The 72,089-nt window shown below is 45.3% G+C and overlaps 1 protein-coding gene across 1 annotated transcript; it reads left to right on the top strand.

Moving 5' to 3' along the window:
• The first annotated feature begins 21,898 nt into the window (after positions 1 to 21,898).
• LOC310784675 (zinc fingers and homeoboxes protein 1-like) lies at positions 21,899 to 58,486 on the top strand. Its single transcript, XM_083645700.1, has 14 exons — positions 21,899 to 22,158; positions 25,335 to 25,860; positions 26,792 to 27,086; positions 27,779 to 28,023; positions 30,858 to 31,019; positions 32,254 to 32,380; positions 38,508 to 38,903; positions 39,278 to 39,685; positions 41,434 to 41,554; positions 41,742 to 42,010; positions 45,481 to 45,612; positions 48,346 to 48,552; positions 49,943 to 50,169; positions 57,919 to 58,486. The coding sequence occupies exons 2-13, from the start codon at positions 25,466 to 25,468 to the stop codon at positions 50,159 to 50,161; spliced, it is 2,976 nt and encodes a 991-aa protein (XP_083501826.1). The 5' UTR covers positions 21,899 to 22,158; positions 25,335 to 25,465; the 3' UTR covers positions 50,162 to 50,169; positions 57,919 to 58,486.
• The last annotated feature ends 13,603 nt before the right edge of the window (positions 58,487 to 72,089 follow it).

The following is a 72,089-nucleotide window of genomic DNA, read 5'->3' on the forward strand; positions in this document are numbered from 1 at the left end:
TTGATTGCCCTGTTGACCTTAAGGCCGGGGCAACCTTTCCCCGGAGCCGGCTATACAACCTCTCCCGCCCTGAGCAGGAGTCCATGAGGACCTACATCCGTGACTCCTTGGCTGCGGGCATCATTAGGCCCTCGTCGTCCCCGATGGCCGCTGGGTTTTTCTTTGTGGGGAAGAAGGATGGGACCCTCAGACCATGTATTGATTTCCGAGGGTTGAACGACATCACGGTGAAGAACACATACCCCCTGCCACTCATTAGCTCTGCCTTCCCACCCCTTCATGGCTCCAAGATATTCTCCAAACTTGATCTAAGGAATGCCTACCACCTTGTCCGCATTAGGGAGGGGGACGAGTGGAAGACAGCCTTCAACACTTCCCTTGGCCATTTTGAGTACCTGGTTATGCCTTTCGGGCTTACTAACGCCCCCGCCGTCTTCCAGGCTCTCATAAATGACATTCTGAGGGATATGATCGGCCTCTTCGTTTTTGTCTACTTGGATGACATCCTCATCTTCTCTCAGGATTTTGACGACCATCAACAACATGTCCGCCTAGTGCTCCAACGGCTGTGGGAGAACAGCCTCTTCGTCAAGGCTGAGAAGTGTGAATTTCATGCTTCCACTGTGTCCTTCCTCGGATATGTGATTGCCGAAGGTGAGTTACGCATGGATCCCGCCAAGGTCGCGGCTGTGGCGGATTGGCCTGAACCCTCTACCTTGAAACAGCTTCTTGGGTTTGCCAATTTCTATCGACGGTTTATCCGCAACTACGGCAGTGTGGCTTCCCCTCTTACCGCCCTCACCTCCACCTCTACTCCGTTTCGGTGGACACCCCTGGCCAAGACTGCTTTTAGCGAGCTCAAACGCCGTTTCTCTACAGCTCCCGTGCTCTCCCAACCTGACCCAGAACTGCAGTTCATCGTTGAGGTTGATGCCTCAGAGACTGGAATTGGGGCTGTTCTCTCTCAACGCTCTCCTGGGGATCATAAGGTCCATCCTTGCGCCTTTTTCTCGTGTAAGCTTTCACCCGCTGAAGCCAATTATAACGTTGGCGATCGTGAGCTGCTGGCAGTTAAGTCAGCTCTTGAGGAGTGGCGCCATTGGCTGGAGGGTTCCAAGCTCCCGTTCGTCGTGTGGACGGACCACAAGAACCTGGCCTACATCCAGGCCGCTAAGAGATTGAATTCTCGGCAAGCCAGGTGGACCTTGTTTTTCGGGAGGTTCAACTTCACCTTAACTTACCGACCGGGTTCTAAGAACGTCAAGCCAGACGCCCTGTCCTGCCAGTTCTCTGCTGACATACAGGCTGAGCCCGAACCCGTGTTGCCTGCGGCCTGTTTTGTGGCCGCGGTAACGTGGGAGATTGAATCGCGTGTCCGTCTAGCCCAACAGGGACAGCCTGACCCAAAGGGCGTTCCGCCGGGACGTCTATTCGTTCCTGACTCCGCCCGTTCTGAGGTTCTTCTGTGGGGCCACTCGACGCGGCTTACTTGTCACCCTGGGGTTAGACGGACCCTTGCCTTCATCCGCAGGCGCTTCTGGTGGCCCGCCATGGAGGGGGATACTAGGGAGTTCGTCGCCGCTTGCCCGGTCTGTGCCCGAAACAAGACTTCGACTAAACCCTTGTCAGGCCTTCTTCACCCCCTTCCTATACCTCGTCGCCCTTGGTCTCATATGGCCATGGACTTTATAACCGGACTCCCTCCATCCGATGGGAACACCGTCATCTTGACCGTCATTGACCGATTCTCTAAGTGGGCTCATTTTATCCCACTTCCTAAGCTCCCGTCCTCCAAGGAGACGGCGGACCTCTTGGTTTTACACGTGTACCGGGCACATGGCATTCTGTCTGACATTGTGTCCGATCGGGGGCCCCAGTTCATTTCTCAGGTTTGGAAGGCCTTCTGTTTGGCTCTTGGCACGACTGTCAGCCTCTCGTCGGGTTATCACCCGCAGACTAATGGCCAAGCCGAGAGGGTCAACCAGGAGTTGGAGACCATGCTGCGTTGCACCACAGCTGCTGACCCCTCCCACTGGAGTGCCCAGTTGCCGTGGGTTGAGTACGCCCACAACACGCACCCCAACGCCTCTTCCGGCATGTCTCCCTTTGAGTGCTGCTTCGGTTTTCAGCCCCCCTTGTTCCCCTCCCAGGAGGAGGAGGTTGCGGTGCCTTCCATGCAGACACATTTGCGCCGTTGCGTCGCACGTGGAAGAGGGCTCGCGCATCGCTATTACGTTCCTCTGCCAAGACGCAAGTCCAGGCTAACCGCCGCCGCACACCGGCCCCAGCCTATGCGCCGGGTCAGAGAGTGTGGCTCTCGTCTCGGAACGTTCCCTTGAAGGTTGAGTCAAGGAAGCTTGCGCCCCGTTTTATATATTTGTTATTGAGCGGGTTGTGAACCCTGCGGCTGTCCGCTTGGTTCTACCTGCTTCTCTCCGTCGCATCAACCATACCTTCCACATATCCCAGGTCAAGCCGGTGCACTCTAGTCCCTTGTGCCCTCCTGCGGCGGCCCCCCCGCCGCCTCGGTTAATCGACGACCACCCTGCCTACACGGTCCGGCGGCTGTTGGACAGGCGACGCAGGGGTCGTGGGTTTGAATACCTGGTGGATTGGGAGGGGTGCGGCCCCGAGGAACGCAGTTGGGTTCCCCGCCGGTTCATCCTTGACGCTGCGCTCATTCGGGATTTCCTTGCGGCTGATCGGGCGCCGGGTGGCGCCCGTAGAGGGGGGGGTACTGTTAGATGATGTCATCATTCCTACTATGATGTAATCGATCTCTGATGATGTCACAAACGGTAGTGATGTCATAGCACAGGTGATGTCATGTCTCTGATGATGTCACAAACGGTAGTGATGTCATAGCGCAGGTGGTGTCATGTTCGGATCTATAAAGGCCCGTTCCGGCAGGCTCTCGCCAGTGATTCATAAACTAAACTAAGATCACGTCAATCTCTGCAACCGTTCCCAACCTCGAACAAGTGCAGACCGAGCTATCAAGTTCCACAACCTCCCTACTTCTCAAGACTTACCAAGTTTGCCGTGGCCCTCAACTATCCGCGAATAGATCCACATGTCTTCCGACGCCGATCCTGACAAGGAGCTCGCTGCTGGAAAGTTTGGTGTTGCGATATTTGCACATCCAAGTCTTTAATAAAAAGTAGGCTAGTAGCCTACGTTACCTCGCAGGCTCGCAAGCATTTTGGACTTCCATGGGCACCACTCCCTCTTTAAATATCTCTCTCTTTAAATCGATGTTTCTCATCTCCTCCCGATCAGAAATGTGGGCTTTTCTTTTCGAATGATGGATTATATCATTAAATCACCTATTCTAGTGCTTTCTAGCACACATCAGCTGACTGCAAACAGGCAACATGCGTCACAAACTGCAGTAAAAACCCAGATGCGCTGTATACATGATCAAAGAATCCTCCTAAAACCTGAATACCGTAATACTGGAATAACCCACATCTTAATCGCAAAAAGGCCAAATTTGGAAAATGCAACTGGAATATGCGGTTTACATGACCCTTATCAAATTCAGAATATTGTCATTTTCTGAATAATAGTGGAATATTGTTGTGTGCATGTAAACATAGTCAATGTGAGCCAGACTACCCCCAAATGTGGTCTGGCAGATCTGATCACATTTTGATCATGATGCGTTTACACCTTGCATTAGCATGCATTTTCCCTTACCCAGATAATATCCACATAACGTATCCAGATACAGGTCACATTTAAAAAGCAGGTGTAAATGGGGTGTAAGTGACTGTGTGTTTGATGCGAGATGTGTGAGGATGAGGTGCACCTAGATGTGTGTTTGTGTTTTATGTTTTTGTGTTTTAAAAACATGTCTATGTTTTAGGACCAAACAAACTAAATGACAACTAAACTGATGTGCAGGATCGCAAAGTAGCAATTATTTTCAAAGTCAATTGTTTTTACCTGGAAAACTTGTGTCCCGCAGTAGTGATGCAGCGATTAAACAATGTCACTAATACACGCGACCTTTAACCCAGGTGCTGTGACTGATGTGACTGTTCCTGTGTTTCAGATCGCCCTGTTCAGACTGGCAACATTGGAGCTATCAGCGCAGGTGCAGTTGTTTCTGTTGTTGTTGTCGGCGGCGGCGGCGGCAGTCTGTTGATTCTATTGGCTGTGATCATGTGGTATAAGAAGATAGGACCATTTGGTAGGTGCAAAATTCAACAATAGTCTTCTTTCAACTAATATATTGTTTGACTGAACTGTAAAATAATAAAATATAAACATAATTCTTATGAAGAGTTTAACATATTTTGTCTTTATTACACAGCACAGAGACCACGATCAATGCAGCCCGAACCCCTGCATGTATTGGTACAACCATTGACCCAACCACCGGTACGTGTCCTTGCCCAGGAAGTGTAAACACAATCGGAACCAGTGGCGTGCCTGACCAAGTTGGTGCCCTAGGCAAGATTTTTGCTGGTGCCCCCCCCCCCCCCCCCCCCCCCCCCGACAATCTGAGGGGGTGAACTCTGGCGCCGCTCATAGGGCGGTGCTGTATTTTTGGTGGCGCACTTAAAAAAAAATTGGGGGGTTGGAAGCCAGATTTAGAGGAATATCTCATTTTAAATTAATAGACTGAGCAGGTGTAACCATAAGGCTATTGATTTAGAGGAATATCTCATTTTAAATTAATAGACTGAGCAGGTGTAACCATAAAACTATTGATTTAGAGCCTTGTCCCTCATTGCTCTCGAAGCTTTAGTTGGCGGCTGTAAGAAATTGCAAAAAAAAAAAAAAAAAATTAACTCATTGGCTGCCGATAGGTTGGTTTCAAACTAGAAGCTGAGATAATGAGCCTTTTGTGAAATGAAGCATTTCAAGCACATCACTGACTCTGAAGCTAATATTTTCTGATGTAGTGACACCTCAAAAATAATTTCCTTCAATAAAACAGCGAAAACAAAGGAATTTTGATGGCAAAATAATATTTTTTAGCTGCAACCAGCAGCGCTGGCCCCTGCGTGCGCAGACCCTACACCTTCTTGCTGGTCTTGATTTACTGCTGGTGGGCATCAGGTATTCCAGCTTGTGTTTGCCAATCTGTCCATCGAGCCTGCTGTCTGGGTCGGTGTTGTATGGTGCCCTGCGTGCCCCACCCCCCTCAACTGCAAACTCCTCCTCCGTGGGAGTGTCTCTGGTGGCTCTCTGCTGCTCTGAACTTTCTGCTGCACGTTTCAAAGTGCGCTGCACAGCGTCTATTTTCACAGCGCTCCGCCGTTTTTGTGCGCCGGCTCCCAGCGCTTCCAGCTGAGAATAATTTATCTTTTCAGAAAGACGCTGGTGTCGGGTGCTCCTTTTCTGGCAACTAATCATATGGAGAAACTATCGCAACAGACAGAAAGGCTCAATTGTGGGAGCAGATTGGCTGCTGTTCACAGGCACAGCTAACGTTACAGCATGCATCGGTCTCCGTTTCCCCACGGCTTCTTCTCTGTTTTTTTCTCATCTTTCTCTAATCTGGAGAGCACTGTCGCCACCTAATGGGTCCGTAAAATAGCTTATACACCTTCAACATCCCCCATATTTTTACAGGAGATGCATCAGGCTTTGATCCCCGTCCCACCGTCAAAAAACGCAATTGACGTCTTTAGACGTCATTGGCACTCTACGTTATTATTTGAATTGACGTCTTTAGACGTCATTGGCACTCAATGAGTTAAGATCCCCCCCCCCCCTGCTCTCCCCAAAATTTCAATAAACCTTTATGGCATATTATTACAATACAACAATACTGGTGTTGACAGTAACAGAAGGTGCCAAATCATTCAAAACAATAAGCATTTTGCTTTTAAGAGTATTGTGCCAGCGTGTGCAGCGCTGTTCCAAAACGTGTCAACGTGTGTCGTTGCCTGGGAAATGCACATCCCATAATACAACTGTTCGCATCGCATCCCAGAATAGTATGATGATACTTGGGATGCCATTGCGAACATAGATGTGAACAGGTTAGCTAAAACTTCAGCGTCGCCAGCGACGGCCCCCACCGACGGCCCCCACCATTGCGGTCGGGGTACGTTTCGAAATCCCTCCAGGCCTGAAAGATTTTCTAGGGGAAACTGGTATATATATGTGTGTGTGTGTGTGTGGAAAACAATAAAACAAAAAAATGGTAGGCAGATGTGCTTGGTTGGGGTGGCTTTTGGTGTTTTGCAGTAAAAGTGGCTCTCCTATTGACTTTGTCCTGCCAGTGCGGCTCTCATCGAAGAAATAGTGAGGATCACTGATTTAGAGGAATATCTCATTTTAAATTAACAGACTGAGTGTAACCATAAGGCTATTTTCCAAACTGCTCAGCCTCCTGGAAAGATCCATAATCACCAGACAAAGTACATTGCCACTGCCCAGGCTCAATGGACTTGACAAAAAAGGGAGACCACACGTTTCAAAGCAATGTAACACAATGTTTATTTTGGCTGGTAGGCTATTGCCTTTTCAGAAGGTAGACATCTTTTCTCTTCCATTAGTCTCATCTAGTGTCCTCTAGAGCAGGGGTTCCCAACCTTTTTTGTGCCAAGGACTGGTAGATACATGGGAAAAAAAGTTGCGGACCGGTTGTCAATTTTAATGGTTTTAGTTATAAATATTTACTCACCAGGTGGCGACAAAGGTTAAATAACAGCCTTTTGTGTTGTACTGTATGTAGCCTATACAGTATTTATGTTTTTGTTTAACTACAAACATAAATAAACATCAACTTGAAACTATGTTTCAACTACCATACACAGCCTATAATATATATTTTTTTACCTCTCAAAAATCTGAGGGGGCAATTGCCAGTGCTGCAGCCCAGGCAGCCAAAAAGCCAGAATTAGAAAAATGATTTCACTATTATTTAAAGACTTAAGACGTTGTTGTGCTTATTTTTTGTCTACTATTGCAAAATAATAGTAGGCCTATTATCATGAAAAAGTATTTGTTATTTATTTTTTATTATTTTTTTTAACCCTCTCTGGCGCCCCTAACGGCTCAAGCGCCCCTAGCATTTGCCTAGTTCGCCTAATGGATCACTGATCGGAACTTCCGATTGTGTTGACACTTCTTGTTAGTCTCTCAAGCCAGACTGTCTCTTCTACATAAGGTGAATACACCAAGAAGATACGCCCGGAAAAACAACGCAAGTTACACCCGGAAACAGTATAGAGACACTGCAAAATGCATCATCATTCAGAAGCCACGCCCAAGACGGGGGAAATTACAAGGAAGCACTGCCTGATGACTGCAGTTAGCAAAACAAACGCGGCTAACCGGGGCGAACGGAGGAACTCTCGTCAGATAGAAATAGTTTTGCGGGGTTTTCCAGGGATTTGGACAGTTTTCTCTTTAGATAATGTCAAAAGATTATTTCAGTACACTTCCTCCAACGGAGAGGGAAAGGTATATCGAGAAAATGAACTCAGTTGGCCTGGAGCAGTGTCCCTTTTCATTGCCCAAACAACGCTGGATAAACGATCCCACACAGTGGCCTGAAGTGAAATACTATGACATGAGCTTTTAGGCATGTTTAAATTAATGAAAATAACGCTGGTGTAATGTCAGACAGATGGCATCAGACGCGCTGGCGTTGTCCTATGTCACGTAGTTGCACACAAAGATCATATATATGGAAGATGAACTCTCCAACTTACTTCCTTGACAACTAAATCCACATTTTCTTCTCGCGAATGCTCAATGGCTTCCTTGTTTTGCTCAGGAGTACAAAAAAACTTTAATTGATGATTTTTTTTACATTTGTTGTCTGCGTAGCCCCACCACACAACAGCTTTTAGCTATGTTTAATTCAAGGAAAATGACGCTGGTGAATGGGAGTGAACGGAGCGATTTCCCCCGTGATGGGCGTGGCCTATTTCATGCAGTGTCTCTATCCCCTCTGTAGCTTAGCTGCAAGGATAGCTGCTGAAATAGCAACAACCGGACAACAGATTTTAAATTTGATTCCCAAAGCGAGCGTGACTCGAAATGGTACAAGCTAATGTGTTGGTCACTCAGTGGCGTTTTGAGGCTGACAAACGTCAGAGTACAGGCAGCAGACTTAGGGACTGTTCGTTATTTATGAGAGGGGGGGGTATGGTGCAGGGGCGACTTTGTTTTCGTTTTGTTCCTTCACCCTCCCCAGATCTATAAATATTTTCCCATGTCCCTCCCTGAGTGACTGGAGATAAATGCATCACCCTCCCTCCACCATAAATAACCACACTTTATCATATTCACACCAAAGGTAGTAGCCTACTGAAGAACGCTACGTTTGATAGCGCCCGACATCGGGGGGGAGAGGGGGCGGGGGGCATATAACGTTAATAGTACCCAGCCCAATATGGCCTCATCTCCTAGTTATAAAGCCTACAGTAGCCTAGCCAACTGCATATGTGTCAACAATTCCAGCTCTGAAACAATATAGGCTAAAGCGATGATAAACGTTTCCAGTCAATGCACCAAGCAAACTGCAGGACCAAAACAACCTATTCTGCACACACACACACACACACACACACACACACACACACACACACACACACACACACAAAACATACCGACACGTGCATATTAATGACCGTTCTCCCAAATGTACTGAATAGGCCTGTACACAGTGCATACTGTAGGAGCAGCGTCCACAATATTGGCACGGCGGCCATATAACACTTACCATTTGATGGTCGCATGACAACGAAATCCCTGGAGTTGGGGGGAAAGTATAGGTTTTCTGTACCAAATCCTGGTGTACGTTTTTCATCTTGAAGGATAAATCCTCACTTTCAGTTTCTGTGTTGTTTTTTCCCGCTATCTTGTATTTGGTACCACCCACTGTACAACGCTATCTACCACTTTCTCATGTGCATAAAACACGGAATGTGCGCACGGCGGCGCAACCACAGTAATATAAGACTCACAATGTATTTAGCCTATAGCCTATATCATCAGCAGATTCACAACTTAACAAAGGCGAGTTGTTGTTACGAGCTGTTGGCAAATAAAGCTTGTTTACCTTTCAGAAGTGGACACCAGCGGGGGCTGCGTCAGCAAAGGTCTTTAAATAAATCCAATCATCCTCTATTAGGATTCTCTCTGCCAGTTCATTTTATATGGAGATTGTTGCCAGTCCATTAAGTCTGTCTTGTTTCATTGTAGGCTACTACTGCAGAGGTAGTTTCAACTTTGAGAAACTTCAGATATTGTATCTTGCAATTTTGGTCTCTCCAATGAATGGGCAGGCAAAGTGCGCACTGCGCGCTGCACAGGGAAACAGATTGTTTTGGAATCCAGAAACAACGTTAGAAATATCGCGCTTATTTACTGATTACACTAATACTGGTACACACATATGAGCACATGGCCTAGGCTACCTTAACCCAAAGTTAATGATGTAAATTAGTCTACTTGTAGGCTATGTCATTTCATTTACTCCGTGTCCCTTTTCCTCATTCAAGCGGGATGGAGAAGACATGATGACCCGCCCTCCTCTGCCTCTGATTGGCTAGTAGTAGTGCTTGTTTAGGCATGAGGAGTGATGATTGGTTGGGTTAGGGTAAGAATATCAGGGTAGGCCAATCAGAGGCATAGTAGGGCGGGCGGTTCGTGCCGCGGACAGCGGCGAGATAATGGATCTAGCGGGGAAGAGCATGAGAGGCAGAGCGCTGGAGAATATTTGGAGAGCTGCAAGTGAAGGCGCACAAGTGCCGCCCTAGGCGGTCGCCTATGTCGCCTATATGTTCGAACCGGCCCTGAGCCTAGCCAACTGCATATGTGTCAACAATTCCAGCTCTGAAACAATATAAAGCGATGATAAACGTTTCCAGTCAATGCACCAAGCAAACAGCAGGACCGAGTGAGGGCCTGTACACAGTGCATAGGAGCAGCGGTTTACGTGAAAGGAAGGAATGGGAGATACCAAGTCCAGTCACCATACAGGTAAACCATAGATATAAATAGGGGAGTAAACACAAATTTTGGAACGAAAAAACGCATTTAAAATATATACAAAATACAAAAAATGAATGTTGTATAGCCCTCCCTAAAGCCAAAATAAAAAACACAAGTCCCTCCCCAGTACTAAAAAAAATATTTGATATCCCTCCCCCTTTCTGCACCATACCCCCCCTCTCATAAATAACGAACAGTCCCTTAGCTAACATAGCTAGCTAACATGGCGCAGTAATACTGTGATGCAAACACTTTTGACCGCGGCTCAGCCAATCATAATCAAGGACCAGAAATATCAGTTAGCTGATATTTCTGTTCAGCTCACAGAGCTGAACAGTCACATGACATCTCTTGCCCTGGAAATGAGTTCCCCATTCATTTTCTCCATAGACATTCCTTATGTAACAAGTTTTAAGGCTCGAATCGTGAGTCACCATAAAACATTTCACTTGGAGCAAAAACACAAATAAAGTCAGGGGGCGGGGTCAAAAAGGTCTTTTTTGTTTCCCGCTTTTTATTTTTTGTTTTTACTCCAAGTGAAGTATTTATTTATTTTTTATTATTGTTATGGGGGAAATAATACTAATACTAATCATAATACTCATAATAATCTTAATCATAAATACAATTATTAAATACTTTTCAATGCTAATAATTAAAACACAAATTATTGTTCCACATAATGATTATTATATGAAAGAAAAGGCAGCCTATAGACAGTTTTAACTTGACAACATAAACATTCTAAATGGACCCTAGCTTACTCTATCTGCGATCTTGTTCTTTCGGTCATGACCTATCCTTCATGATCATAGGTGAGGGTAGGAACGATGAGATCGACCAGCGGATCGAGAGCTTTGCCTTCTCGCTCAGCTCACTTTTTGTCACAACGGTGCGGTAAAGCGAACGCAATACCGCTCCCGCTGCTCCGATTCTCCAACTTATTGTTGTCTAATTGTTAACACATTCACTGCCAACAGTTTTTTTTTTACTGTAGGTAGCTTCTGCCAAGTTTTTTTTTTGAGGATTCTGGCTCATCTTTCAAGAGCCGAGGATTCTTTTCTGTTAGGATTTTGTGAACACAAAAGATCTCAAAAGAACTAATAGAATGTGTGCTTTCTCTGTCTAAAAGAGTTAGTTTGTAGAGTTAGTAGTTATGTAGGCATTAGCAGTTGAATACAGCATGGTTTCAGCGTCTGAAAATGAAAGGTGAGAAAAATGCCTTTTTGTGAAATTCGATAGAACAGTCACTTTAACCATTTATTTTTGGCATCAGTAAGACGTCAGACATCTAAACAATAGTTTTGAACAGTAATTTCCTCCATAACAGCAGGAAACCCCCCTCTCCTTCAAACTCCTCCCTCCGTGTGTGTTCTCCTCCTCCCTCCGTGGCTGCAGCGGATGTGTCACAAGCGAGTTTCTGCTGTCTGTGCTGCCTGGCTGCCCCTCGTCGGGCGAGTCTGGATGGGCTCGCTCGTTTCTTGGGGTTTCGGTTGAGAGCTTTGATGAAGCTTTTGCGATTCTGGGCTTTATGCTGCATGTTTCAAAGTGTGTTCCACCCAGTCTATTTTTGGAACCCCCCACCGTTGTGCGCCACCGTTGTGCGCCAGCGCGAAAGCGTTTTCGCCAAACCATTCTACAGTATGAGAATGGTTTCCTCACGCTTTTCCTTGCAGTTTTGGCTCGCTTTCTCTAGTCTGGAGAGCACTGTCGCCACTTAGTGGGTCGGTGGAATGGGTTGTACACGTTCGGTGGCTCCCATATTTTTATAGGAGACGTAAAAGGGTTTGATCCACGTCCCACCGTCAAATTTTTTTTTTATTTTTTTTGACGAGTTGACTCGTCATTGGCAGTCAACCGTTGGTTTCTGCTTGACGAGTTGACTCGTCAACGGCAGTGAACGTGTTAAGAATTAGTGTTTTAACTGCTTGTTTCTTTTTACTTTAATGGCACATTTCACAGTAAGGATGTTTATATAGGAGACGTAACGTTAGCAGCATCCATTTTCTTTGTGATATAGACTGAAGTAAATATGTCGGAATCATCAGCGTCTCTTAAAACTAAACTCAAATTTTAAAACGCGTGAATTTGCAATAGCTGCAGCCATGTATTTCTTTGTTTGTTTTATTGTAAAAGCAAACATTGTTATGGTTTTTTGTTTTTTACAATAAAACACCTTTTTCTCATGAAATACATGGCTGCCGCTATTGCAAATTCACGCTTGTTAAAAATGGGAAATGAAGAGTCAGTATCAGTCCAGTTGGTCAAGCCCTTCTGAATAATGTAGATACAAAAGAAGATCATGCAAAACATATTACGAAGGGGAGAAACAGCAATACAAATACGTATAGAAGTAATGGCAGATTGTCCTTTTATCTATCCAGTGTGCATAGGGAAAATAATGCCCTTGTCCCCCTGCAGACCAGCACCGAGCCCAGACCTGAGTCCAGACCCGAGTCCAGACCTGAGTCCAGACCTGAGTCCAGCAGTGAGCAGATGGAGCAGAACACAGCAGCATATCCACCACAGATAGCAGAGGACATCTTTCCTAGTCTACCTGGTCCTTCTCATGTCCACTTCCTGTAAATGACCTACAATGTACATGGGCAAATGTGACAATCGGCCAGGAGAATGGATATCACTTTGTTGTTACTCAAACTCACATGCATGCACTGCGCGGGGGACGGGAGTTGCGCTACTACACACAACTACAAAGGGCTTCCCGAGGAGCGGACTCTTTCTCTCTCAAAACAATTGAAAACCACCGTCATGTTAAAGCTGAGCAAGGAGATCGATTTTATTTCACCAGAGCCGAAGGCAGCAACACAAAAGACTGATGGAATAACATGATTCTGCCTGACCAATCAGTCGTCTGCAGTGTTTTCACGTCACCGTATGGTACCGGGTCCACAGCGCCAGAACCTCAGCAGAGCAGGCACCAAAAGCAGCACGACTCAACCCGGGCTGTCCAGGTTTTTGATCGGTGGAATGAGACAAAAAAGCGAGACGAGCTGGGCGGAGCCGCGCTGATACCAGCAGTGGAAATGGGCCACTAGTCTCAACACCAGACCCATGAGAGTTCTTACACTGATGCACTACGTTACTGCATGCTGCAGATCTCTCTGGGTCTGGGACACTGCCCACTCCAAAGTGCTGATGGAATCCTAGCCAGTGATTGGTGGGCCCGGAATCCTGAACCCACCAAAAACGACTTTAGCGATCAGGGGCACCCACCCAACCTGACTCTGTTGACTTTTGAAAATGAACCACTCTCTCATTGGTGCTATGACCTGTCAGTAATTTAATTGTTCCCCCCTCAAAACAATAGCTGTGGCTGTCAAGTGACACATACTAATTTATGTAGTATGCAGTTCAATATAATGTTGTTGTTGACGTTGTCGTTTTTTTTTTATTAGTTTATTAGGATGCCCATTAGCTGCAGCAATCTAACACATGTAATATATATATATATATATATATATATATATATATATATATATATATATATATATATATATATATATATATGTGTGTGTAATTTGATTACACCAGGAATATGATTGTATAATAAGGTATGTGTTATTTTATGCTCATGGGTTTTAATAAAGCAAATTATTGCATCATGTGGATTGACGTTTGATTTGATAAACTGAACTGAAGAATTGAGGTAGCTACTTAATCCCCAAGGGGCAAATTCCTCTGTTACAGCAGCAACAACATACAAATAGACAGAATATAGCCTACCCTACTGCATAGATCACACATGGGCAAAATACGGCCCGCGGGCCGCATGCAGCCCTCGGGCGCCATCTGTGTGGCCCGTGATGGAATTGCAAAAAAAATGTCATGTCATTCTGGCCAATACTCCACTTCTGTTATGGAATATCTTTCAATAATCTTTATGACTAAAAGGCTACATTGAAGTAGAAATTTAAATAATTAACTCATTGGTTTTGGATTTATTTAGCTTCAAGAGTGCATTTTTGTTTGTGTGACCCTCAACACAGGCTTTGAGAATCCCGGGCCACTTACTGATACTTATGTTTAAATTAACCCACTCATATTCTGGTTTATTTCAAGAAAAACATTTCGGCTAGTGGAAATTCTAATTGGCTGGTAACTTTAAAATCTAGCAGCCATATTGGCAGGTGGTCAAAAAAGTTAATGTCAAGCCCTGAGAGCAGGTGGTGACATAGGAGTGAGTGAGAAAAGGATCAAATATTGGTGGTTAAGACTGAATAATGACATCACAACTGTTAATTTAAAATTAGTTATTCCTCTAAACCTGGCTTCAAATGCCCAAAATTTTTCGCGCTGGCGCCGTTCGGCCCTCAGCAAAACCTGGTAGCGAGGATTTTTTTGTGGCCCTCTCTATCATCAAAGTTACCCACCCATGGGTTACAGCATGACAATATTTGTTCGGCCCCTGGCAACAATCTGGGTTTCTCATGTGGCCCCCCATGAAAAATAGTTGCCCACCCCTGGCATAGATGGATAATACAATATGAATAGAACTAAGAAAATAAGAAATATGCGTAGCAGTGAATATAAATTAGTGACATATTTGGTCTATCCGAGTCTTACCTAAAAATACAGTATAAAACGGTAAATTTAATCTCTTATGACTATTAGCCTACTACTATACTCTAATAGTGCTATAACACGAATATTATTACTACCACTACTTACTCAGATACTGATATACGAGGGATCAGCCGAGCAGCATTTTGGTAAACAAAAGGCGTCACTGGGTGGCAACGGCAATGGAACCTATGGCGCCTGAGCGTTCTTTTAATACATCCATGGAGCAGTAGTCTGGGTACAATTTGCTCCGCTTTTGGCCGTGGGGGCGTAAACCAAGTTAACAGGAAACAATACCGGAAACAAGTGCACCAAAAAACTTTACGTTAGCTAGAGCCTGATAAGGATGATGCGCAAGGGACGCCGTCTGAGGAGCACGATGGAGGAAATGGCGTCTGAGAGTGATTTGGAGGGAGAATCAAACAATGAAGATTCGAGGTGTCTGGAGAACAAGAGAAAGAGTGTTTCGAGTGTCTCGAGCGGGTCTTCCCAGAAGATTAAGAAAGTGAAAAAAGACGGGTCGGGGCCTTGGTTGGTTGGAATGAAATCGTTGTCCAGAAGTGATGGATCAGCGCCGCGGGAAGTAGGGGTGCTGCAGGTGCTGCAGCACCCCCTGGATTTTTTCCAATTTTTTTTTTTTTTTTTTTTTTTTTTTTTTTACAAATGTAATTAAAAATATTTTGCAGTGCACTATGTTCCTTTCTTGTTTAATAATGTTTCGGGAAATGAAAATGTAGCCTATTTAAATAGAATTATCAACAATAACAATCAAGGAAGTTACATGCTTGTAGGCTAGAGAAGAAGAAGCGCGCATGCACGCACATGTTGTGTTAAACCAACCAACAACCAATACGAATTGTTTAATCTGGCAATAAAGAAATGTGAAGTTGACATGCTATTTTAATAGCCTACTCAAAAATGCACCTCCCACTATACAGCAAAGAGAGGAGTCAATGTTTATTGATATATGCCATTCAGATCAGAATAATTAGTCTAGTCATTAAGTTTGCTGATAATATTTCTATCATGTTAAGTCTGTGTCATGTTAACTGGTGTATTCAGAGCAAATAGGGAGATATAGAGCATTATCATCATGCTATATATCTCCCTCTTTGCTCTGAATGAGTGAGAAAAGGAGAAAATACTGAATAATTACATCACAACAGTATCCTAATGTTAATTTAAAATTAGATATTCCTCTAAATATGGCAAAAAAATGTAAAAAAAAAAACGTCACAATTTTTTTCGGCGGGGCCCTTGCGGGCCCCACCGAGAGTCCCTTCCTCCCAGCACCCCCTGCTTAAAATGACTTCCAGCGGCCCTGGATGGAGTGTTCAGTAATCCACATGAGGTGGGAAAGTTTGTGCAAGAAAATTTTGGAGCAGTGAAGTCTGTCAAGACAACGAGAAGTGGGATTGTTATTATTGACTGTGTGTCGAAGAAGCAGCGGTTGGAAGTTCTAGATTTAATTAGGTTCAACTCTTGTAAGGTGATGTGTTTCCAAGTTGGAACGGGTCCGGTGACAGTGAAGAAAGGAGTGATCAGTGGAGTGCCAATATGTGTTACTTGATTGTGAATCATTTGAAGAAGTGGAAGGTGTATTTGAGGCGAAGAGATTGAGTCGATTTAGAGATGGTGTAAGAGAGGAGAGTACCTCAGTGTGTTTGAGTTTTGAAGGAGAAATCCCGGATCGAGTGTTTTTGGATAGTGTTAGCTATAGGGTGAGGGAGTGTGAGAGGGCTCCTCTCAGGTGTTTTTCTTGTCAGGTCATGTTGCTGCAGTGTGCAGAGGACAAAGGAGATGTGGACGGTGTGGTGGAAACGAGTGCAGGAGGGAGACATGTAAAGATGAGGCAAAATGTCTGCATTGTGAGGGGAGTCACAACACAGGATCAGCGCAGTGTCCACATAGAGTTAAGGAGATTGAAGTGAGAAGGATCAGAGAGGAGAAACGAGTGTCGTATGCTGAGGCTGCTAAGTGCAGGGAGATTGAGAGAAAGGAAAAAGTGGAAGTGCAAAATGAATCGGAGCAGAAGAGTGGAACTGGTGGAATTGAACGAAACATCTGTGTGGACAAAAAAGGATTTTTGACATTCATGGCTATGGTAATTAATTGTGCGGAACAGGAAAATATTAAGATGATGATGGATGCAGCTAGAAGGTTCTTGAATGTTGTTGACATTTCTTTGAGAAGGCGTTGAGAGATTAGTTCAGTCTGAGTCATAGAATGGACAATATATCGTGAATTGGGAGCACTATGGGTGGATATATGATGAACACTGTAAATAGATTACACTATGAAGAGGACATCAAACTCCAATAGGTGGCGGTAATGCACATACATATGTTTGCCAACCGCCATAAAACTCCCAAAAAGAAGAAGAAGATCCTGATAAAAAGAACAACAACACAAATTGTATAGTAGCGTTAGCATTTCTCTAGTAGGCTAGTCACTGCTGAGGAAGGTTTCTGGAGAGCCAAAGACAATGGAGTAGCCTACCTACTCGCCATGTGAAATCTTATTGTAACGTGTCGGGTAATCCAAGTATTACCTGTAATGTGATGTGCAACATAAGTGTCTGGATTGTAGCTAGGAACTAATGTGTGTGGGTGTCTTCCTAGGGGAAACGGGGTATATAAGACCAGCGGCCGCTGTGCCGGATGTGAGTCAAGCTATGGAGTGAGCGAGACCGGGTGTTGTGTGTAGAGCTAGCTCTGTGTAGCTAGCTGCTAGGAGCTAAAGAAGCCTGTGAATAAAGAACCTGTACCAACTACAACTCTCCGTTCTTTGGCGTATCACCGATACGTTACATTATGATCAATGTCCATGTCTTTCCCAGCACAGGCAGCAGCTGCCAGCTGCTTCAACTGTTGTAGGCCTACTTGATCCTCCATTTTCGATAACAGCGGACAGACAACTATAACTATTCCATCAACTGGCCATTTGTTTGAAAAGTGAAACTTCTGTATTGGCTTAAAATATGTGATATTTTGAATCCGCGATGTTTCTACAAGAACTTCTTAAAAAACTTCGTTCAGTACGTCCATCTTTTGTTTTGTTGTTTGCCGTTTTATTTTCTTATTCGTTTCCGCTGCTTGTTTCCTGTCTAGGGCGGGCTCCAGGCCGGAAACAGGCCGAGTGACAAAATCCCTTGTAAATGGAGGCCAGGCTCTTAGGTTGAAGAGCCTGTAGGTTGAAGTCGCCTCACGATGACGCAATTCTGCACCGACGCTGAGGACATGAAAAATATCCATCAAGCTAGCGTCGTTTCTGCTTTTCAGATTTTACCTTCAAAATAAAACATCGGGAAGTGTCGCTTTCAGCACAAGTTCCTCACCTGTCCATTGCTCTTCAAAAATCATATAAATATACGTTAAGTAGCCAATAATTTGGGTTGTAGAAGTTTAAAATGCATCAGCAAAAATATGATGAGGTATTGATGTGATTAAAAAAACAGTGTTGGACTATACTATTGTAAGAGAAATACATAAACAAAATGTTGTTATATGTTACATTACTAGGCAGCAAACACTACATAAACCTATGGGACACTTCATGATTAAAATGTTATAAATATACTGTAGCGATCCAGGTAATTACAGGTAATGTGGTGTTTCCGTGTTTAGCTAGGAACTGAGATGTGTGGGTGTGTTCCTAGGGGGAAGGGTGTGTATGGGACCAGCGGCCGGTGGCGGAAGTCAGTCGAGAAGGGAGAGAGCGTTGATCAGACGTGTGTGTAGAGCTAGCAGAGGAGCTACCGCTAGGCGCTGATGTGTAGCCACAGAATAAAAGCCTTGTACCAACTTCAAGTCTCCGGTTCCTTGGACGAATACCTGATTCGTTACACTGGTGTCTAGGAGTGGGATCGATATCCCTCTGCGACGGCCGAGAAGGGAGAGGGTGAGAGAAGGAACGGCAAAAGAGACTGTGTGTGGTGCGGCTTTTGGGCTCAAGACCTAGCGGTAGTAGGTTAGCTACCAGGGGTGCTAACTGCTAACTGCTAGCTGCTAGGACCACGTGCGATGGTGCGTGGCGAGGAATGGCCGTCGGGGAACGGGAGGAAAGAGGAGCTGACGACGGGGATCGGCTCGGTGCTGTCGACGAAAATCAGCTCGATGCTGGCGAGCATGGAAGCCCGTGTGTTGGGAGAAGTCAGATGGCTGGCGGAGGCGATTCCTGCCTGGGCAGTGGAAGTGATGCGGGCGCTGCGGGAGGTCGGGCGGCGTGTGGATTTGATGGGCGCAGAGGTAATGCAGTGGGGAGAGCGGCCGGAGGAGCCGCGAGGGAGACTGTGTTGGACATGTGGGAGACCGGGCCATCTATAGGGAGGTGGTGTCGCAGCGGTCCCGGGGGAAAGACCAGGTACGCGACGCGACGGTACTGGGAAAGGCCGGGAGCCTGCTGGTTATGTGGAAAGATGGGTCACCTGGCCAGGGAGTGTCCAGAGGCTGTCGGAGACCGGGGGACAGCGGGAGAAGAGAGACGTGCAGGCGGCGGGCAGGTGAGACTCTGCTGGACTTGCCGTTCGCCGGAGCACTTAGCCAGAGACTGCACTGAGAGTGTGGAGGCCGGAGGTGAGACACAGGCTGGGGAGAGTGTGAGCAGCCGGGGAGAAGAGAACGTTGTTACGGACAGGAGAACGGTGCTGCAGGGGAACAGCCAGAGGGAAGAGAGAGACAGCATCTGCAGAGCTGGTACAGTCGGGGGAGCGACGCTCGTGTCCCTGGGTGAGCCTGGGGGGTTACCGCCGGGGGAACCGGCCCAGCCTAGCCGCTACATACCCCCCACGGTTGCACTGCGGAGAGCCGAGGTGGAGATCGACGCCGGTGGTGTTCGCCCTGCTGTCCTGAACGCGCCGCCCCCTGGGGGAGCGGGACGGGAGGATGAGCGAGTGCAAGCTGTGGACCTGACGGACGACAGAACGACCATCAAGGATGTCGACGTGGGTGAGTGGAAACGCAGACAGATGGAGGATGCGGATATCGGTCCGGTGTACGAGTGGGTAGCGGCCGGACGCCGCCCCCCTGTGGAGGAGATTCCCCTGTGTTCCGGTGCCACGAAGGGACTGTGGAGCTTGTTTGCCGAGCTGCGTCTGGATGAAGATGGGCTGTTGGAGAGGACAGGGCCCGGGGAAATGAGGAGACAGACTGTTGTACCCAGTTACCTGCGAGAATTGGCACTGAAGGGGGCGCACAAGGGCCCTGGATCCAGTCATTTTGGGCCTGAAGAGACACCCGCATCCGTGGACATTTCTACTGGGGCAAACAAAAGGAGGATGTGCGGAGCTACTGCGGTGCGTGCGATGGCTGTGGGACACAGGGGGGGAACCGTAGAGGGCCACGGGCTCCAGGACATTTGAAGGACTTTGAGCGGTATTAAAAGAAGAAAATTATGTAAATGTTGGGGGCTTGTGTTTAATTGGAAATGTGGGGGTTATTGTTGAATGGGAAATGTGGGTTGAATTCAAATGCGTGAAAAAGAAAGGAAATAATGCAAACCAGACATTAAGGAGTGCCTAATGTAAGCTAGACATTATGGAGGGCCTAATGCAAACTAGCCATTATGGAGTGCCTAATGCAAACTAGCCATTATGGAGTGCCTAATGCAAACTAGCCATTATGGAGTGCCTAATGCAAACTGGACATTATGACGGGGGTGCTGGAAGAAGGACTAATTGTGGGGAATTGAAATGTTGGGGGAATGTTGATTGAAATATGGGTAATGTGAAGCAACGAAATGATGGTGGTGGTGGAACGAAATTTAAGTGGTGAAATAAGGAAAGACTGTGGGGAAATTGATGGTGACGGGAAAAATGTTGAAGGTGTTGGTGTGTTTTGGTACAGGGGGATATGTGTGGGTTGTAGGTGTCAACGTGGGCGTTGATTAAAGTTGAGTGGGGGATATGTAGCGATCCAGGTAATTACAGGTAATGTGGTGTTTCCGTGTTTAGCTAGGAACTGAGATGTGTGGGTGTGTTCCTAGGGGGAAGGGTGTGTATGGGACCAGCGGCCGGTGGCGGAAGTCAGTCGAGAAGGGAGAGAGCGTTGATCAGACGTGTGTGTAGAGCTAGCAGAGGAGCTACCGCTAGGCGCTGATGTGTAGCCACAGAATAAAAGCCTTGTACCAACTTCAAGTCTCCGGTTCCTTGGACGAATACCTGATTCGTTACAATACTATATGATCAACACTTGCTTTGTACGCCATTGCCTTTGTAATTTCCCAAATCAAAGATAAAAATAAATGGATCACCATAGCATTCCTACAGGGACTTGTCTATGATACTTCTCGGGGGGGGGGGGGGGGGGGCAGAAAGGTTGGGAGAGAGAGAGGGGATTACATGTGGCAAAGGACCACGGGTCTGATTCGAAGCCAGGTTGGCCGCAAAGGTTTGTCAATGAAAGCTATGCTTTATATGAACCAGCACTTAGCAGGAAATGTTTCAACAAGACGGCTCCACAGCCCACACGATAAAATGGTAAAATAGCAGATATCAAACAAAACTAAAAAAGAGGGAAGGCGCAAACTAAAGCTACAGAATAGCTAGTCTCTTAAAACAGACCAGTTGGCAGTTGGTGTGTGTGTGTGTGTGTGTGTGTGTGTGTGTGTGTGTGTGTGTGTGTGTGTGTGTGTGTGTGTGTGTGTGTGACCGGCCCCCTTGCTCGGACCACATCCATTTTCGAACTCAGCCCTCATTTTGATGTCAACTGCAACTACACACCTGTAAAGTTTCATGACTGCTTCTTGCACAGACATATAAACACCTGGCAAAGTAGGCTACTCAAAACCGCTTCTGTGGTAGTTCCCACTACAAGAGTCTCCAGACCAGGGCCACAACTTGCAATGATCTCACACACGCACGCACGCACGCACGCGCGCGCACGCACGCACGCACGCACGCACGCACGCACGCACGCACGCACGCACGCACGCACGCACGCACACACACACACACACACACACACACACACACACACACACACACACACACACACACACACACACACACACACACACACACACAGGTGAAAACAATCAGCCGACACTGTCGCGGCTGGTAAATATGTAGGCCTAGTTCACAGTTTGACAGTTTTGTTATTTTTATTAGCATCTATAAATTTGAGAGTCTTAACGTAATAATCATTAAACTCATAAACATCTAATAAAGTTGGGGGGACGTTTCACACAGTCAGTGGTTTGCCAAGGCACATTTAGAGAAACCTTTATTTTGAAAGATCCCGACCGGATGTTGTTCCTGGCTGCTCCTAGCTAGCTTAGCGGCGATATATGAAAAAAAAATGGCCATCGTCAGATTGGTGAAGTGAACTGTCGGTGCCTGCTTTGATCCTGCTCGTCTTTTAACGCATTAACAGACGAAACAATGCGACGTGCAGCGGTGCACGCTGTAACGAGAGGAAGCTAACGTTAGCCCGGCTTATCTCGCGCTCTGTGTGTGTTAACAGATGGGATCCTCGCGCCAGGCTCGGTATATTTGGGGAGGCTAAAGGCGGAAGACTGCGTATCAACAGAGCAGAAGAGATGCTACACAGCTAGCTGCAGCTAGCCTGCTATTTGTTGCAAGATGCGGGTAAACGGCAGCCGCTTCTCAAGGTAAATCTATGATGATATGCGCCAAGCTGACAGTCGACTCGTAAGCGTTGCTGTGCGCGCTCACAGGCTGCTACACGGACTTTGTTGCCACTTGTGGAGAATTGTCCCCCACTCCCATAAAACACACAATGTTAGCTAACGTTAGCGAGAGGGATGTCGGCGCTGTCGCGACTGTTGTGTTTCTATCTGCTGTCGTGTTTTCCTTGCTGTGACACATTGTCTTCATTTGATGACAGCTTTTCTCCACAGGCGTGAGCCAGGTGTGTAGAGGACACAGGTGTGTTGTCAGTCAGGACACAGGTGTGGTGAGGACACAGGTCTGTTGTCAGTCAGTGAGCCAGGTCAGGAGAGGACCACAGGTGTGTTGTCAGTCAGTGAGCCAGGTGTGGAGAGGACACAGGTCTGTTGTCAGTCAGTGAGCCAGGTCAGGAGAGGACACAGGTGAGTTGTCAGTCAGTGAGCCAGGTGAGGAGAGGACACAGGTGTGTTGTCAGTCAGTGAGCCAGGTGAGGAGAGGACACAGGTGTGTTGTCAGTCAGTGAGCCAGGTGAGGAGAGGACACAGGTGTGTTGTCAGTCAGTGAGCCAGGTGTGGTGAGGACACAGGTGTGTTGTCAGTCAGTGAGCCAGGTGTGTAGAGGACCACAGGTGTGTTGTCAGTCAGTGAGCCAGGTGAGGAGAGGACACAGGTGTGTTGTCAGTCAGTGAGCCAGGTGAGGAGAGGACACAGGTATGTTGTCAGCCAGTGAGCCAGGTGTGGAGAGGACACAGGTCTGTTGTCAGTCATTGAGCCAGGTGAGGAGAGGACACAGGTGTGTTGTCAGTCAGTGAGCCAGGTGAGGAGAGGACACAGCTAGGTGTGTTGTCAGTCAGTGAGCCAGGTGAGGAGAGGACACAGGTGTGTTGTTGTCAGTCAGTGAGCCAGGTGAGGAGAGGACACAGGTGTGTTGTCAGTCAGTGAGCCAGGTGTGGTGACTGGTGAGGACACAGGTGTGTTGTCAGTCAGTGAGCCAGGTGAGGAGATGACACAGGTGTGTTGTCAGTCAGTGAGCCAGGTGAGGAGAGGACAGATGTGTGTTGTCAGTCAGTGAGCCAGGTGTGGTGAGGACACAGGTGTGTTGTCAGTCAGTGAGCCAGGTGTGGTGAGGACACAGGTGTGTTGTCAGTCAGTGAGCCAGGTGAGGAGAGGACACAGGTGTGTTGTCAGTCAGTGAGCCAGGTGAGGAGAGGACACAGGTCTGTTGTCAGTCAGTGAGCCAGGTGTGGAGAGGACACAGGTGTGTTGTCAGTCAGTGAGCCAGGTGAGGAGAGGACACAGGTGTGTTGTCAGTCAGTGAGCCAGGTGAGGAGAGGACACAGGTGTGTTGTCAGTCAGTGAGCCAGGTGTGGTGAGGACACAGGTCTGTTGTCAGTCAGTGAGCCAGGTGTGGAGAGGACACAGGTCTGTTGTCAGTCAGTGAGCCAGGTGTGGAGAGGACACAGGTGTGTTGTCAGTCAGTGAGCCATGTGAGGAGAGGACACAGGTCTGTTGTCAGTCAGTGAGCCAGGTGAGGAGAGTACACAGGTGTGTTGTCAGTCAGTGAGCCAGGTCAGGAGAGGACACAGGTCTGTTGTCAGTCAGTGAGCCAGGTGAGGAGAGGACACAGGTCTGTTGTCAGTCAGTGAGCCAGGTGAGGAGAGGACACAGGTGAGTTGTCTGTCAGTGAGCCAGGTGAGGAGAGCACACAGGTGTGTTTTCAGTCAGTGAGCCAGGTGGAGAGGGAGTTGCTGCACTTGAATGGTATGCATATTGCATCTAGACAGACAGGCAGGGGACTTTTGATATGGTTGCCATGGAAATAAGTTGCACTACAGAGTTGCCATAGCAAAGACACCCCACCACTTAACATTTAATGAGTCCACACATCCCAATGTTGATTGCCTCAGTCAGTCACTGCTCATTTACATATCAAACCTCAGTTGCATTATGATTAGAGGGACTGAAGCCACATCAAAATGTCTCTTCAGTTTAGATTCTGTTGACTAGAAAGTTTGTGCGCTTTAACATAATTAGAAACACGTTAATTTGCCACATGCAGGCTCATTTCTAGGGTGGAAACTCTGGAGATGATGCGCCATGGGCACACTTTTCACTTTTTTTGGAGGGGGTGACCAAACTCATGCCAATTCTTGTTCAACCGGAGTTTCTCTGGCTCGAGCTACTTCCTTGTCATCAGTGATGTCACTTGAGCCATTGTGACATCACTGATGATATCACAATGTCTATGAGTGATGCTGTATTCGTTTATAAGTGGGAAGTGGCAAATTGCCAGTTGCTACTAGTACTTGTAAGGTAAATAAAGCTTTTCGACCGCCATGGTGTGATTAAACAGAAGACTCAGGGCCTGAAATTCACTTTGCAAAATAGGGGGGAATTCCCCCCTTATGTTCTTCAGATAGGGGGGATTTATAGATTTGGGGGGGGGGGGTTATTTGGTCACCAGCTAAAAGTTTTGGTTGTTTGAAGCCAGATTTATAGGAATATCTCATTTTAAATTAACATTAGGATTAGACTGTTGTGATGTCAGTATTCAGTCTTAACCATCAATATTCTGTCCTTTTCTCACTCATTCCCATCATCCCATGTCACCACCTGCTCCCTTGCAGGGCCTGAAATTGACTTTTTGGATCACCAGCCATTCAGCCAATATGGCTGCTAGATTTTAAAGTTACCAGCCAATTAGAATTTCCACTAGCCAAAATGTTTTTCTTGAAATAAACCCGAATATGAGTGTCACTGGGTTAATTTAAGCATAAGTATCAGTAAAAATGAGTTATAGCATAATGAATCTCAGTATTTCACTGATAAATTGTGTGATTTCAAATTGTATACAAATAAGTTTTTTTAATATTGTAAATTAGTAGGAGGGAAGCACTTCAAGTGTGATTACCTGGGGTTGATCCAGGCCTGACTGGTGAACATCGAGTACAAATTGTCACGCTACATGTTTTGACCCTGCCGTAATAATCAGCCTTGTGAGCGCAGGCAGCGGCCGATGCAGATTAATAAAAAATGTCAATAATCGGCCGGCCAATTAATCTGTCTACCTCTAACACGCCTTTTAAAAGTTTGTAGTCTTCACACATGACTTTGTGCAACAGTTACTTTAACTAACGCTGTGTTACTTTCTTCTGCAGGAATTAAGGACACCAACAGAAATCATCTGGATAGACGACACCATCCTACTTTTAATGGAGCCACAACACCGCCTGAACTGAGACAGCTTTGACACTCGGCCAGACGCAGCTCTCTCTCACACACACGCAGGATGGCGAGCCGGAGGAAGTCCAGCACGCCTTGCATGGTTCCTCGGCGAGCAGCCGTGGACTCGGACCAGGAGATGGAGGATATCGCGGAGGCAGCAGAGGAGGAGGTACCAGAGGAGGAGGCCAAGGACATCACGGCGGTACCAGAGGAGGAGGCGGGCAGCGGAGCGCCCAGCCTCTCCGCGGAGCCTGCAGAGCGGGGCGAGCATGCGGACGCCAGGCAGGTGTCCGATCACTACATGGACTCCAATTTGGCAGAGGGAGGCTACGAGTGCAAATACTGCAGCTTCCAGACGTCTGAGCTCAACCTGTTCACCGTGCACGTCGACACCGCACACCCCGACATCGTCCTCAACTCCTCCTACGTCTGCATGGAGTGTGACTTCCACACCAAGAGGTACTGTGTGTGTGTGTGTGTTTGTGCACACGCGTGTGTGTGTGTGTGTGTGTGTGTGTGTGTGCGTGTGTGTGTTTGTGTGGGGGGGGGGGGGTGTAGTCCACCAGCATCAGTTGATGCCAAAACTCAGCATCATGGCTGCACTTATTGTACGCTTGGGCCAATTTTCTTTAATATCGAATGTCGCAATATTTCCTGAATATAGTGATTTCAAAAAAGAAAATGGGCCGGTGTTTTAAATGTATTTACATTTCTGGACAGTTGTGCACAGTCTGCCCTGCTGCCGATCCTCATTTCACAGCACACATTGTTGTACATTATTGGTGCTGTTGAGAGTGTTGTATGTGTTGCTGCAAAGGAAGAAGTAAAGAAGAAAGAAAGTCAACAGCATATTAACCTCTCAGTCCTTTATTCATACTACTAATAATAAATGTATGTACCTGAAACATAACATACAATAACATATCATCATTATTATAAAAAAATATGCGATATTTGGGTGGGACTATATTGTGCAATATTTAAATTTGTAATTGTAAGTCATGAATAAAAGTGTGAGCCCCCCAAAAAAAGACAATCCCACCCCTTTTTTTACATTTACGTTTTATTTTTTGGTCCAAGTGAAATGTTCTATGGTCTCTCCTGATTGTGAATATAGCTGAATTGTTTGGTTTGACCAAGTCAAACTTTCTTACAAGCATTTTACCAAACGTCTATGGAAAAATGAATGAAAAGGAAATCCCTTTAGGTCGTATGCAGAACCCAGAAGAGGGTGTGACTTTGGCACTCTTTTGGAAAACAGCAAATACCAATATACTAACATACAAACACACAAGACACAATACACACATCCAGACCAAACAAAAGAGGAAGAGAAATATTATTTTGTAAGAATCATCTTCCATGGTCCCCTCGTCCCCGTGTGCTGTAGGTATGACGCCCTGCTGGAGCACAACGCTCGGCATCACCCGGGCGAGGACAACTTCACGCGGACCATGGTGAAGCGGAACAACCAGACCATCTTCCAGCAGACGGTGAACGACCTGACGTTTGACGGCAGCTTCGTCAAGATGGAGGAGGACCAAGGCGAAGAGACGTCCCGCCAGAGCATCGCCCTGAGCAAGACCCCCATCATGAGGGTCAAGAGCAGAGCCCAGCCCAAGAAGTTCTCCAGCTCCAACAGGATGGCCGCCGACGTCATCAAAGTGGAAAGCGACGACGACGAGGTAGGGCTGTGCAATATATCGCGATATTGTATCGATATCATGTAGGGGTGTCACGATACACTAATTTCACGATACGATACGATACACGATATTGGGTTCACGATAACGATACGATACGATATTTTAACAATATTCTTTTTAACAAAAGTAAATAATTTTTATGTACCGTATTTATTTATCATTTATTTAACCATGTGAAATCGAAAACCTCTTTTCAAGGGAGCCCTGGGAAAATACTGGAAAAATAGCCTTTCATTTGAAATACACAAAATACAAAACAAATGCTGTTTTTGGAAATTGTTATTATAATAACTATAAAACAACATGGAAGATAATGCTTCTCTTGCAATAGAATGTGTCACACTGTCACTAACTAAATGTTTGTTGCATGGTGAAAGAAAAATAAAGTATACAATCTATTTCTTAAATAACTCATGCTCAATGGTCCCTAAACTTATGTAATCTTATATACCCCTTGAGCTGTTTTGCCATGCCAGTAGTAGTCTACCCCCTCACTCATGCGTGTTGATTCTGCTAAATTCTATGTTGTTCTATTATTATTCAGGAGCAAAAAAAAAGTTAGACCTGAACATTTAGCCCACTTCTTCATAGAGAATATTGAGATATATATACTGTGTATCGTCATTCAGCCTAAAAGTACAGAGATGTGATTTGTGGTCCATATCGCCCAGCCTTACGACGACGAGGACGACGAGAACACGGAGCCGCCGACGCTGTCGCCCGCCCCGGTGGCCTCGGCCGCCGCGCCGCGGTTCGTAGCCGTCTCCACGCCGACCACCATCCAGGTGCAACCCATCCAGCAGAGCCTCTTGGTCAACAGCCCCAACCTGCTGCAGATCAAGGGAGGCTCCAACTCAGTGCTGCCCCCTGGAACGCTGGCCCAGGTCCTGTCTGCCTTACAGAACCAGCACAACAGGTAAATTAGGGTGCTTTCACACTGGCGCCCCCGGTACTGTTCCCGAGCACACTTGTCCCCAAATTGAGCCCATGTTCGGAACGTTTGATGAGTGTTTACATTGTGGAACGGGAAACCATGACAGGATCCACTTGCAGGGCCCGAAATTAGAGCCCGCCACCCGCCAATGGCGGGCATATTTTAGCTTTGGCGAGTTAGGTTTGGCGTCTGTCCGCCACGTGGCGGATCCCAAAATAGTCGTCATGTAATATTAAAACTGTGTGTAGCCGGCCTGTGTCCACCTAGCGTCTTTTTCCGACTGTTAAACGCTGGGAGTGCGCTGGGGAGCGCTGATCCCAGCGCACAATATACAAGGAAGCCGTCTGAAACTAACGTTAGTTCAGTGCGGTAGTATAACATGAGTGCTTCCTGAGGCTGTTCCATTCTGGCTCTCCCATATAGGCTACCAAACATGACTCTGGAATGAAATGCAGTCGTCAATTTAGGGCGAATCAATCAATGAATCAATCGCTCGCGCTTGTTGCCGAGCTCGTATGATGAGGAGATGAATCAAAATGCTTACCACCAATAAAGCAGAAGGGGAGCCGAGAACGAGTGCAGGAGAGCTAACGCAGGTGGTGTGGAGTGGGAGAGAAAGGTGTGTAGCCCAAGTTGTGCGCTGTCTGCACTGAGACTGTCGCAGTTATTACTTTTAGCTGCGTTGTTTTTTTTTTACAACAATTTAAGCTCAAGATTGACTTGACATGTATTGATAAGATTGACTTGACATTGACATGTATTGATTAATCAATCATCAATCAATATATTAAAATAATTTGCTTCAAATTTTACTCTGGCCTCTTATTTAAGTGTGTATTCTTCAACGTAATAGCTTATCTACTTGATATGTACTGAAAAAATGGATATATATGGATATATGTGACACAAAAATGAGTTTTTTTTTTGGCCGGTAAGAAATATGATTGGCGGGTAGATTTTTTCCATCTACCCGCCACTGGCCGGTGGGTCAAAAAGTTAATTTCGGGCCCTGCACTTGGAAAGATGGTCTGGCATGCCCGGGAACGGAACACTTGCGAATGTGAACGCCAACCGTTCCGAACCACATAGACAACACACGGGCGAGGATACACTCCAGGAGTAGTTAATGACACAAGTGCACTCTGCAAGTGTTCCGCTCCGTTCCCGAGCGCCTAAGAAATGTTGTAATGTGAAAGCTGACCAGCGGGGGAGAAGGGAGGGGGGCAATCATGCCCGGGCACGCAACGGAACGAAAGCAATCCTCCTTATCAGACTATTATATGTAGGACTAGGCCTATTCTTAACACCTCCTTATCAGACTCTTAGGTAAAAAAAACCTGAAAAGCCAGCACTAAGTACACAGTGTTGTTGCTATGGAAACGGTCCGCCACTTAACACATTGAGTGCCAGCGACGCCATATGGCGTCATTAGAAATTTACCGTAGAGTGCCAGCGACGCCAAATGGCGTCAATAACTCGAAATTGTTTTTTTGACGGGGGGGGGTGTCCATCTCAGCTTCTTACATCGCCTCTTACAATATGAGAGCTATTGAATGTGTCTAACCTATTTTACAGAACCCTTAGGTGGCGACAGCGCTCTCCAGATGAGAGAACGTGAAGTAAAACACACAGAAGAAGTCGTTGGGGAAAAGGAAATCGCATCGCATCCGTCCGTATGCAGCTGCTTCATTGAAGCATAACGTTAGCTGTGCCCCTGCAGCAGCCAATCTGCTGTCACAATTGAGCACCTCGTGTCCGCTGCAACAGCCCATTCGCATGATCAGCCGTGGATTTGTTATTATTCTCAAGTGGAAGCATGGGAGCTGGTACACGCGGCTGTAAAAAAGCTGGATCTAGCGGACTTTTCAAGTGCTGAGCACAACGCAGAGCAAACAGCCGAGCAGAGCAGAGAGACACTCCTCCCACAACGGGGGGGGGGGGGGGAGGAGGAGGGGGGGAGGTGGGGCACGCAGAGCAGCACACACTGACCCAGACAGACCCAGACAGCAGGACAGGGTTGGCAAACGCAAGCCAGAATATCCGATGCCCACCAGCAGAAGCAAGAAGCTGCAACCAGCAGCGCACGCAGGGGCCAGCGCTGCTGGTTGCAGCTAAAAATATTATTCTTCCAAACTGGCCTTCACTGTTTTATTGAAGGAAATTATTTTTGAGGTGTGACTACATCAGAAAATTAGCTTCAGAGTCAGTGATGTGCTTGAAATGTTTAATTTCACAAAAGGCTCATTATCTCAGCTCGTAGAAAAAAAGGTCTGTTTTTCGTTCAATCAAGCTATCTTCTCCGGCTCATAACTAAAGAACGGAAAATGGGATCAATAAACTTTTTTTTGCAGGTGATAGAAGAGAGTCTCATCGTTATTTGTGCGTGTTCAGTGTTTACATAGTAATTATTAAAGAAATTATATGACTGTTTTAAAATGCATTGCGGCCTATGTGGCACAGCAAGCAACCTTTTGCCCAAGGGCCGTGGCACTCAAAGTGTTAAAATGTCTGTGCGGGAACTCCGATTTTTGTTCTTCCTAAAATTCGGTACACGGCTGTACCTTATCGAATGTCATGTACTGAAAAATTTCGCTACAGTTACGTGTACCGTTACACCCCTAGTCTTTAGTATTCTTGGGGGAATTGGTGGATGAGGGAGTGGCTAGGCTTGGGAGAGCTTTGTCGGTGTGTGTGTGAGCGTAACGTGTTGTTTTGTGTTATGTATTGTTTCTTTTCTGTATATTTGTGTTAAGGTCCCCCTTGAAAAGGAGCTGGTTCATCTCAAGGGTTTATCCTTCTAATAAATTCTCAAACAGTCCGCAGATGCAGAGCGGTACGCTGGCCCAGGTGCTGTCGGCCTTACAGAACCAGCAGAACGGTCCTCAGACCCAGACCCAGCTCCTCATCCCACTCAGCAGCATCCCCACCTACAACACCGCCATGGACAACAACGTCCTGCTGGTCAGCGCCTACAACAGGTGACCTTACTGTGACCAGATACACTGCAACGAGGGCTGAAAGATAGTGACTCACAACAGCTAATCGCAATTATTTAATCATGATTATCGCTGTTACAATTTAAGCTGCGATTCACATCATCACATGTTTTTCTTGACATGTTTGTAGAACTTTAATTTTTTTTTAATTTTGTAAAAAAAAAAAGATCAGTGTGGGTTTTAGTAGTTGTAGGTGTAGTAAGTAAAAAACTGAATCTTGTCTTTTATTGAGGCAGTGTTTCCCATACATAAAGGAATTTGTGGCGGGCCGCCACAATAATATTTGGACCGCCACAATAAGATGTTGACCAAAATTTTTTTTTTTTTTTTTTTTTTTTTTTTTTTACAGTGCACCTGAACGCAACATGCAAGATATCTGCTGAATAAGTGTCCAATAAATGTTCATGTCATTCTGGCCAATACTTCTGTTATAGCATTTCAGTCTGGAATATGGAATATCTTTCAATAATCTATGATTTAGCTGCTAAATTGTCAAATACCGCCATCTGCTCGCTACCCAGGCACTTATGTATGTACTTAACCTAACTAACTTAACTAACTATCCGGTGTGCACAACACTGTCAGCCTAAACTCCGGCTGACACCCCAAAAACCTACAATCCGCTACAGAAAAATGTATATTGTTTGTTTATTAACTGGCCCCTCGCCTTCTATCATTTCACGAAAGTGGCAAAGCAAGTTGAGTATCCCTGACCTATAGGGAGAAATTTAGTTTGTCATTGTAAACCCACAGCACAGTAATGATGACATGTTCTTCATAGATCTAGCCTTTTAATTTTGCTCTTAAGCTTTCTCAAAGTACACCAAATTCATGCATTTTACTTTAAAATGTTTTAAAAAAATCTCGCGGGGGGGGCATGCCCCCGCAGCCCCCTAGGGGGTCTGCGGTCCCCCACCACAAATTCTCAAAATCCTGTGGGAAACACTGATTGAGGGGAATCAAAATAACGTATTTTGCACATATCGCTTGGAGGAGTGAGGAAGAATATGCAAATGAGCATGTACATTTTAATTTGAAATAAGAAAAAGAAAAACACCAAGAATCAGAATCAGACTGTTCTGCCCTTATGGCTATTATGTAATCACTTTGTGCAATGATTGAGCTTTTAAGTAATTTTCTCTTTGTTAGATATGATTCAATATAAAATATAAATAAGTATATAACCAATCAGAAACACCCTTGTGTCATCCTGTAGGTTTCCTTACCCATCTGTGTCGGAGATCATGGGCTTGTCGTCGCAGACCAAGTTCAGCGAGGAGCAGATCAAGGTGTGGTTCTCTGCTCAGAGGCTGAAGCACGGAGTCAGCTGGACCCCGGAGGAGGTGGGTGTCTCCCCCTGCTGGGCAGCGTTCACACTGCAGCTCAAACAGGCCCCATTGTCTTTTCCTCCCTCACATGTGACTAGGGCTGTGAATCTTCACTGGCCTCCCGATTCGATTCGATTACGATTCATCTGTCAACGATTCGATTCGATTCGATTAAACGATGCATCACGATGCATCGCGATGCATCTTAAATCGATGCATCACTTTTTCCGCAATACATGATTTATTTTTTCTCACTTTCTTTTTTCTCACTGTGTGGCTACTTTTAAAATAAAAGTGCATTTGGAATTGCATTGTATTATGATCCATAATTAAAATAAACAACTGCATGTACTTACATTCTATTTTATTTGATTATAAAATTTTTTTTTTTTTTTTTTTTTTTTTTTTTTAATAATCGATTTTTGATATTTGTTAATCGATGCAGAATCGTGCACGTCCGCATCGCGATGCATCGTATAATCGATTATTTTTGACACCCCTACATGTGACACAGATCTGAGTGTGAACAGCAAAAACCTGCATGGAGTCACATTTTTACATTCTCATCTGGACGTGTGGTTTAAAGTCGCATTCTGACGCATGTGATCCGTATTTGAATCAGGGCTGTGAATCTTCACTGGCCTCACGATTCCATTTGATTCCATGATGTGTCACGATAAGCATTTCGATACAGCGCAAAGTATCACATCCTCAATGTTCTATATTATTACTAGAGCTGCCGAAAATAATCGATTCAGAGATGCATCGCGATGCTTAATAGGACGATTCTGAATCGATTAACAAATATCAAAAATCGATTATTTTATTTTTATTTTTTATTTTTTATTTTATTTTTATAATCAAATAAAATAGAATGTAAGTACATGCAGTTGTTTATTTTAATTATGGATCATAATACAATGCAATTCCAAATGCACTTTTATTTTAAAAGTAGCCACACAGTGAGAAAAAAGAAAGTGAGAAAAAATAAATCATGTATTGCGGAAAAAGTGATGCATCGATTTAAGATGCATCGTATAATCGAATCGAATCGAATCGTAGACTTGTATAATCGTATCGAATCGTGAGATCAGTGAAGATGCACAGCTCTAATTATTACTGCACATGGCTACTTTTTCATCAATTAATACAAGCTCAATCAGATAAATATCAACTCCCTTTTTCATTTAGAAAGTGCTTTAAAATCTGAATGTCAACATACATTTTAAACAAACGATTAAACGATTCATCTGTCTTCGATTCAATTCCATGTCCGCATCACGATGCAACTGAACAACGATTAATTTTTACACCCCTAATTTGAATGGTCAAATCTGAAGATGTCAGCATCATGACGGTAAATAAATCTTACGCCACTATTAACCTGAGACAATTGTCATAATTTTGTAGGGATGGGCATTTCAATCAAAAATACTATTCGATATTCACTGGGAACTATTCGACGATTCTTCTGAAGAAGATTTGATTTTTTAATGACTATTTGAATATTAAAAAAATCATGACCCATCCCAATGCAGACCAAATTATTCAATTTCAATTCATTCAATTCAAAAAACTGTATTAGTCCCGCAAGGGGCAATTTAAGGCATGAATACAGCTTGTTTGCAGTATTCATGCCTTAAATTGCCCCTTGCGTCCCGCAGTTTAATAGTTTTTTAAATTGAATGAATTGAAATTGAATAATTTTGTCTGACAAAAAACATGAAGGCACATTACTATAACTGAAATGTAGAGAGGGAGTTCCAGCACACTTCAGCTAGGTAGACAGGCCCGGCGTGTCACAGGAGCTGGACAGCAGGAAATAAGATCGGACAGTTCAATACCTTACATCTTCATCAGAGTCATGACTCTGATCAAGATGTCATATCGAAACGTCAGTCTTGTACTTTGCACCTAAATCAAAAGGCATTGAAGTGTCTGAGCTGCTCCAGGGGTCTTATTTGTAACTGAAATATGTTTTTTGAAACAAGTGGGAGAATTGTCAGTACAAAACAAAATTGTGATTTGTCTTTTTGACATTGCCGTCACTTTATATTGGTATCAGATGCAGGTTACATCCTGGAATAGATATGAACAGTCGTCCAAAAACAAATCTGATATGAGCAGCAATTGGGAATTGAGCGTGAACGTGGTCCTGGTATGTTTATTTTCAGATTTGACGGGTTTTGAGAGGTATGGAAGCGTCTGGCACTGAGCCGGGTCGCAGCCTCACGTCCTATTGGCTGTTTCAAAGTCAAGGTTAAAAACAAGCAGCGAATCGGGCCTTTTCCATCAGGACACCATGGCTAGAACGATCTGCCCGAGGCGGTCAGGCTGATCTGCCCGAGGCGCTCAGGCTGGCCAACTCTTTTACTCATTGTTTGTTCCCTTTTATGGTTTTATTTAATTAGTTTAGCCTTATTAATTTCTTTGGTTTTTACTCCTTTGTAAAGCGTTTTGAAATTGTCGGTTTTCAGGGAATTGTCAGTCCTGACTAGCAGTCCTGTCAGTCCTGTCCTATTGGATTAGCAAACACTGCAACAGGAAGCGAGCTGGGGTTCAATTTAGAATGTTTATGTTGTCAAGTTAAAACCACTTCTTCAGCTCTTGCCATGTTGTACTCTCACTCAACAGAAGTAGGCTGTGGGTATAAGCTCTGCCATTGGTGCCGTCCATTTCAGACTGTAGCACACCAGTAGTGATATCGGCGTGCTTTCAAACTAAATACCTTTCACTCTGTGAAAGAACAACAACAACCTGCAAGCTAGTAACCTAAACGCTGAAAATTGCGTTAGTGTTTTTTACTGTTTTATGTGACGCTTTCTTTTGAGGGGCCGGGGATTTAGACATTTAGGTCCACCAAAACAAGTTTCCCCTGACGCTATTTCACAGAATGATAGTAGGTTGAGCCAGACTGTCTCCAGCGCTGGTACAGCGCTAAACAAAGTGTGGAGATAGTCTGGCCAAGCGAGACTTCATCTTGTGTCTCCAGTGGAATTTAACATGGTTTCTCAATGATCGTGTCAGGCATATTTCAAAAGTTAGCACATTTTTTTTATTTATCAGAGATATACATAGGTATATTTACCAATTCTTATTTACCTGCCCAGCTTGTGTCTATTAGGTCTGTTGAAACAAATGTTGATATTCGATTATTAGTCGATTTCCATAAATATGAATAAAAATCAATTATAAATGATTTTGGATTTTTCTTTTTCTTTTTCCTTTTTTTTATACATACGGCGAATCTCGTCTGTCTCGCTTTGGCCAACCAGCATCTGAAAACAAATCCTTTTGTCACGTGATGAGTTATTAAAGTTTTCTGAGTCTGGATCTGCAGTGCTCCTCTCCCTCTCTCCTTCACTGCCCGCGCCGCGGAGCGCGTTCGTACTCTGCTGCGCTTCTGTTCAGCATCTGTTCTATTTTTTCTGCGAGACGCGAGCCAAAGAGAGAGAGGGTGGGGGAAAGAGAGAGAGGTGGGAGTTATGTTGCTACCTGAAGTGGGGTTTCAAGTGGTCATCCGGCACAACAGAGCGAGAGAGGGACAGAAAGAGAGAGACTATAGACCTACCTACTAGGGGTGTCATGATATTTCGTCGCACGATATATCGCGATATCGAAACGTCACGATATGCGTATCGTCAGAAAAAAATTATATCGTAAAAAAAAATATATATATATATATATATATGTTTTTTTGCTCCTGAATAATAATAGAACAAATTTAGCAGAATCAACACGCATGAGTGAGGGGGTAGACTACTACTGGCATGGCAAAACAGCTCAAGGGGTACATAAGATTACATAAGTTTAGGGACCATTTAGCATGAGTTATTTAAGAAATAGATTGTATACTTTATTTTTCTTTCACCATGCAACAAACATTTAGTTTGTGACAGTGTGACACATTCTATTGCAAGAGAAGCATTATCTTCCATGTTGTTTTATAGTTATTATAATAACAATTTACAAAAACAGCATTTGTTTTGTATTTTGTGTATTTCAAATGAAAGACTATTTTTCCAGTATTTTCCCAGGGCTCCCTTGAAAAGAGGTTTCGATTTCAACGGGACTCACATGGTTAAATAAATGATAAATAAATACATAAAAATTATTTACTTTTGTTAAAAAGAATATTGTTAAAATATCGCATCGTTATCGTGAACCCAATATCGTATCGTATCGTGAAATTAGTGTATCGTGACACCCCTACTACCTACACAACAACAAACACTCTTTGTCCTACTGTGGTCATTCATTCAGTGTTTACCCCAATCCCAAGACGTGAACATGCCATGAACAGTTGTCATGAACACATGACGCGATACATTTATGAGGTTATGAGGTAGATATGTGAAAACAAAAGATGAAGACGAGCAGAGTCGCTGATGTCCGGCGTGGAGAAATGCGCTCCTTCTGTGGACAGCCAGGCGCCCAAATGCACTTGGCTTCCGCCCCCTGTGTGTCCCCAGCGTCAGCCCACTCTGGTCCTGAGCGTTATGCAGGCAGATAAGGAAATATCCCCTCGCTGCCTCATTTATTTCATAACCAGTTTAAAAGGGATTTAATTGTAACCTTACTTACAAACATTATGTCCCGTTCTTTTCTAATAGCCTGCATCATCATGTTGTGGCAGAGCAGCACCAAAGTCACGTCCTCTCCTGCATTCAGCATACAAACCAAGGGATTTCATCCGCCATTCATTTTTCCATCTACTTTTCATAAAATGCTTATAAAAATAGTTTTACTGTCCTACTTGGTCAAACCAAGCGAGTCAACTATGTTTAGAATCAGGAGAGACATACAATTTCACCTGGACTGAAACAAAATAAAAACATTTACTTTTTTATCAGTTTAACACGTTCACTGCCAATGACGAGTTGAGTCGTCAAAAAAAATCCAACGGTTGACTGCCAATGACGAGTTGAGTCGTCAAAAAATAAATAAAAAATTTTTTGAAGGTGGGACGTGGATCAACGCCCCCCACGTCTCCTATAAAAATATTGGAGCCACCGAACGTGTACAACCCATTCCACCGACCCACTAAGTGGCGACAGTGCTCTCCAGACTAGAAAAAGCCAGCCAAAACTGCAGGGGAACGCGCGAGGAAACCATTCTCTCATACTGTAAAATGGATTGGCGAAAACGCTTTAGCGCATTATCGCGCTGGGAGCTGGCGGTGGGGGATTGCAAATTTGCATAATAGATTATGGGTGAAACACACTTTGAAACACCAGCATAAAGCGCAGAATCGCAAGCAGCTTCATTCCAGCTGAGCTCAACCTCAAACCCAGAAACGAACGAGCCTCATTCTCATACTGTAGGCGAAAACGCTTTCACGCTGGTGCACACGGGCGCACAACGGTGGGGGGGTTCCAAAAATAGACTGGGTGGAAAACACACTTTGAAACACGCAGCATAAAGCCTAGAATCGCACAAAGCTTCATCAAAGCTCTCAAACCCAAGAAACGAGTGAGCCCCATCCACACTGCCGCCAGGGAGGGAGGCTGCTCACTGCTCAGACAGGCAGTAGAAACTCGCTTGTGACAAACGCTGCTGAAAGCCACCAGACACGCCCACGGAGGGAGGAGTTTGAAGGAGAGGGCGTTCAGAACTATATTGTTTAGATGTCTGATCTCTCACTGATGCCAAAAATAAATGGTTAAAGTGACTGTTCTGCCTGTTTGATTGAATTTCACAAAACTGCGATTATCTCAGCTTTCAGTCTCAGACGCTGAAACCATGCTGTACTCAACGGCTAATATCTACATAACTACTAACTCTACAAACTAACTCTTTTAGACAGAGAAAGCACACATTCTATTAGTACTTTTGTGAACTTTGTGTTCACAAAGTCCAAGCAGAAAATAATCCTCGGCTCTTGTAAAATGAGCCAGAATCCTCAAAAAAACCCTCTGGCAGAAGCTACCTACAGTAAAAAAAAAAAACGGCTGGCAGTGAATGTGTTAATAAATAAAAAAATCTATTAATCGGTTATTAAAATTAATAAAGCATTGAAAATCGATTTTGATTCTAGAGGAAGATTGACAGCCCTAGTGTCTATCTGATCTGTCTGTCGGACTAAGAAAGGCAGAGGAAATGGATCTTATCAGTAAGCTCTTTGTCTCGTCCTGTCTGCCAGGTGGAAGAGGCGAGGAGGAAGAAGTTTAACGGCACGGTACAGACTGTCCCCCAGACCATCACCGTCATCCCCGCCAACATGGCCGCCGCCGCCAACGGCCTGCAGTCCATCTTCCAGACCTGCCAGATCGTGGGCCAGCCGGGCCTGGTGCTGACCCAGGTGTCCGGGAGCGGGAGCTCCATGCCCGTGGCGTCTCCCATCACGCTGACGGTGGCCGGCGTCCCCAGCAGCCAGCCCAAAGCGGCCGAGCCGTCCACGTCCCAGTCCAAGACTCACACGTCGGCTTCGTCTCCCGGCACGCCGCGGAGCCCCGACCCGCTAGCCAAGCCCAAGAAGTCCAAGGAGCAGCTGGCACAGCTGAAGGCCAGCTACGGCAGGCGGCAGTTTGCCACCGAGGTAGGGCTAGACCATACGGCCAAAATCTATATCACCATATACTTCATATCAGTTCATACGATAATTATTACAGTGTGTTAGTTGATTAGTGTTGACGCCATAAAGGCCACGGAAAAAACTGCCAAGGTCGTCGTTTTATGTCACAATGTATGTCTGCACGTACAAACATGTCTGACAAACAAATGTGCCAAGTCTATTATTCTGCTGGAACACATGGCACTGACTCTGAACCCTGTAATCAAAGTGCGCTGCACAGAGCCAGTTATTAATGCTGTGAATAATGTCTATTGAAAATGTATTAAAAAATATATCATTGTTATTGGGGCATATTTGATATAAATTAATATTGATTTATTGTCCACCCCTACAACGAGGCGGAGATTTCACGGCTGATGCGGGTCACCAACCTCACCAAGCGAGCAATAAAGAAGTGGTTCAGCGACACGCGCTACAACCAGAGGAACTCCAAAGATCACCACGGCGTGCCGCTGAGTGACGCCTCGCCGCCGGGCAGCGCCGCGCCGTCCGGAGCGGGCACAATCGGCAGCGGCCATTTTAACGACGGCCACAGCAGCGGTCACAACGCGACCGCCACCACCATCATCATCGACTCCAGTGACGACGCCAGCGACTCCTCGCCCACCTCCGCTCACACGCCGGGCTCCTCGTCGTCCTCCAGCGACCCGCGGGTCAAGTTCCGCCACGCCTTCCCCGACTTCACGCCACAGAAGTTCAAGGAGAAGACGCCGGAGCAGCTCCTCGTCCTGGAGGCCAGCTTCCAGGTCAAGATGATCTGTATATTAGCCCTGATTCAAAAGCATGTCTGAGAGGACTTTACAGAGGATGTGTCTAGCTGAACAGGATTGAACAACTTGTGTGAAGCTAATGAGAAAACAAGCATAGCAAGGGAGGAGGAGAGAGAGAAGAGAGGAGAGGGAGGGAGGAGAGACAAGAAAACACAGTCTGACCTAGTGGTTCAGTGGGGTCCGCGGACCTCCAGGGGTTCTTGAGGCATTGCTATGGATCCCACTGGCCTTGGGGGCAGAACGCAGCATTCAAGCATCAGGATTGGCCAGGCAGGTGGCGCCCATGCAGACTGTTTTGAGTAGCGCACCAGGTATTTTCATCTCGCCTCAGTCTGATATTGCCTATTTGAGGCAAGGTAGTGGTGGACGTGTCATGTCATACTGTATAACGTTAAGTTACCTGTTATTTTCATTAAGCCAACCTGTTGCAGATTATTGTCTAAACTTTTATGTTTATCCTCAGACAATTGAGAAAAATGGGAAGAGGTAACCAGCAGGCATCATCTCCTCAAATTTGCCTATGCAGATGCATGTCTGCAATGGAATCACATTACTATGAATAGCAGCTATGTCTAAAATATATGAACTTTCTCTTCAGAAAATCTGACTTGATTGCAAGACTCAAACAAAACCCCTGTGAGCCAAATGAGATGAGGTTGCCCTGCATCACCCCCAACAAGAGTAAAATATCTTGAGTTTGCCCATCAGATGCCAGTGCAAATGCACAGGCGTTAATTCCACTCATGTTTGACTACAGGGGTGTGGGGATCACGGCACAAATCTGATCAAGGCAACAGAAACAATGACGTTTCTATTACAATTTATTTATAACCGCTTGCGTTAACGTTTGTGTTGTAATATCGGTTGCATGGTTTAGGTTCCAAGGTGCCCAAACTCTTTCCTATCGAGACAGTCAGCATGTGTGGGAACGCCCACAAAATGTTATACGGCTGGCGCGTGAGTGGGGTAAAACCGCCCATATATCTCAATGGGCTGACTCACCAAAGGAAGGTGCTGCGGCTCTAAACTACAGGTTTGGGGATTCTAGAGCAGAACACAAGACGTCTGTTCAGATGTGCGTTTACTGCAGTGGTTAAATCCTCGATCTTGTCTGCCTGGGCTGGGCTAGCAGCTACATTCTAACTTTGCTGAATGGATAGAACGGGGGATTTACCCCACCCTGACCACGCCCCCAGCCAGGCTGAGCCAGCTAACCCTGTGACGAGACATCGCCTCAACCTATGAAGGGCCCTATGTGTGAGCCTTCTCCTTTAAGAGAGGGTCTGGTGACACGAGGTTAGTGTGAACACCCTGAGCTGTCAAAAATGTGACTGGGGCGTATTGGATCGCTCCAGGCCAATCCCGGCGCTTGAATGCTGTGTAGGCGGGGCCTGGCGTGTTCTGCCCCCACGGCCAGTAGGATCCATAGTAACGTGTCCTTGAGGGGGTTCCAGGGGGTCCCCAGCAAAAAGGGGGAATAATTGATTTTAGTAACACAATGACAGAATGTATGACTGTTTTGGTCATGGGTTTCATACACTTTCTCTAATTAAACATATCTACTGTAAAAGCAAAAAACTGATCAGATGGGGGAGCCTGGGACAAAATATATGGTCTAATTTGTCTCAGTTTAGGGTCCATGACGTGAAAAAGTTTGAAAACCCCTGATCTAAGCTTAACCTGAACTACCTCTAACCTTAACCTCCTCCTATCTCCTACTCCAGGTGTCCGACACGCCCTCGGACGAGGAGCTGAGCCGGCTGCGGGCGGAGACCAAGCTGACGCGGCGCGAGGTGGACGCCTGGTTCACCGAGAGACGCAAAATGCCCCCTGAGCCCAAAGACGGTAGGGCCGGGACGATACGCTTATCTCCCCATTCCATACTATCACCATACCTGGGTGCAGATTCAATATGTATTGCGATTCTTTTTGCTTTCATTTAGTTTTTGTTTTAAACTGCTTTTACATGTTCGAAATAAAGATGATCAAATCAATCTCCCCCCCCCCCCCCCCCCCCCCCCCCCCCTAAAAGAGGACGATGGGGACAAGGCCATCGGATCGGGCCAGGAGCGGCAGGCCACGCCCTACGGCTCCAGGAAGCTTTTGAAGAAAACACCAGAGCAGCTGCACATCCTGAAGACTGCCTTCGTCCGCACGCAGTGGCCCACGTCCGAGGAGTACGAAAAGATGGCGGAGGAGAGCGGCCTGCCGCGCACCTACATCGTCAACTGGTTCGGAGACACGCGCTACGCCTGCAAGAACAGCAACCTGAAGTGGTACTACCTCTACCAGAGCGGAAAGGTGACCACGCTTTGCTTAATTTAGACTCAAATAGTGCTGCAACTATCGATTATTTTAGTAATCGAGTATTCTACCGAATAATCCATCGATTAATCGAGTAATCGGATAAGAACCCTTTTTTGTGTTTTCAAAGGCTTATCGTAAATATACACCAAAAAATAAGATAAATCTCTTCAAATAAACAACTACATTAGTTTCTTTCTTAGAAAAAACAACATTTTTATTTTTAAATTGCATAGAACTGGCAGTGGCACATTCATCTTTTCAACCTGACGTTTGAGTTCTTCCAGTGTACAGCAACCCTTAAATAATATGAATGAATGGCTTACTAGCTGGTTTACATCCTTCATTTACCTTACAGCTGCATGACACACACACTCTTTCTCTCTCACACACACTCACTCTCTCTTTCTCTCTCACACACCAACAACACACACACACACACAAAACGCTGTTAAATTAGCCGCTAACGTTAATGTTAGGTTGAGCTTTGTATTTCTCACAGAAAACGGTCCAAACTTCTCAGAGAGAGCGGTCGGTATTCACTAAAGCCTTAATATCTCAGGCTCTGTAGTACATAGAAACATAAAATAAAAAGCATTTGAGAGCTTAACCCTTTGGCTTTTCGTATTATATTTGCTCTAATGTTAATTAAAAAAAAAAGATCTTTAACCCCTAAAAATAAAAATATTCTAATGCATTTTAACACGTTCACTGCCAACGACGTATTACTCCGTCAAAAAAAAATCCAACGGTTCACTGCCAATGACGTATTACTCCGTCAAAAAAATGTTTTTTTTTTTTTTGACCGTGGGATGTGCATCTAACCCTTTTACATCTCTTATATAATTATTGGAGCCACCGAACGTTTACAACCCATTCCACCGACCCACTAAGTGGCGACAGTGCCCTCCAAACTAGAGGAAGGCAAGCAAAAAGCAGTGTGAGAAAAGCCATTCTCATGAAAATGGATTGGCGAAAACGCTTTCGTTTTCGCGCTGATTGCTGGCGGTGCGGGATTGCAAATTTGCATAATAGATTACGGGTGGAACACACTTTGAAACACGCAGCATAAATATGACCAGAATCGCAAAAGCTTCATCAAAGCTCTCAACCAAAACTCCAAGAAACGCGCGAGTCCACCCAGACTTCCTCAAAGAGCGGCCGTGCAGACAGGCACAGCAGCAGCAGCAACTTCGTTGTGACACGCCCGCTGCAGAGCCAGGGAGGCAGGAGGAGAACACACACGGAGGGAGGAGTTGGAAGCAGAGGGGGGTTTCCTGCTGTTATGGAGGAAATTACTGTTCAAAACTATTGTTTAGATGTCTGACATCTTACTGATGCCAAAAATGAATGGTTAAAGTGACTGTTCTATCGAATTTCACAAAAAGCCGTTTATCTCAGAATAATTTTTCTGACGCTGAAACCATGCTGTATTCAACTGCTAATGCTTACATAACTACTAACTCTACAAACTAACTCTTTTAGACAGAGAAAGCACACATTATATTAGTTCTTTTGAGATATTGTGTGTTCACAAAATCTTAGCAGAAAAGAATCCTCGGGTCTTGAAAGATGAGCCAGAATCCTCAAAAAAAAAACTCTGGCAGAACCTACCTACAGTAAAAAAAAAACGGCTGGCAGTGAATGTGTTAAGAAATGTTAATAAAGATTACGGCAAATGTAACCCTTCCAAATAAAAAGCCACGGGTTTAAGCTGTCAAATGCTTTTTATTTCATGTTGATAGCTACTATACAGGCTGAGGAAATACGTTCTGTTGAACCCTTGACAATTACTGCAGCAACGTTAGCGTTAACGCTAACGTTAGCGATCTCTGTTTTGCAGTCGTTGTGAAGACAGTGAAAAGCCCCGTTATCTAACAACTACAACGGCAGTGAAACAACTTATCCAGCTAACGCTAGCTAATTAAATAACGTTACCTGATGTTGTAGTCGATGCCTCTCAACTACAGCTGAGGAGGTGCTGCTAACGTGCTGCGGTGCGCTGCCTGCTTCATTCACCCTCAGCCTATCTAGTAATACGTTACAGTCTTCAGCATTTAGCTACTGTAAATATATCTTGTGTTTGACCATGCTTCCTCAAGTTTGAGGTGTTTCCCTGGCCAGCTTTGCAATTCACATCACAAATGTTGCAACCAGTGTTGTCTGAGTCTATCTTGGGAAAGTGTAGCCACATTTTCGGGTGGTCCCGTTTGTTGATGTTTCAGGTAGAGTGACGGACTGACGTAACGCGCTCTCACGTGTTGCCTTAAGGTTCCGTCGGAATTTCTATTTTACCCACTCTCTTCTATTACTCAGATGCGTGTCGAGGCGAATCACTTTGGCCTCGATCATTTTAATTACTCGAGTTATTCGAGGTACTCGAGGAATCGTGACAGCCCTAGACTCAAACGGCATCTGAGCTCATTCTACAGTCACTCCAGGAAATTGTGATTTTACGATGGCAATAATTAATGCAAATTCAAGCAATCTCCGCAATATTTGCGGGGGCTTAGAATTTGTAAAAATTCCCGCGATTCCTCCACAAAATCAGCAAAACGGGTTCCTCAACTTGCGTTTTTTTTTTGCCACTTCTCGCAGTTTTACTGGGGGGGGGGGGGTCACAAAACTTCACAAATTGCATTGCAATTTTGTTGGGGGAGGGAAATGGCATTGGGTAGTAGTTAGGTGGGGGGGGGGAATCGTTTTCCCCCTCAACTTGCAATTTTTTGCGAGTTCCTGCAATTTTACAGCAAAAAATATCATAGAAAATATACATACAACATAGAAAATCAATCACACACACACAAAAACTGGTAAATCCTGGAGGGACTGATTATAATCACATCATAAAATGATCCAACTTGCAGAACTTTCCTGTGTATCACCCTGTTTTTGAGAAAAGTACTATGCAGTCTTCTTCTTCTTCTTTCCAGTAGGTGGCAGCACCACCAGTAGTAGTTTCTGAAAGTAGCTCAGGCTGGGAAGAGTAACTCAGTCACGATACTATCACCGTGCGTTGCCCATGATAATAATGGTGTCACAATACAGAGAATCTGCGCTACTCCATTCATTGCAAGACAGTTTATCTACGCCACAGATATCTGTGTAACTGAAGAAGAAAAAATACCCATAAAGGCAAAAAGCAGGAATGATGTATTTATTCACTGTATTGTGGTGTCAGTTTCACAGAATGTAAAACAATAATAAATAAAGACTAGAACTATGCCTCATTAAAATCTTTTCAATATGTGCAAATTAAGTTTACAGAAGAAGAAAAAAACATTTAGTGCTTAACAAACATATAACCAACTTGTTTTATGTAAACCTGGACACATTTCAGTGCTTACTTGTTTCATGTAAATCAAAATAAATATCGGTATTTGGCTCCAGTGTATCGATAGAGAAAGTATCATGATATGTACTGTGTGAACACACTGTATAAAGACTGCCCTGACTGATGCCCCCAGGTGGACGAGGCGCTGAATGGCGGAGCCAAGGTCCAGAAGAAGTCAAGGAAGCGTTTCCGGGGCTGGTCCAGGAGGACGCGCCGGCCGTACCAACAGAAACGCTCGCCACAGGGGGGCGCCGCTGCCATCAAGGTCTGCACCTGTGTCTCCACCACAACCTGCTGCTGGGCAGATTGGGCATGTTTCACTTTTAGTGTAGTGGCTGAAACAGTGAGGACCACCCTCCTAACAATAAGATGCACAAAGTGTATATATATATATATATATATATATACTGCCCTGCAAAGCTAAAAGGGGTAACTCAATTTTTGTCAAAAATGAGTTTTTGTCATTTTTGGAACATTGAAGATCTGCTTTATCATGTGGAAAAATATCTTGAGTCAATTGTGTTGTTTTTTGGAGAATATATTATTATTTACAGTAACTTCCATACACATATTTACATATTTACAGTAACTTCCAAAAGCCCTAGGAAAGCCAAGCAAGACTGAGGTAACATCAGTTATGGTTGTTTGGTTTGGTTTGACTGCACTCTGAATGCTCTGCCCTGCAACGCAAAAAGGGGGTAACTCACCAGAATGCTCAGGTTGAGTTGAGGTATGAGTTACATTACTGGGCAGGCCTAATGTCATGATTGTGGCATTAACCCCCTAACCCTTATACATTAACCCGCGAGGCACCTCATATGACATTAACCCCCGAGGCCCCAGCTCATACCACATTTACCCCCGAGGCTCCAGCTCGTACAACATTATCCACAGACACGCCAAAAATGACATTAACCCCCGAGGCGCCAGCTCATACGACATTAACCCCCGAGGCGCCAGCTCATACAAATTTAACCCCTGTGGTGACAGCTCGTACAACATTAACTCCTGAGGCGCCAGCTCATATGACATTAACCCCCGAGGCGCCAGCTCATACCACATTAACCCCAAGGCACCGCGCATATGAAATTAACCCCCGGAGGTGCCAGCTTATACGACATTAACCCCCGAGGCGCCAGCTCATACCACATTAACCCCAGAGGCACCGCTCATATGAAATTAACCCCGGAGGTGCCAGCTCATATGACATTAACCCCAGAGGCGTCGCTCATATGAAATTAACCCCAGAGGTGCCAGCTCATATGACATTAACCACTGAGGTACCAGCTCATACAACATTAACCCCCGAGGCGCCAGCTCATATGACATTAACACCTGAGGTACCAGCTCATACAACATTAACCCCCAAGGTGCCGCTCATATGAAATTAACCCCAGATGTGCCAGCTCATACGACATCAACCCCCGAGGAGCCAGCTCATACGACATTAACCCCCAAGGCGCCAACACACAGACACACAACGGGCCAACAAGAGTCCCACCAAACTAGGCTTGAAGGATGTGTAGCGGCCTGATAATCTAGTTATATTATATTTATACGTATATTATATTAAGCGTAATTGTGCCATGAACATGAGACTTCATGTCTATGTTATCATTATTATCATATATACTGGTTTGATATAGTGATAAGCAACCAAGTGAAGGATCAAATTGAAGTTACTGTCTTTTTGCTTGGCATCACCCCTTATTATTTTGCAGACAATGCAAAGCCAGAGTAAGGTAACTTCCAAATAAGGGTCAAAGGTCAAGTTTGAGCTAAAAAAAATTATGTAGATAAATAACTACATTAAATAAACAAATAATTAACACATGTCCAGTTTTCTTCCTACAATACATTTGGCTGGACAACAACAAAACTTTAAAGTCATTTTTCTCAGTTCTACACTCTGGCGAGTTACCCCCTTTTAGCTTTGCAGGGCAGTATACAGCTCTTTATCATAGCATGACTCAAGGACTACACAGAATGAGCTGAACTAGATCTAACTGATCAACAATCATTGAACAGAGAATGAGCTGAACTAGATCTAACTGATCAACAAGCATAGAACTGAATGAAATGGAACAACCTTTTTCATGTCAAGGAGGACCCCCTGATTTTGCCCACATTCGAGCCACGCACCCCAACCTGATGATTGTGTCCCAAATCTGAGCACAGCTTAATTGCTAGATATTATTTTTTTCCAGAACTCCATGACTGTGTCTGTATTGTAGGTAGAAAGAAAAAAGAGAAACTATGATCAGAACAGTCATAGTTATGATCAGAACAGTCATAGTTATGATCAGAACAGTCATAGTTATGATCAGAATAGTCATAGTTATGATCAGAACAGTCATAGTTGTGATCAGACCAGTCATAGTTATGAACAGAATAGTCATAGTTATATAACTCATCTGTTTGTTTGCTTGTTTTTAAAGTTTTTTTTTCTGAATGCCAAACTGGAGGCTTCAAAACTGAAGTCCATAAGCCAGTGAGTGACGTCAGAATCAGAATCCGCTTTATTGGCCAAGTATGTACCCATACAAGGAATCTGACTCCGCTTTGCTTAGCTCTCAAAATACTCACAGAAAAGGTATTCACACACAAGTGAAAACAGACGAGGCACGGGTACATTTAAACATTTGCAAAGATTTACAGTAACTACAGTACAACAAGTGTAGTGTAAAGTGTCTATTTTGTCAAAGTGAGTACCATACTCACTTTGACAATTTGAAATACGTATATATAAAATAATGTACATGTACAGTATATCTATAAATAAATGTGCCACACAGGATTGTAAACAAAGGCTTATACAGATATGTTTCCAGATATTGCACAGCTATATGCGGTTCAATGTGATGAGGCTTTGAGTCAGGGATTGCACAGTTATTTCCCAGTAAAGTATATTAAATCGTTTGTGTCTGTGCACAGTCTGTGCTAGAGAAGATTAATTAAACTGTTTCCATGCCGGGACCTGTTGTGTCTGTGTGTCCAGGTGAAGAGCGGCAAGTTGTTTCTGAAGGACCACTACCTGAAGCACCGCGCCCTGAGCGAGAAGGACCTGGACGAACTGGTGGCCAAGTCCAGCATGAGCTACCAGAGCGTCCGAGACTGGTTCTCTGAAACGGCCCGGCGGGCAGAGGAGGGCAAAGCGCTGTTCAGTGACGAGGAGGGAGAAGCAGACGACAGGCTTCCTACGCAGGTCTGGAAAACGATTGAAAAGGATTGATCATTTCCAGGTCTGGAATGGTTCAGGTCCGATACACACATTTATTTATATCATCTAGAGCTGCAATGATTAATCGATTAGTCGATCGACAGAAAATTAATCGACAACTATTTTGATAATCGATTAACCATTTTCAGTAAAAGTAAAAAAGAAAGGTAAAAATTATCTGATTCCAGCTTCTAAAATCTGAATATTTTCTGGTTTCTTTGCTCCTCTATGACAGTAAACTGAATATCTTTGGGTTGTGGACAAAACAAGATATTTGGGCTATATCTTGGGCTTTGGAAAACACTGAACAACAATATTCGGACATTTTATAGACCAAACAACTGATTGATTAATCGATAATAATCGACAGATGAATCAATAATGAAAACAATTGTTAGCTGCAGCTAGGGTTGGCACGATGGACGATGGCATCGACCATCGTGATGGGCCGACCCCCCATCGACCTCTGAGCCTTCTACATCGGATCATCGTAATTAATTATCTGTTCGAATTCAAATTTGGCCGTTTTAATAATAAAAAAGAACAAGTCCACTTACCGTGACGTGTGGGGGACGCGCCGGCGGCATTAAACGAGCGCACCCAGTCCTCCTCCTCCGCTCTACTGCTTCTCTGAAGTCTGAACTGGGTGCGCTTGTTTATGTCGCCCGTGCGTGAGAAGTCAGTTGTTTTGTTGTGAAAACTTTGAAGACAAAGAAGAAACTTCACGTTCTTTCCTGTTTTCAACCCAAAGTGAGTACAAGACTTCAACTGTGAATTTAACTCGCCTGTTTCCAAAGGGAAAGTTGAAGTCCCTCCATTACATGCAATACAGCACTCACTACCAGCAATATTGAACGGCGCAAAACAACTTTACAGATCCTGACCAACAACGTGTGTGTGTGTTGAATTTAACTAGCTGGCAGAAAACTGACAGAATTACTGGCAGATATAACGTTAGATTTGCATGGGCTTTTGAACCTAATGAGAGAGAGTTGAGAGAGAAATACAGCAGCAGCAGCAGCAGCTACTGCTGTTACAGCAGTAGCTGCTGCTGCTGCTTCAGTGAGTCACCTGGCTCTGTGCAGTAGTAGCCTGCCTGTCGGTCTCATGTAGAGCTCAGCTGTCCTGCTGTTAACGTGCATTGCAGCGGCGGAGCCAAACAGCAGGCTTCATAAATCATGAATTAATCTCCCCCCCATCAATGACGATGCCATCATCCATCACGATGTTTCACTGTGGAACCATCACGATGGCTATTTGGTTGACATCGCACAACCCTGGTTGCAGCCCTAATATTATCCTTACACATTCCTACACATTTTCAATTAAAACATTCCATACTTTTTTCCAGACATTGATTCGTGACTCCTGGGAGGAGGAGGAGGAGGAGGAGGAGGTGGTGGAAGAGGAAGAGGAGGAGGAGGAAGAGGAGCGGGCGGAGAGCGAGGGAGAGATGGAGGTGAAGGAGCAGGGGGAGGGGGAGGAGCCAACCGACGACGACCAGGAGGAGGACGAAGAAGAAGAAGAAGAAGCGATAGAAGAAGAACCTCAAGGTGTCAGCCAATCACAGCCTCAGGCCGAGGAGCAGACATGAGCAGCCAGGTGGGAGTCAAACCAAGCCCCTAGGAACAGCTCTGGGGTCTCATTCATCAATATGTGCCTTACTAACACTATGACGAACTTGTCCAGTGACAATCCCCCCCCCCCCCCCCCCCCCCATATCATGCCGTTCTCACTGCAACTCCTGTCCTGTCGCGCACTAACTGGGAGCCAGTGGCTAAACTCTCGAAACGTCTATTTGTATATTTATGCCTCCGCCGGCGATAGCCAGGCCGGAGGCATTAAGTCAATTGGCATCACCTGGAAAGTAATCTGGTTTTAATCACTCATGTCGACTGACCCTTTATTACACCTTATACCATGGTCTGGGTGAATACTCGATTCTGATTGGCGGCAGAGTGTCCATTAAAAAGTGATAATGTACAGTTGGTAAAGTCGTTCAGCCAAATGGTCGGTTCACCATTCATATCAATGCAACATAGTTTCAACAGTGTTATCAAGAGAGCAGTTTGTGCTCTATACCCCCGTTAACTCATTGAATGCCAGCCACTTTTGGAGAACGGACGCTCCCAGTGCCAGAGTTTCAGAGCGTTTTCAGTGATTTCTCGAGGCCCACAGAATATTGTGTGATATTACTATGTAAACACTGAACACGCACAAAGAACGATGAGACTCTATTCTATCATCTGCAAAAAAAAGTATATTGATCCCATTTTCCGTTCTTTAGTTATGAGCCGGAGAAAATAGCTTGATTCATCCAAAAACATCAATTTTTTTCTAGAAGCTGAGATAATTGGCCTTTTGTGAAATTAAACATTTCAAGCACATCACTGACTCTGAAGCTTGCTGCTGGTGGGCATCGGATATTCTGGCTTGCGTTTGTCAATCCTGTCCTGCTGCCTGGGTCTGTCTGGGTGTTGCGTGCTGCTCTGCGTGCCCCCCCCCTGCCCCGCCCCGCCTCGCCTCAACTGCACACTCCTCCTCCTGTCTGTGGTGGCTCTCTGCTGAGTTTGCTGTGCCACCCGCGACATCCAGCTTTTTTACAGCGTTCCGCGTGTGTTTGTCACCGGCAACGATGCTTCCAGTTGAGAATAACAACTCCACGGTGTGGATGTGCTGTCGTGCTGTCGCAACCGACACGGAGCGGCTCAATTGTGGGAGCAGATTGGCTGCTGCAGGCACAGCTGCAGTAACGTGCTTCAGCATATCGATGCATACGGATGCGATGCGATTTCCGTTTCCATAACGACTTCTTCTTTGTTTTTTCCTTGCCTTTCTGTTATGTGGAGAGCACTGTCGCCACCTAAGGGTTCTGTAAAATAGGTTATAGACCTCCAATAGCTATAATATTTGTACAGGAGAGGCAGAAGGCTTTGATCGACGCCCCACCGTCAAAAAACGCAATTGACGAACATGTCCGTCCTTGGCACTCTACGTCACTACTTGAAATGACGAACATGTCCGTCCATGGCATTCAATGAGTTAAGGGTTAATATGGCACTTTTGTAAGTTGAGAAAAAAATGAGTCGGTCAAAGTAAGTATTTAAATCACCCCTGTGTGCTCAGTTTAGGGATGCACCGATATGAAAATTTTGGCCGATGCCGATAACCGATATTAACATTGCTGTTATGGCCGATAACCGATATTTACCGGTGTCGATATGATCTGTATAAAACCACATTTTTATGATCATCACATTTTGTACATACTGAAAAACACATGTTAACACTGAATTTGAAAAAGTTATGCATTTCTTTATTTGCAAAGCCCATAAATCATAGATTTACTGCAGTATTTCGTATCAATGTGAAGAATTTGGCTGATAATGATAACCGATATTAACATTGCAACATCTGACCGATACCGATATGACCGATATGTTAAAAAATGACTAACATCGGCCGATACCGATATGATTGCCGATATATCGTGCATCCCTAGCTCAGTTTATCAAAAATAACTCTTATTTACAATTTAGATTTTCGTTTTGGAGATTTCCCTCCCCTGACAGAAGCCGGCTCTGAGCCATTAAGCCAGCGTGCCTCTGCAAGCTGAACGGGGGCGAGCTGCGCAGACTGTAACAAAACTGCCCTCTGAACACGTGTGAGCATCATGTGCCATGTTGCGGTCTGAGCGAGGGGACTATTTTCTCTGCGGTTCTTAAATCATCTCCAAGGTTATAAAAACGAAATTTTGATTGCAAAACACATGAAAATATAAATCAATTGTCTTGTTTTGTTGGCAAGTGACCATGGTTTAAGCGGCTTAATGCATTTCGAAGTGTCCATTATCACTTTTTAAGGGACTTCGCGGAAGCAACCGGTCCGAGGCGCCGCTTCTCACATCGTCCCTTAAAAAGTGATAATGGGCACCTCGTCGTGCATTAACCCTTACTTAATTTACCACTATCTCTTGTATGGATACTACGGAAATATTGCATGGGCAAGTACATTTGCCTCTAATCTTTGCAGTATTCTCATCATGCAAAAAAGTTTGTCAGCTTGGCAACATTCTTGAATAGATCAGAAGCATCGGCTGCTCTTTTACAATACAATATATCAATACACTCCAGGTATACCCCTTTGTCTCTAAATGTGTATACTCACCTGTCTCTCTCCCTGCATCATGTAGGTCATACTTCCTGTCTCTCTCTGCATCATGTAGGTCATACTTCCTGTCTCTCTCCCTGCATCATGTAGGTCATACTTCCTGTCTCCCTGCATCATGTAGGTCATACTTCCTGTCTCTCTCTCTGCATCATGTAGGTCATACTTCCTGTCTCTCTCTCTGCATCATGTAGGTCATACTTCCTGTCTCTCTCTCTGCATCATGTAGGTCATACTTCCTGTCTCTCTCTCTGCATCATGTAGGTCATACTTCCTGTCTCTCCCTGCATCATGTAGGTCATACTTCCTGTCTCTCTCCCTGCATCATGTAGGTCATACTTCCTGTCTCTCTCTGCATCATGTAGGTCATACTTCCTGTCTCTCTCCCTGCATCATGTAGGTCATACTTCCTGTCTCTCTCTCTGCATCATGTAGGTCATACTTCCTGTCTCTCTCTCTGCATCATGTAGGTCATACTTCCTGTCTCTCTCTCTGCATCATGTAGGTCATACTTCCTGTCTCTCTCTCTGCATCATGTAGGTCATACTTCCTGTCTCTCTCCCTGCATCATGTAGGTCATACTTCCTGTCTCTCTCTGCATCATGTAGGTCATACTTCCTGTCTCTCTCTCTGCATCATGTAGGTCATACTTCCTGTCTCTCTCTGCATCATGTAGGTCATACTTCCTGTCTCTCTCTCTGCATCATGTAGGTCATACTTCCTGTCTCTCTCCCTGCATCATGTAGGTCATACTTCCTGTCTCTCCCTGCATCATGTAGGTCATACTTCCTGTCTCTCTCCCTGCATCATGTAGGTCATACTTCCTGTCTCTCTCTGCATCATGTAGGTCATACTTCCTGTCTCTCTCCCTGCATCATGTAGGTCATACTTCCTGTCTCTCTCCCTGCATCATGTAGGTCATACTTCCTGTCTCTCTCTCTGCATCATGTAGGTCATACTTCCTGTCTCTCTCTCTGCATCATGTAGGTCATACTTCCTGTCTCTCTCTCTGCATCATGTAGGTCATACTTCCTGTCTCTCTCTGCATCATGTAGGTCATACTTCCTGTCTCTCTCCCTGCATCATGTAGGTCATACTTCCTGTCTCTCTCTGCATCATGTAGGTCATACTTCCTGTCTCTCTCTCTGCATCATGTAGGTCATACTTCCTGTCTCTCTCTGCATCATGTAGGTCATACTTCCTGTCTCTCTCCCTGCATCATGTAGGTCATACTTCCTGTCTCTCTCTCTGCATCATGTAGGTCATACTTCCTGTCTCTCTCTGCATCATGTAGGTCATACTTCCTGTCTCTCTCTCTGCATCATGTAGGTCATACTTCCTGTCTCTCTCTCTGCATCATGTAGGTCATACTTCCTGTCTCTCTCTGCATCATGTAGGTCATACTTCCTGTCTCCCTGCATCATGTAGGTCATACTTCCTGTCTCTCTCTCTGCATCATGTAGGTCATACTTCCTGTCTCTCTCTCTGCATCATGTAGGTCATACTTCCTGTCTCTCTCTGCATCATGTAGGTCATACTTCCTGTCTCTCTCCCTGCATCATGTAGGTCATACTTCCTGTCTCTCTCTGCATCATGTAGGTCATACTTCCTGTCTCTCTCTCTGCATCATGTAGGTCATACTTCCTGTCTCTCTCTGCATCATGTAGGTCATACTTCCTGTCTCTCTCCCTGCATCATGTAGGTCATACTTCCTGTCTCTCTCTCTGCATCATGTAGGTCATACTTCCTGTCTCTCTCTGCATCATGTAGGTCATACTTCCTGTCTCTCTCTCTGCATCATGTAGGTCATACTTCCTGTCTCTCTCTCTGCATCATGTAGGTCATACTTCCTGTCTCTCTCTGCATCATGTAGGTCATACTTCCTGTCTCCCTGCATCATGTAGGTCATACTTCCTGTCTCTCTCTCTGCATCATGTAGGTCATACTTCCTGTCTCTCTCTGCATCATGTAGGTCATACTTCCTGTCTCTCTCTCTGCATCATGTAGGTCATACTTCCTGTCTCTCTGCATCATGTAGGTCATACTTCCTGTCTCTCTCCCTGCATCATGTAGGTCATACTTCCTGTCTCTCTCTGCATCATGTAGGTCATACTTCCTGTCTCTCTCTCTGCATCATGTAGGTCATACTTCCTGTCTCTCTCTGCATCATGTAGGTCATACTTCCTGTCTCTCTCTCTGCATCATGTAGGTCATACTTCCTGTCTCTCTCCCTGCATCATGTAGGTCATACTTCCTGTCTCTCCCTGCATCATGTAGGTCATACTTCCTGTCTCTCTCCCTGCATCATGTAGGTCATACTTCCTGTCTCTCTCTGCATCATGTAGGTCATACTTCCTGTCTCTCTCCCTGCATCATGTAGGTCATACTTCCTGTCTCTCTCCCTGCATCATGTAGGTCATACTTCCTGTCTCTCTCTGCATCATGTAGGTCATACTTCCTGTCTCTCTCCCTGCATCATGTAGGTCATACTTCCTGTCTCTCTCTCTGCATCATGTAGGTCATACTTCCTGTCTCTCTCTCTGCATCATGTAGGTCATACTTCCTGTCTCTCTCTCTGCATCATGTAGGTCATACTTCCTGTCTCTCTCTGCATCATGTAGGTCATACTTCCTGTCTCTCTCCCTGCATCATGTAGGTCATACTTCCTGTCTCTCTGCCTGCATCATGTAGGTCATACTTCCTGTCTCTCTCTCTGCATCATGTAGGTCATACTTCCTGTCTCTCTCTCTGCATCATGTAGGTCATACTTCCTGTCTCTCTCCCTGCATCATGTAGGTCATACTTCCTGTCTCTCTCTGCATCATGTAGGTCATACTTCCTGTCTCTCTCCCTGCATCATGTAGGTCATACTTCCTGTCTCTCTCTGCATCATGTAGGTCATACTTCCTGTCTCTCTCCCTGCATCATGTAGGTCATACTTCCTGTCTCTCTCTCTGCATCATGTAGGTCATACTTCCTGTCTCTCTCCCTGCATCATGTAGGTCATACTTCCTGTCTCTCTCTCTGCATCATGTAGGTCATACTTCCTGTCTCTCTCTCTGCATCATGTAGGTCATACTTCCTGTCTCTCTCTCTGCATCATGTAGGTCATACTTCCTGTCTCTCTCTCTGCATCATGTAGGTCATACTTCCTGTCTCTCTCTGCATCATGTAGGTCATACTTCCTGTCTCTCTCTGCATCATGTAGGTCATACTTCCTGTCTCTCTCTGCATCATGTAGGTCATACTTCCTGTCTCTCTCCCTGCATCATGTAGGTCATACTTCCTGTCTCTCTCTCTGCATCATGTAGGTCATACTTCCTGTCTCTCTCTCTGCATCATGTAGGTCATACTTCCTGTCTCTCTCTCTGCATCATGTAGGTCATACTTCCTGTCTCTCTCCCTGCATCATGTAGGTCATACTTCCTGTCTCTCTCCCTGCATCATGTAGGTCATACTTCCTGTCTCTCTCTGCATCATGTAGGTCATACTTCCTGTCTCTCCCTGCATCATGTAGGTCATACTTCCTGTCTCTCCCTGCATCATGTAGGTCATACTTCCTGTCTCTCTCTGCATCATGTAGGTCATACTTCCTGTCTCTCTCTGCATCATGTAGGTCATACTTCCTGTCTCTCTCTGCATCATGTAGGTCATACTTCCTGTCTCTCTCCCTGCATCATGTAGGTCATACTTCCTGTCTCCCTGCATCATGTAGGTCATACTTCCTGTCTCTCTCTCTGCATCATGTAGGTCATACTTCCTGTCTCTCTCCCTACATCATGTAGGTCATACTTCCTGTCTCTCTCCCTGCATCATGTAGGTCATACTTCCTGTCTCTCTCCCTGCATCATGTAATAATAAATAATCTACTTTGATTAGCAAATAAATGTAGAAAAGGTAAATGTATAGAAATGAGTGAGAAAGACACAAGCTGCTGCCTGGGGCAGCGCGTCTCAAACCACATGACGACGAGTCGACCTATCCTGGTGGGTGTGCACCTGGTGGGTGTGCACCTGGTGGGTTGCACCTGGTGGGTGTGCACCTGGTGGGTGTGCACTGGTGGGTGTGCACCTGGTGGGTTGCACCTGGTGGGTGTGCACCTGGTGGGTGTAATGTCGACGAGTCTTCCTGGGTTGTGGTTATTCCCGCGGTCACAAAGCAGTCTCCCTCTTTGGGTTAAACATTGAAGTTCCTCTCTCGATGTAGCAAAACCTGTCTGTGGCAAATTACTTCAGTGAAACGGTAATACTTTCACGAATTTTACCACGGCTTATCATTAAACCAGCGTTTAATCCCTAGGTGCGCGCATCGTATGGACTAGTACAGTGGTTCTCAAACTGTTTTGGCTTCAGTACCCCCTTTCCCTGATTTCTGAATCCAAGTAGCCTACCCCCTTTACCTGACTACAACATTTTGCTTAGAAGACTATAGCATAATGATGCAGTAAATGAATGATAACCCACCTTTTGAAGAATATAACTTTCCAAAATAAGAAATGGAGTGAAAGAGTTGCAATTAGTGCCTCCTGAGCAGAATTATTTTAATGTTTCATTTATTTTCATGATTTATTCTTACTTATTTTTTTACTCGTTTTCCTCTTTCTCTCAAGTACCCCCTGTAGTATCTCCACGGCCCCAGTTTGGAGACTACTACAGGGTATCCGTGGGGTCTTGAAAAGTATTAAAAGTTTGATCAATCAATTTAGGGAAAATTAAGACCCTTAAAATGTCTTAAAAAGTCTTAATTGCCATTTGAGAGGTAGTAAATGTTGTAGCTCTTGTGCTGATGGTGTTAAATGAGCATAATGATATTGTCCTATATCGATCGCAGACCGCTGAATTGAATCGATATCGTATCGTGGCCGACTTTGTGATATCGGAAAATATCGTATCGTCGTCCAAAGAATCGATATAATATTGTATCGTGATGAAACTTGTGATTTACACGCCTATCGTTGATGTGACGAAAGTGGCGTTGAGGTCTTGAAAAAGGTCTCAAAAGGTATTGAATTTAACTTCAACATCCCTATACGGGAGTGAGGAGAACCTCTGCAGTATCGGGTTCGGTCAGTAACGACGTGAGAACGGTTGAGCTGGCTGAAGTCTGCTGATGTTTCTCTCTCATGTTTTTTGAGGTCTTGTTTTCCTTGTGATTTGATCTCTTATCTCTTCTTTCATTCCACAGATGAAGTGTTGCTTCCCCCACCGTGGAGCGGACATGAAGGACAGTAAATACGTCAGTGTTTCTCAGCTGGCGGCTCGGGACCCAAAGGTGGGTCGCAAGAGGCTCGGACAGGGGTTCAGACCAAAAGAGTTTAGGTAGAGCATGTCTTTCTGTGTTCAGTCACGTTTGAGGGTCGAGGAGAAATCTTTGGGTCCTGATGCAAAAAAACACATTTGAGAAGCACTGGTGTATGGAAGCCAAGAACAAGACAAAGACAGTTGTGGCTGTTGGACTGTGGGGACCAAGCAGACAAACTGACCTGCAGGACGACTAAAACAAAACACCTTTCGCCAAATTAAACACCATCTGCAAGGGGAGAGTCAGCAGTCTGCAAACACGGCAAGGCTTTTATTTTGGTGAAAATGACCGGACTTTTATTTTGGCCTTTTGTGTAACTTTTCTTACAAAATGGATGTTTTACGGTAAACCTTGATACTTTGTATAAAGAAAAAGAAAAACAAACCAATACATTTCTAAGAGGTGAGACCTCGTCGTTTTCTCGTAGAATAAACAACTTTTTCAAAAGAAAGGAGGAACCAACCTTCATTTTCTCCAGGGAAAACTATGAATCCCCGAATCCAATATCTAAAGCGTTTTTTGGTGTTGTGAGAGAAATGGTTTTTAAAACTGTTTTTGGTGAATAGGTGACTTATTAAATCAGTGCCATTCTGTTTCTAGTTTTTGTTTCAAATCCAAAAAAGAAAATAAGTGCTGGAGTCAATTTACGCTCTGACGTTTTTACTTTTTTTTTTTATCCTAACAAAATATAATGGGGATAAAATCCATTGTACTATTATGCTATTATCTTTTTTTTTTTTTTTTACATGGTGATAATTTCTGTTCGCAGGTGTTTGGGTCCATTCAATTTCAATGGCATCAATTCAGTCAATCAGTAGGCTATGTGAGTTTACCTCTGTATCCTATATTTACAAAAATCACCCAATCACAGAAGGATGTTCGATAAGCTTATCAGTCCAGGTGTAGTTTTTCAGACTGGAATATTGCTAAATATATTTGCTCTCAATAACCAGAGTTTTAACTGGGAATTAATGGAGTCGATATGAAAAACAGCAGCCCATGTGCCCAAAGTCCTCAGAGGAAAAATCCACCCTAAACACTTGAACACTGTTACAAACAGCTAGAGGCTGTTGCCACGGAATTGTGTTGCTAGGCAACAGTTTGGAACCTAGCTTATGTCCTGTCGGCTATTGTACTAGCAAACACTGCAACAGGAAGTAAAGCTGCGGGCAATTGAGAATGTTTATGTTGTGGAGTTGAAACTGTCTATTGGTGCAGTCTTTTTCTGCTTGGTGGATAGCCAGCCAATCGTAGACGAGTTGAGGTTACGTCCAGATGTTTCCAGCAGCTGGAGTTTGAGATGGGAAAATGTTCAGGAAGTAAAACATCGTTGGTAAACGTCAGGTTTTGGCTTTTGTTTAGAGCCGCCGGTGTGGCTGCTCTCATAGCCACACCCCCGTGTTCACAAACTAGCTGGCAATGTATAGAAACATATGATTACCTTTTGACTGAAAGCAACAATTTCGAACACCTCTTTTATGGGCGCTGTGTAAAAACATTCTGGGAAATGCAGGAAACCAACAGACAGGTTGAGGGAAAGTGGATTCACCAAAAAAAGTAAACTCACTAAAATTACTAAATAACTGCTTCAATGAATTGACAAATTGTATCAACAAATTAATGTACAACAGTGTAAGAGGGACTGAGGGAGGGTTTTTCCTTGAACTTCCAGCCTTGCAAAAACAAACACTAAATGAACGCTCCGTTTAAAAAAAATAAAACGAAGTGTTCTGTTCTGGCGGTTAGGTGGTGCAGAGGTTAGACTGACTGCCCCGTAATCCAAAGGTCACGGGTTAGATCCCGATGGCGGTGGTGGTGGTGTGTCCGCCGTAAGTTAAATTGCTAAAATGCCTCTCTGCTTTGGGATCAGTCTCCCACTGGGCGTTCACACTTGGGCGATTTTTGCAAATTCACGGAAAAAAAGATGACATACAAAGTCGATGCAAACGCGCGAGTAAATGGGATTTCGCCCCGGGAATGAGGCGAGTGTCACGAATTTTCGTGCCGCGAATGTTGCGATCCCCCCCCCCCCCCGCCCCCGCCTTGGTGTGAACTGTGAACGCACGGTCAGAGTGAAGCGGATGAGTTTGTCCGGGAGTTGAAAGCGAGCGAACCCAAACCCTGCTGTGTGTCCCTTCCAAATGAAAGCAGCATGTGTGCGCTACTTCAGGAAACAGGCAACTTTACCTCAGTCAGTTAAGCTACAGAGTGAGTTGGAAAGGTTTTAACGACAGATTTTCTTTTTCTACAGAAGACAATACTGTATGCATGAAAAATAGGTCAACAAATAACACAATAATAATTATGTCTTTCAGATGGCGTTTGTTTTCTCTCCTCGCCACCAAAGTGATTCACTTTAAAGGCAAAAAAAGGCGTAGTTATTGGTGCGTTTTCTCCTCAAATACGGGTGTACTGGTAAACAATATTTTTCAGGTGTTCCGCAGAAATAACAGACAATATTTTAGGGACAAGAAACCACAAGCGCTTGGCTCGGTTCCCATGGGAACCTTTTAACTTTTCTTATGTGGAGGGGAACGGAAGAAAAAAGTTTTTTTTTTCTGTTTTCTGTGCTCTCTCTATCCTTGTGTGTTTTCTGTACCATGTAGGACTATGCTTATGATTTCTATATGCAATGATATTCATCAAAGAACAATCAGCCGAGCGGGTGCAAACTGTCAAATCAACTTGTTTTTGATTTTGGTTTTTGGATGATTTCGCCTGCGACGCAGGATCTCTGATACAAGCTCTGTAATTGTTTTTTTTTGCAAAGTAAGCCTTTCTGCCATTCTTAAATTGCTTTAATAGCCAACAGTTTTTAGTAGTTAATTTATTTATTATATCTGGACTTTCATGGATATCTTCTTTTTGGTCTGCAAGCAAAAAAATAAATAAACACTTAAAAACAGTTTGGATTCAGAGACGCCTTTTCTTTTCTAGACCCATGTCAGTTTCACGTCAATTAAGCTATCGATACGTTAACGGGGATTGAACACATGTACTGTGATCAAGACACATTACATCAACACATCTGTCTGTTCAATTTAGACTAACCTGTTGTGTCATTGTTCGATACTCAGTGAAAAGTTAAAAGGCAAACATGATTTCTGTAGCACATTTCATATACAAGGAAGATTCAGTGTCACAAGTAAAAACAAAGTACTGTAAGATAAAGGAAAACAGCTTAAAATGGAAATAAAAGACAAAGATGATTCAAAAATGGGAACAGACTCACAAAATGGCTTGATGATATAGGTGTGTTTTTAAAAGAGACTTGAAAGGGGGAGGGTGACTTGTTCGATCTTTTTATTTTTTTACTAAAAATACATAATTTGTCTAGTAATATGTAGTAAAAAAAAAATCATATTGCGATTACATTGCATTGACATAATTGTGACCTGCTCTGACAAAATCAGTCACATGTAGCATAGACCCGTTTGTGTAGAAACATGATTTTATGAGAAAATATTGATTTGGGCTATTTTGGGGTTTCATCAGATTTTAGTCAAATAAAGCATTGGCTTTCATTCTGTGTAAAGATCATTGTGAAATTTGAATGTTTGTAGTTTTCAAGCTCATAAAGTTATGGTGACGAGCAGAACTAGCTTACTTTGTCCAACTTTGAAGCTGCTTTTTATTTTAGGATTTTTTTTGGGGAAGCCTAACGTGTTACACTGCTCGTTAGAGACAAATGTAATGTGATTACAGAAATGTAATGTGATTACAGAAATGCGTTACCCCAACACTGCCGGCGGGACACCACAGAAATCACACTGGCACTCAGAGGAGCTGTGTGTGTGTTTTTGGGAGCCATGTTGGGGAGGAGGAAGAAGGGGTATTTGAGCCTTCTTTTGCCCGGTGCCAAGTTATGCGCCTTCCCGTCAGCAGATGGCGCTGTGTGCCTGGACACCGCCTCCCTGCCTCCTACTGTAAATCATGTCAAGCTGGGTCGGGTTAGGTAATACAGCATTTGTTCACGGATCTGAGCATTATTGAGCTTTCCTGGAAGTTCACTCTCTGCAAATGAAAAGCCTCTCTGTCTCTCTCTCTGTTTGTCTCTGTCTGTCTCTCTCTGTCTTTCTCTGTCTTTCTCTCTCTCTGTGTCTGTCCCTCTCTCTCTGTCTGTCTCTCTCTGTCTCTCTCTGTCTTTGTCTCTCTCTGTCTCTGTATGTCTCTCTCTTGTCTGTCTCTCCGTCTCTGTCTCTCTCTCTCTCTCTTTGCAATATTCTTAATTGGACAACGAGGGGAAAGGCTGATTTATGCCCTGTTCATAAGATGCTCTGCCACTTTCTGATCGAGGCGCTGGGTCTTCCTCCAAAACACAAATTAAACACCAGGACGGGTTTGGCGACGGCCCTTTTCTGAACACTTGGCAAACCAGCTAAATAATATGACAACAAGGCAGCAGTGTGGTCGAGTCTGGACTCATTTTCACGAGTTGTGGCTCGACTTTGGAGACTCGGAAGTTGGAGACGAAGACTCGGACTCATTAATTGATAAAGTCTCTTTTTTTGGGGAACGGGCCCTAATCATTTGGCATAAGATATTGATAGCTATATTAATATCATGACATTATTACATTTTGTGAACTCCGGACTCAACTCGTACTCGAGTTGGACTCAACTCAACTCGGACTCTTCTTTTGGCGACTTGGTCTCGGAGACTGGAGACTGGACTTGGACTTGAGATTTGGAGACTTGACTACAACACTGCTGGTGACCTAAGAGTTAACCGTTTGAACCAGGGGGGCGGGGCCTGTTCGCTTTACTAATCAGAGCAGAGAGAGAGAGATGAGGGGAGGAGAAGGAGGAGGAGGAGGAGGGGAAAAGAAAGGATGAGGAAGAGAAAATGAGAGTAGACAGGAGTGGTGTGAGGCCATGTGAGGACAGCACAGACCCTTTCACTACTGACCTACTTACACACACAGTACCGACACTGTGTGTGTGTGTGTGTGTGTGTGTGTGTGTGTGTGTATATAAGAGTGTATATGGCATGCCGGTGCAGACTAGTCTCTCTTTCCCTATCTCTCTGTCTTTTCCTATCTGTCTCTTCTCTCTCTCTCTCTCTCTCTGTCTTTTGCTATCTCTCTCTCGCTTGGCAGCAGGCTTTTTTCCCTCCCTTTTTCAGCCGATTACGCAGCAGAGAGCGAGTGAGGAGAGAGAGAGAGAGGCGGCCTCGCTCGCTCGTCTGTCTGGTGCTGTGTGGGTCATTCTGAGGACAACTCCCCTCTCTTCAGCCCTCCCTCTCCATCCTCCTCCTTTATTCCTATACCCACCCCTCCCTCCCTCTCTCTTCCCCCTCTCTCTCCCTCTTTCCCTTTCTCTCTTTCCACCTACACCCCCTCTCTATCTCCCCCTCCCTCTCTCCTCCTATACCTCTCTCTCCCTCTCTTCTGCTCTCTCTCTCCTATACCCCTCTCTCTTCCTCCCTCTCTTTCCCCCTATACCCACCTCCCCCCCCTCTCTCTCCCCCTCCCTCTTTCCCTCTCTCTTTCCTCCTATACCTCTCTCTCCCTCTTTCCCTTTCTCCTCCTATACCTCTCTCTCCCTCTCTTTCCCTTTCTCGCTCTCCTCCTATACTCTCTCTTTCCCCCATTACCCCCTCTCTCTCCCCTCCCTCTTTCCTCTCACTCTCTCTCTCTCTCCCCCCCCTCCCATGTGTGTGCAGCTCGTGCCCGCTCACTGCGTCGGCCTACATAACTACTGCAGTGAGCACAGCCATTCATCCTGTCATTGTTCCTGCAGTTAATCCATTCATTCATTCATTACCAGCCGCCATGCTATTGTTTTCACTGTGTGTGTGTGCGTGTGTGTGTGTGTGGGTGGTCCTGGAGACACCTATTGTAGCAGAACTTCCACAGAAGCCGTTTAGAGTATTTTGCCATGTGTCTGTCTGTCTGTCTGTCTGCCTGTCTGTCTGTGGACAGAATTAGTCAGTGCGATAGCATCAAAACCGTGCAAGATGCATTCACGAAACTTTACAGGTGTGAGGTTAACATTAACATGAAGGCATTTCCATTTTCGAAGGTTCGTAAATGGGTGTGGTCCGAGCAAAATGGGTGTGGTCCTGGCCCACGTTCGTTTTGAGACGCGGGCGTCGCGGCTGGTGTGATCCCATCACAACGTCTCTAGTTCATTCATTCATTTCCATGATGAAACGATGGGGTCAGACGAGCCACGACGTCCAACCGCGGCTTCAAACAAAAGTGGTTTGGATACTATAAGATCTGTCCACAGACAGGCTGCAGGGTCTCCTGAGGACACTGATCTGTCCACAGACAGCCTGCAGGGTCTCCTGAGGACACTGATCTGTCCACAGACAGGCTGCAGGGTCTCCTGAGGACACTGATCTGTCCACAGACAGGCTGCAGGGTCTCCTGAGGACACTGATCTGTCCACAGACAGGCTGCAGGGTCTCCTGAGGACACTGATCTGTCCACAGACAGGCTGCAGGGTCTCCTGAGGACACTGATCTGTCCACAGACAGGCTGCAGGGTCTCCTGAGGACACTGCGGCCGGCCGGCCAGCCAGACAGACCATCCAATCAGTCAGCATCATCTGACACGGCATCCATTATTGCGTATGGGGGCTGTTCCCATGTTCTAGGGATTAGCACAGAGCAGAGGAGAGGAGAGGAGAGCTGCTTCATCTATAGCAGAGGACAGAGAGCACAGCTGCACAGTGATATCTCACTCCTTTCCCTTTTTAGGAAGGAACAAAAGAAGGTTTCTATCCCGCCACGTGTTTCTTACCAAATGAAACAAGGCGCTCGATTCGGCGCAGAAATCCACCGTGTAAACGTTTTCGAAAAAACAGCCAAGCCACTTTTCGCCCGACAGCGGTGAATTATTTACTCTCATGTTAGCAAACAGAGGAGGAGAACTGAAGCTCTCTGACAGCTAACAGAAGACCGGAGGAGGTGTTATCAGAGAGGTTAGGAGAACTGAAGCTCTCTGACAGCTAACAGAAGACTGGAGGAGGTGTTATCAGAGAGGTTAGGAGCACTGAAGCTCTCTGACAGCTAACAGAAGACTGGAGGAGGTGTTATCAGAGAGGTTATGGAGATCTGAAGCTCTCTGACAGCTAACAGAAGACTGGAGGAGGTGTTATCAGAGAGGTTAGGAGAACTGAAGCTCTCTGACAGCTAACAGAAGACCGGAGGAGGTGTTATCAGAGAGGTTAGGAGAACTGAAGCTCTCTGACAGCTAACAGAAGACTGGAGGAGGTGTTATCAGAGAGGTTAGGAGAACTGAAGCTCTCTGACAGCTAACAGAAGACTGGAGGAGGTGTTATCAGAGAGGTTAGGAGAACTGAAGCTCTCTGACAGCTAACAGAAGACCGGAGGAGGTGTTATCAGAGAGGTTAGGAGAACTGAAGCTCTCTGACAGCTAACAGAAGACTGGAGGAGGTGTTATCAGAGAGGTTAGGAGAACTGAAGCTCTCTGACAGCTAACAGAAGACTGGAGGAGGTGTTATCAGAGAGGTTAGGAGAACTGAAGCTCTCTGACAGCTAACAGAAGACCGAAGGAGGTGTTATCAGAGAGGTTAGGAGAACTGAAGCTCTCTGACAGCTAACAGAAGACTGGAGGAGGTGTTATCAGAGAGGTTAGGAGAACTGAAGCTCTCTGACAGCTAACAGAAGACTGGAGGAGGTGTTATCAGAGAGGTTAGGAGAACTGAAGCTCTCTGACAGCTAACAGAAGACCGGAGGAGGTGTTATCAGAGAGGTTAGGAGAACTGAAGCTCTCTGACAGCTAACAGAAGACCGGAGGAGGTGTTATCAGAGAGGTTAGGAGAACTGAAGCTCTCTGACAGCTAACAGAAGACCGGAGGAGGTGTTATCAGAGAGGTTAGGAGAACTGAAGCTCTCTGACAGCTAACAGAAGACCGGAGGAGGTGTTATCAGAGAGGTTAGGAGAACTGAAGCTCTCTGACAGCTAACAGAAGACCGGAGGAGGTGTTATCAGAGAGGTTAGGAGAACTGAAGCTCTCTGACATCTAACAGAAGACTGGAGGAGGTGTTATCAGAGAGGTTAGATGAGGAGTGGTGTATCCGACGTGACAGCTACCAAATTAAAAATAAATACTTTTTAAAAGGATCGCTGGCAACTCGAGCCCTCGCTTGACAAAACGATCCGGTAATTATATCGCTGCCCAAAATACAGAGAGGAAAAAGAAGCCTTCATTCATAAATTGTTAAATCTGAGACAATCAGACGCATTAGATGCCATTAGATCAGACACACAACACTGCAGGAGGGATCGTGTGTACGAGATGCAGTGGAGATCAGTTACAAGAGGCAGTTAGCCTCTTCCACACACACACACACACACACATACACACATATACACGTCTCACACACACAGACACACATACACACACACACGTCACACACACACACACACACAGGTCTCACACACACACACACACAGGTCTCACACACACATACACACACAAACACACACACACACACACAGGTCTCACACACACACACAAACACACACACACACAGGTCACACACAGCGAGAGGCAGTTAGCCATGCACACACACACACACACACACACACACAGGTCACACACAGCGAGAGGCAGTTAGCCATGCAGAAGAGACTCTCACAGCCCATTCATACATCATGCAGCAGACCAGCAGACCAGCAGACCCACTTGGACTCCTGCCACACTTTTAATTGCTTGAGACTTGACTCCACTTGACCTGACTTGGGTTCTGGTGACTCAGGACTTGACTCTGACTTGAAAAGGATTCTAAAGTCCTGACTTGAGATCTTGTGTTTGTGTAAATGATTTAGAGTTTCTTCAGCCCAAGGACCCCTGTGTTGATGGAGAAACCCGAGCAGGGATCCCCTACATAAATACAAATGTGTTGCATTCAGGGTTCGTACGGTCATGGAAAACCTGGAAAAGTCATGGAAATTTAAAATACAATTTGCAGGTTTTGGAAAAGTCATGGGGGGAAAACCCCCCAAAGTTTTGGAAAAGTCATGGAAATTTGTATAATCAATATTTTCATGGTGTTCATTTATGCTGAGTTTAAAATAATTTGTGTGCTTTTAAATAAATAATGTAGCGGGGTAGTTAGTGTGTCCGTGTGTGTGTGGGTGCAGCTGGCAGTGCCGAGTGCTCTGACACCGAGTGTCCAGCCGTGGTCTTGTCTTGGACGTGCACAGAGATCGAAATATGGAATTGTTTTTGCTTGTCCTATCCTTATCCTAGGAGTTTACGGAGCCCTGCGGTTGAAGACCACTGACTTAGAGTGAAAGTGATTTGTTCCAGCAGACTGGGAGTTCTATAGGAATTATAGTGCGATTGTGAGATTGAATAGTGAGTTTCTAGTGACTGTTCCTCACCTTATCTTTTGTATCTTAACCTTGTGAGGCAGCTGGATGTGTGTCAGGGGCAGGCCCGGTTCTACGGGGGTGCAAAAGCATGCATTGCACCCTTATTTTAATTGTCTGCATGCTCAGTTGAAAAGTAAAAAAAAAAAAAAAAAATTAAATAAATGCTACAGCTGCACACTTACTGTTTAAACTTGAATTATAGTTGTTGTTTTTCTTTGTTCTTTGATGTGATTTTATGGCTTTTTGGCACCTATATGTAACCTTTTAAGGTTGAGATAATTGTATTATCATTATATGGTCCAAATATTTCAGTAAAGCACTTGAAACACTTGAAATATTCTTGCTTGGGTGGTATCATTCTACTTGAAATGATGGTCAAATGCATTATTTTTAGTAAAATAACATGTCAAATTTTTCGTGGGCCCGGCCTTTGGCCGGGCATCTGCACCCCTTCCTATCTAGGATGCGCCCCTAGTCATCTTGTTCTGGAACCGGCCCTGGTCAGGGGAAGAGAAAAAAAGTCATTTCCTGTGTGAGAGGGAACAGGCTTCCTGTGTGAGAGGGGGGAACAGACTTGGGGAGGTTTGAGAGCACTGTGAGTGAACGGCTGCAGATAGAAACTGATTTAAACAAGGAGAGGAAAATCTGTTCTTCCCCCCGTACGCGACCCCGGAACATGTCTATTTATATCACGCTCTCTAACACGCGGCACTGGATGTGGGTCACGTGTGTGTGTGTGTGTGTGTGTGTGTGTGTGTGTGTGTGTGTGTGCGTGCGTGCGTGCGTGCGTGCGTGCGTGCGTGCGTGTGTGTGTGAGTGATCTGATGTAAATCCAGCCTCTGAGGTCGATTCAGGATACGCCATCATGTAGCCGCACAAGGCCTGCTAGGGCTGCACGATTATGGTCAAAATGATAATCACTATTATTTGGATCAATATTGAGATCACAATTATTGAACACGATGAGTCTTAGAGTCTGGGAACATCATGCAGTTATTGGAAGAAAAAAAAAGTTTAAAAATAAACGGACAAACACACGGCTCTCTGTTCTGGAGTCCAGCTGAAACTACACACACACACACACACACACACACACACACACACACACACAGCCTGTTTGGGTTTTGGAGGAGGGAGGCAGAGCGCACCACTGTGAGGGAAAGGGGTGCACTGGATTTACAACACAAGACAAAACGAGCGCAACCAGCAATCCAGCATGTTTGATCTAGATTTTCTTGTTTTCTTGATTGTGGAAAGCCAAAATATTGATCACGATTAATATCCAGATTAATTGTGCGGCCCTCTATGGCCTAGCTGCTGCACGCTCACATTTGTGTGGGCAAGCCCCTTGCTCCGGACGCCACGTGCTCGCTGTCGCCACCGCGTGACTGAACGTCCTGGAAAAGCCTCCTCAGAGAATGATATACTCTACCATCTCTGTTCGCATGCACTCAAACTCACCATCAGCTCACCACCTCAGAGAATGATATACTATATTACATTACGTCATTTGGCAGACGCTTTTATCCAAAGATACTTACAATAACACATTTTTGTCAGCAATAGAGCAATCCACTATGTAACACAGTCTATGATAACTACAACTTCTGAAGGAACAGTGGTACAAGTTAAGGTTAGTTTTTTTTTTTTTTTTTTTTTACAGAGAGAAAGAAGTTAGATCAAGAAGGGCCCAGATGGAGCCTGAAAAGGTGTGTCTTTAGTCTTTTCCGAAAGATCGGCAGTGACTCGGCCGTCCTGACCGAAGGTGGAAGCTCATTCCACCATTGAGGTGCCAGGGACGAGAAGAGTCGCGAACGGGATGAGCGACTTTTGAGCCCCCGTAGTGAAGGAGGGGCGAGGCGTCCTGTGCTGGTGGAGGAGCGAAGGGAACCGTGAGAGATTTGGAGCCTGACCATAGATTGCAAGTACCGAGGGGCTGTCTGGTGTACTGCCCTGTAGGCCAGTACCAGTGTCTTGAATTGAATGCGTGCCGAGATGGGAAGCCAGTGAAGGTCCCGGAAGAGGGGAGTGACATGAGAGAATTTGGGTTGGTTGAATACCAGATGGGCTGCAGCGTTCTGAATGAGCTGAAGCGGTCGGATGGCTACAGCAGGTAGCCCAGCCAGAAGAACATTGCAGTAGTCCAGATGAGAGATGACAAGTGCCTGGACCAGGAGTTGTGTCGCTTCCCTTGTGAGAAACGGACGGATTTTGCGGATGTTGTACAGGGAGAACCTACAAGAGCAGGCAGTTGCTGCGATGTAGGCTGAGTTGGACAGCTGATTGTCGAGGATCACTCCAAGGTTCTTAGCTGTTTGAGAGGGAAACACGGTAGTGTTGTCAATGGAGATGGAAAGGTCAGTGAGGGGACAGTCTTAACTATAAGCATGTTACGATTCCGAAATGTCTATGGGAAAATAAATGGCAGATGAAATATCTTGGTGCACATGCGGACATGGGTGTGACTTTGGCTCTATTTCAGCTTCAAACAACACTTTTATCTCCACAAATACAACGGAGCAGTCAGCCAGTTGATGTACACACTGACTGACTGGTTGATTAAATGACTAACAGACTGATTGGCTGTGTCTGGTTCATTGGAGTTTGCATGTTCTCCCCGTGCTCCCCCAGGGGGGTTCCTCCGTATATAACCCCCCCCCCCCCCCCCCCATTAAAAACATGCAGAAGATCAGATCGTCATCGTCATCCGACCAGTGACGACAACATCCGAAGTTGGTCCCCGGGCGCTGTACGAGAAAAGCGACCACTGCTCCTGGCCTGCCCCCCGGAGGAAAGGACAAGCCAGGATGGGTTAAATGCAGAGGACAAATTTCACCGGCCACCGTCAGCATGTGTGTGTTTGTGGCCATCCGTGCATGTGTTGATGTGTAATCGTGTGACAATAAAGACGGGCTTGTCCGTCTGAAATCGTGTTTTTAAATCACATTGACTGACTGACTGGTTGATTAACTGACCGATTGGCTGGCTGACCTCTCTCTCCCTGTTCCTTCCTCTGCCTCTCTTTAGTGTGAAAACACTTTCAGTTTGTTTTCTTTGGGCTGTACAGTAGCAGAGTGGAAAAGTTGACTGTCCCATTTTTGTATTTGGGTCCGTTTAGGTTCGCAGTTCGCACTGACCAATCACAAGAGCTTGTAAACAAAAGTCACATGACTCAACAAACAGCTTGTTTATTGGACATAGTTTTGACATCGATCCATGTGTAATCCGGGCAGGTTAGAGTTGTGGAGTCAAAACAAATGGTACTTCTCTGCTCTCTGCTGTAATGTAACTTCTTTGCACATTTCACCTGTCTGGACTGAAAGTTCCCCTCACTTCATTCCAAGCAGGCATCTGCTGGCTATCAGCTGTCATCACCTGCCTCCTCCTACCCAGGATCCCTGGCATTTGGGCCTGGTTTCCTGTAGTTGATTAATTTCTCTTAACAAACTTGCACTGCAGTTGTGTTGTTAGACAGGGTAGCCGCGGGGTCTTAAAAAAGCATTGAATTTAATATTCTCAAAATAAGGCCTTAAAAGTATTGAATTTAGTTTACAAAGGTCTTAAATTTCTTTGTGTTTCTTCATAGGGACAAGATTATTTTTTATTTGAATTGTTTTCCACTTGGAAAATGCCAACTGAACCAACTGTCAATGTGCATATCACTGGCAGACGATGCACGTCTTCTGAGAGCAGTGTGTGTAGTCGGGAGCAGTGTTGCCAGATCTGGTGGAAAATGGGTTGTTGGGGGTTGCATTGTGCGGGGGGGAAATGGGCTTGGGTGGTTTTTGAACAGCCTTTGGGCTGGAAACCATCAGCTGTATCTGGCAACACAATGGGAGTGTGGCTTGTTGATTCCTTGCCTGACTGCACTCGTCTATTTTTCAGCTAGGCTAGCAGGTCACGCTAGTCATCTCAAACAAGCCTAAAGTAAGGTTGCCCTCTGCTGCAGCAGGAGACCTGGACAAACTGAGGGCCCTGCTACAGAAAGACCGCTTCATAAGGCAGATCAATAAGTGCTGTGGGGGTGGGGGCACCCCTCTGTTGCTCACAGCCAGGCAGAGTCATGCTGCCTGCGTGGCCTACCTGATCAGTGATCACCCAGGGAGCCCAGGTAGACCTAGCTAATGAGGATGACTATACGCCTCTCGACTGGGCCGTGCTCTTCGGTCACCTGGACTGCATCTGGATCCTCCTGGAAGCGATGGAAGCGTACCACAGTCACACTGGTCTACTGGGCTGCCCAGGCGAGAAGGCTGGACATACTACTGCAGGAACTCATCTGGTTCCGTGCTATTGTTGACATGGACAGTGATCACCTCGCGCACTCTCCTCTTCTACATCAGCGCCGTCTCCCACCACCTGGACTGCTTCTGCCTGCTGCTCCAGGTCACTGGCGTTCTGACCCGTGATGTAGCTTCTCGCCTGCTGCCTGAGGTGCTGTGGCGCAGGTGTGACAAAGCCTTCGTCCAGCTGCTCCTGGACCATGGCGCCGATCCAGCCCTGGTGACCTTGGAGCAGGCACAGCTGGAGGAGAGGCTGGATCCTGAGGTGCTCAGGGTTTTTTCTGGAGGCCAAGAGATGTCCTCGCAGTCTTGCCCACGTATGTCGGATCCGGATCCGCCAAGCGCTGGGCAGACAACATCACCTGAACAACAACAACACTTAACAAAAGTGTATGAAACTGATTGATACCTTTTGTGTT

The sequence above is a fragment of the Poromitra crassiceps genome, assembly GCF_964638095.1.
Source record: "Poromitra crassiceps genome assembly, chromosome: 11".
Taxonomy (NCBI): domain Eukaryota; kingdom Metazoa; phylum Chordata; class Actinopteri; order Beryciformes; family Melamphaidae; genus Poromitra; species Poromitra crassiceps.

Bases quoted from the DNA above. Each gene is read 5' to 3' on its own strand.
- LOC310784675 (XM_083645700.1), top strand. From the start codon at position 25,466: ATGGCGAGCCGGAGGAAGTCCAGCACGCCTTGCATGGTTCCTCGGCGA. The intron at 27,087-27,778 runs GTAGGGCTGTGC...CATATCGCCCAG, and splicing joins TGGAAAGCGACGACGACGAG to CCTTACGACGACGAGGACGA. The intron at 41,555-41,741 runs GTAGGGCCGGGA...CCCCCCTAAAAG, and splicing joins GCCCCCTGAGCCCAAAGACG to AGGACGATGGGGACAAGGCC.